At 33.9% G+C, this 72,089-nt stretch overlaps 6 protein-coding genes and 1 non-coding gene across 9 annotated transcripts; 2 read left to right on the forward strand and 5 right to left on the reverse strand.

The window, feature by feature from the left end:
• Positions 1 to 6,048: 6,048 nt before the first annotated feature.
• LOC115697718 (protein RETICULATA, chloroplastic) lies at positions 6,049 to 9,054 on the reverse strand. Its single transcript, XM_030624816.2, has 7 exons — positions 8,029 to 9,054; positions 7,823 to 7,921; positions 7,272 to 7,492; positions 7,109 to 7,178; positions 6,945 to 7,024; positions 6,683 to 6,747; positions 6,049 to 6,476 (listed from the first exon to the last, which is right to left on the reverse strand). The coding sequence occupies exons 1-7, from the start codon at positions 8,605 to 8,607 to the stop codon at positions 6,283 to 6,285; spliced, it is 1,308 nt and encodes a 435-aa protein (XP_030480676.1). The 5' UTR covers positions 8,608 to 9,054; the 3' UTR covers positions 6,049 to 6,282.
• Positions 9,055 to 16,222: 7,168 nt separating this feature from the next.
• On the reverse strand, positions 16,223 to 18,895 carry LOC115696881 (putative receptor protein kinase ZmPK1). Its single transcript, XM_030623769.2, has one exon. It carries the CDS (start codon positions 18,739 to 18,741, stop codon positions 16,327 to 16,329), a length of 2,415 nt encoding a protein of 804 aa, XP_030479629.1. The 5' UTR covers positions 18,742 to 18,895; the 3' UTR covers positions 16,223 to 16,326.
• A 5,572-nt stretch (positions 18,896 to 24,467) lies between these two features.
• LOC115698429 (small nucleolar RNA R71) lies at positions 24,468 to 24,574 on the forward strand. Its single transcript, XR_004008176.1, has one exon. It is a non-coding gene; the product is annotated as a small nucleolar RNA R71 (small nucleolar RNA).
• Positions 24,575 to 28,947: 4,373 nt separating this feature from the next.
• LOC133029131 (uncharacterized) lies at positions 28,948 to 31,521 on the reverse strand. Its single transcript, XM_061101600.1, has 2 exons — positions 30,027 to 31,521; positions 28,948 to 29,938 (listed from the first exon to the last, which is right to left on the reverse strand). The coding sequence occupies exons 1-2, from the start codon at positions 30,117 to 30,119 to the stop codon at positions 29,396 to 29,398; spliced, it is 636 nt and encodes a 211-aa protein (XP_060957583.1). The 5' UTR covers positions 30,120 to 31,521; the 3' UTR covers positions 28,948 to 29,395.
• Positions 31,003 to 32,720, forward strand: LOC115696361 (uncharacterized). The gene is made up of 3 exons (XM_030623262.1): positions 31,003 to 31,396; positions 31,694 to 31,781; positions 32,582 to 32,720. The coding sequence occupies exons 1-3, from the start codon at positions 31,003 to 31,005 to the stop codon at positions 32,718 to 32,720; spliced, it is 621 nt and encodes a 206-aa protein (XP_030479122.1).
• A 4,794-nt stretch (positions 32,721 to 37,514) lies between these two features.
• On the reverse strand, positions 37,515 to 43,900 carry LOC115697367 (serine/threonine-protein kinase ATG1c). Of its 3 annotated transcripts, XR_004007938.2 has the most exons (14): positions 43,224 to 43,898; positions 42,552 to 42,669; positions 42,400 to 42,458; positions 42,087 to 42,151; positions 41,542 to 41,635; positions 41,349 to 41,429; positions 41,014 to 41,125; positions 40,581 to 40,653; positions 40,079 to 40,494; positions 39,625 to 39,977; positions 38,892 to 39,180; positions 38,608 to 38,678; positions 38,277 to 38,411; positions 38,059 to 38,200 (listed from the first exon to the last, which is right to left on the reverse strand). XR_004007938.2 is itself a non-coding variant. In XM_030624344.2 (13 exons), the coding sequence occupies exons 1-13, from the start codon at positions 43,464 to 43,466 to the stop codon at positions 37,958 to 37,960; spliced, it is 2,217 nt and encodes a 738-aa protein (XP_030480204.1). In that variant the 5' UTR covers positions 43,467 to 43,900; the 3' UTR covers positions 37,515 to 37,957. The 3 variants fall into 3 exon arrangements, 2 of the variants coding, with proteins under 2 accessions (XP_030480204.1, XP_030480206.1); XM_030624344.2 differs by lacking the exon at positions 38,277 to 38,411 and having other exon boundaries at positions 37,515 to 38,200; positions 43,224 to 43,900; XM_030624346.2 differs by lacking the exons at positions 38,277 to 38,411; positions 42,400 to 42,458; positions 42,552 to 42,669; positions 43,224 to 43,898 and adding an exon at positions 42,268 to 42,335 and having other exon boundaries at positions 37,515 to 38,200.
• Positions 43,901 to 64,631: 20,731 nt separating this feature from the next.
• Positions 64,632 to 65,084, reverse strand: LOC115696362 (uncharacterized mitochondrial protein AtMg00860-like). The gene has a single exon (XM_030623263.1). The coding sequence runs from the start codon at positions 65,082 to 65,084 to the stop codon at positions 64,632 to 64,634; it is 453 nt and encodes a 150-aa protein (XP_030479123.1).
• Positions 65,085 to 72,089: the final 7,005 nt, after the last annotated feature.

Raw genomic sequence — 72,089 nt, forward strand, 5'->3', positions numbered from 1 at the left:
TTGGTAGCTGAATTTGTTGGTTAATTTTAATGCAAGAATTTTCCATTCAAAAAAAAAAAAGGGAAATCCAGTGGTAACATTATGGAAGAGTCCTTTTATATTTAGTTACTAATAAAAATATATTTTTAGAATATTTTAATTAATAATATATCATTAATAGAATAAGTATATATACATTAATACTCTCTTGTAATAATAAATTGGTTTGGTATTGTGGTAAGATGTATAACGGTTCATGTTGAAGATATAGATTTAACACTTGGTTGGACTCTTTATTTTATATTATTTTGCACTGAAAATTATTGAAAAAAACAGACTCAGTTTCAGTTGGGAGTCGAACTCAGACAGGCAAGCAAAATCTCATAATAAGAGACTCATACCCCCATTAAATTAACGTAGTTTTGTGTTAATAGTAGTACAAATAAATATTCAACTATTACATTAAATATAAAAATATTTTTTTACGGGAGCCCCATCTTACTTTGCTTACCCCTTGAACCAGTACTATATTTTTATTTTCATTTATTTATGAGGTAAATTGTAATATTCCAAAAATTTTATTGATATTTATTTGGACATATTTTATTAAATATGTAAAGATATGTATATTAGAGTAAGATTATAATCTTACTTAAGCTAATTACTAGTTAATTAGTGAAATTTAAGTAAATGAATAAATAAAGCGTAATTTATTAATTACGAAGATTTTATCGGATTATAAGGGTATTGTAAATACCATTTTTTTTAAATTAAAATATTTTTGGGTCGCTGGCCGTGAGAACTTGACGGAGTGGTCAGAAATGTCATGACATTAAAAGATGAGTTGAAATTGGAATTAGACCGGACTAGTTTAAAATTCTAAGTTGTCGGTTTGGCAGATTAGTTAGAAATGACTTAAATACCCTTAAGTATAGTATAGTTTAAGTTTTATCAAGAGGGGTAATATGGTCATTTCTTAGGTTAATTTCACTTTGTCTTTTAATATTAATTGGTCTGAATTTTATTTAATTAATGTTAGTTAAATGCTGAATATTTTTGAAGGTTATAAGTTATTAACTTAGAAATCAAGGAAACACCTAATAGCCTCATCCCTCCCTCTCCTTCATGAGCAAGCTAGAAGCCAGCCAACCAAGGGAAAATTCTTCATCATTTTTCTTGAATTCTAGCAGATTTTTGTATCTAAGTTCAACCTAGAGGCTTTGAGGTAAGATTCTTGCTATGTGGGCTTAAGATTTTTAAGTTTTTAGGTTGGTTTTAGACTAGGGTTTTGGGATTTCGTGGCTGTAGGTTTAAATTTAATTCAGAGAATGATTTCTATGTTTGATTCAAGGTTGTTTTAAGTTTGAATTTTATGATTCTAGGGCTGTTAAGTTTGAAATCTTTAAGAATTGAGTTTATGAACTCAAAGTTCACTCAAGCATGGTGATTTTGTTGATTTGAGGTGTTGTTGAGTTTTGAATGTTTGGTTATCTCATTTTTATGTTATAAAGCTAAATTGGAAAGTTTGGACAGGTTTGGAAAAGATTTGGTTGGGTTTTGGAGCAACAAACAAGGGTTTTCCCGTTTCTGCAGTAGGGAAAACCGGTTAACCGGTTTTGGTAACAGAGGAAAACTTAGTTCAAGGCTTCGAAACCGATTTTGTTCAGGGTGTTTTCCAAAACTTAGAATAGGATATTTTAATGATGTTTGAATTAAATAGAATCAGTGGAGAGTTAGTTATCTCCGGTTACGAAGTTAAGGTTATTCCAAAGTTTGGAATAAGTTGTTAATTGAGCTTTGTTGCCGTGACATAGGACCCGGGATCGTCAAGCTTTGATTCCACTTAAGGTCAGCATGTACGTTAAATTTCTGGGCTGAGGTAAGAAAATTTTAATGTACCGTTAAGTAGCTAAATATGAATTGGTTATAATCGTTAGTGCCTCGAATAAGATCAAGATTAACGATATGTATTTGTAGTGACTCGATCTTGATCGAGATTAATAATATGCAGTTGTTGTGACTTGATGGTAATCGAGGTAATGATGAGAAATGATTATTGTTGTTTATGAATTGTTTATGATTGAGGGAAGAACACAGTTATCATCGTTGTTGTGAATGAGTTAAGAAACGGTCATTACCGTTATGAGTAATTACTCCTGAAACTGTAGATAGGTTTCTTACTTATCGTTTGCTTTATCGGGCAATGATAGTGACATATGTAGCTCGTGGTTAACGCGTGGTAAGGGTACTTTATGAAGTACTGGAATTGGGTGGTTACGATGTTGTGAAATGGATCAAGTGGATATTATATGATGAATTGTAATTGAGTATGTTTCTGCTTTAGTATGATTGAATGAATGTTATATTGCTTATGAAATTGGTCATTTTTCTTGCAGTCTCAGTGGCCTAGGGATGTAAGAATACATGGTTCTAATAATATATGATTAGAGTGCTTTTAAAACACTGAAATTGTGTGGATATGCTAATGCTGAACTAGAGTGCTTTATGAAGTATTGAAAATAAGTGTTTATAATAATATATGATTAGCGTGTTTAATGAAACACTGAGGTTGTTGATTATGTATAGCTATAAATATTCTTAATTTTGTAATAAGTTTGTTCGTATAGACGCTAAATTGTATATGTACGTTGAAAGAGTATGACCTATTGGCATGTATAATCTGTTGTACTGAAATTTGCTATCACTTTCTATGATTTTCTTTATCTTGTAGCTTTTCTTGCTGAGTCAATGTGACTCGCCGATGCTTTGTGGTGCAGGTAAGGAAGTTAGGAGCCGTGTTCGGCCATGAGTTGGAGGTTTCCTAGCAATGTACATATCAACCGCATTGTCTTAGCTTTCGTGAAGCAGGATCAACCTTTTCTATGATTGGATGTATAACCCATTCTTATACTAAAGGTTTTGTAATCAGTTGTAAAGGAATTTTATTAGCAGGGGATCCCCATATTACGACAGTATTTAAAATAAAAGTCTTTATTTTGAATTTAATTAAAGGTTTTAATTAAACCACACTTTTCTAAAATTACAAGATTAGTAATAATAAGTTTATAAAAGCACACACGTGGCGTCTCTGAGAGTCAGGGCGTTACATAAATACTTATATTTAACTTTCAGTTGTAAATAAATATTTAAGTTTAATTTTTGACATTAATAATACATAAGTTATATTTTTTGAACTTTCGTATATAGGTAACTGACCATAAAGTGTGAAGTTATTACGTGTCATTTTTTTATTGGTATATTTAAACTAATTTTTAATTAAAAAATATTAATCTAATGACCTTGACAAATTAAAAACTGTGACATGGCTATTGACTTGACACTTAACGGTCAGATACCTACAAAAATGTTAGAAATATAATTTAGGTATTTATCTGCAACCGAAAATTAAACTTAAGTATTTATGCCAGAAATAACTCTTCTAATTTTCTATAAACTTTTGGTAATCAAATTATATTTTTATAAAGATATGGTATTTTTGTCAATTTCTTTATAATTTTTATTTTAAGGTTGCTTTTATTGACTCGTATCCTTTTTTTTAATCATTATCCTTTTTCTAGTTACATATTGTTTTTTTTTTTGACAAAATAAACTATATTATTATAAATTAAGAAATGTCATTTACAATAACAGAGTGAAAGGAAGGAGGTAGGTCCTCCAACCATGAACAAGTTTCATCCAACTCTAGAGCATATCGTGCTAATGAATGAGTAGCCATGTTGGCTGATCTCTTAACATGATTAATAGAGACTCTATGGAAAAAGGATAGAAGACTAGTAATATCCACAATTAAATCTTTAAAAGATGATATGGCTGAAAAAGAAGCATTTAAAGCATTAGAGACCATTAGAGCGTCTGTTTCAATTTGCCCAATCAGTTGTTGTAGCTGAATAGCCAAATTAAGGCTGTAGAATAAAGCCTTTGCCTCCATCTCATGCGATGTAAAGTTACCAATAATGAGTTTTGAGAAAGCAACAATGACTCTTCCATATGCATCTCGTATAATAGCTCCAATACCAATAATGTTTTTAGCTTTGTCACACGTTGCATCAACGTTGAGCTTTAAAATTTCAATCTCTGGTGGCTGCCATGGTTCAGATGGAAGCGCCTCTGCATTAGATGAAGCAGTAGCTGTAGGTGATTGGTATTTTGCTCTTGCTCGATGGTAATTCTGCAGATAATTGGCAGTAAAAGGAAAGGCTAACTTTGCTAGTTTTTCAGCTTTCCCATGTACCACATTGTTTCTCTCATACCATATTGACCACATAGTACAAAGAATGAATTCCATGTCAGTTTTTGTGTAGATGGATGAGAGGTGCACTAAATAATCTCCTTTGTTCATTGATCTTGCAAGGTTTCGATCAAACACAAAGTCTAAACAACGCCATACGACTCGCGCGTATTTGCAATCAAACATGGCATGTCCAATGGATTCCCATGCTTGTTTACAGATGGAGCATATGGCATCTGTAACAACTTTTTGCCTGAACAGAGCTGTAGCTACATGAAAGGCATCATGGAACAATTTCCAAGCAAAAATTTTCACTTTTTGTGGTAGCTGTAAAGCCTAGAAAAATTTCCACCATAATTCTTGTGAGGTTGAAGATGATGTATCGTTTATGTGCTCCATTGATTCTGCCACATAGTATCCTGTTTTGACTGAATAAAAACCCGTGTTATTGTGGTGCCATATGAGTGTATCAGCAGTAGGAAAAAAACTCAGTGGCAGTGACAAAAAATTTTCAACATCCAAAAGAGAAAAGTATTGTTGTAGCAGAGAGATATCCCATTGGTGCTCATCTATGATTAGATTTGCTACCACACCATATTCTGGACCTGTGTAGCATAAAGGGAGGAAGGAAGAGGGCTCAGGAACCCACAGATTTGAACCAATGCGAACTGTTCGACCCTCTCCAATTTTCCAACGAAGACCGGCTGTTAGCAAATCACGCCCCCATAGTATACCTTGACATGTCATTGAAGGTGAGTGACTACGGTGAGCTATAAGGAAAGAATTGTTGGAAAAATAGCGATTATTTTTAAAAGAATGAATTATTTTTTTGATTACATGTTGTTAGAATGCAAATATACAATAAAAGTATAGTGAAAAGTAGAACAATTTGTATTTTCTCCTCCTAAATTGAATTTTTAACACTCAAATTGTGTCCTTAAAAGATACTCTTTGTTAAAAATTTATATTGAAATATAACATTTACATTAAAGATAGGCAATATTCAAACCAATCTACTTATACTAAATCAATCCAATTCAATTCCAAAAATTAAATATCTAATTACAATTGGATTAGATTTAATTTTTTTAAAAAAAAATAAATAAGTTTTACCAAAATATCAAAATAAAAAACTTATGAAACTAGTAAGTGAATGAAAAATACCAAGCATCAATAGGAATATTTCAAAAGAAAAATATATATAAAAGGAATATAAAGTAATTAACTAAATACAGAGTATATATAACAATAAGGTGACACTTACTAGAAAAAAAAAATACAACGACAATTTTTGTGACTGGACATCAGCATCATCTAATATTATATACTGCATTTTAAAATTATGATTTTATTATTTCTATTATTAATGTAACTATTTATTTAATTTTTAAAAAATAAATTATTATTTCAACAGTCACTAACTCTAGAAAAAAAAAGAAAAAAAAATGAAGTAACAAACAAATTTTATATAAAAAAAAATAGCATAATAATATAAAAAAAATTAAAGTTGCAAATATTAAGTATAAAAAAAATTGGTAATATAAAAAACAATCCAAGAAGTTAATATTAATTTGCATATTATAATAAGATTAGTGTCTTATTATTTTTTTATTACTTTGCAGTTGTCTTGTTGTGGTCTAAGTGTTCTATAGTTGTATTTTTGTTTTACTGAAACATATCATTTTTGTAATTTTAAAACTTTAAGAAAGTATTTTTGAAAATTTAATTTTGTAAATTTTTTTTTATAAAAAAATCTATTTATTGTTGCCTTGGGAGTTGGGAATTGACATTTACCATATGGAGCAATAGTAGGCCTGCCATAATGAAATTTCACCTTCCTTTTATTATCAGGATTATAAGAAGGCAGCCACTTTTGTTCTAGCTGATGATGCTCATGTGCTTTGTTCTACAATATCTTAAGCACATAAACCATATTCAACTTTCTAAATATCAGCTTCATGTAGTTCATGGACTATGCTACTCAAGAAAACAACAAGACTTCTAGTTTTCTATGATCCTCTTCTCAAACCACATACTAAACGCACACCATTCAGTTATTGAACCCCACTCAACCTAGCCCAATCCACGAATTGCATCCCACCGTATACATTGTTAGCAAACCGTACCCCAACAGTGAAAGCCATAGCTACAGGTGGAACCTGCTTCGCCATAGCAGAGCCTTCTACCAACCGCTCAAGTCCATTGACAATCTGATATCGGGTGTTGGAAGAAACTGCAAGGAACACACCTACAAATTTGGGACGAACGAGGAATGAAGAAAAGCATCAGTCAAAGCTATAAAACTGTGTAAAAGCTAAAGATGTGTTTGGGAAAGAAACCAGTATAGATACAAAAGCAATTGTTCATTAAACATGCGACGAAATCATGCATATCTGACTATGTGTAACAAGCTAGATAAGCCATAATAAGTCCAGTAGGTAAAGTTGAGCATACCCCAAAGAGCTGCACTTTTGAGTAGAGGTGGCACAGGTATATCTTCTTCTGATTTATTAATGCTCCTGATAATCAAAACACAATATTCTTAGTACTCCTCCATAACTCCATATAGAGAAAATGCAACCTTTTCATAGTTACCAGATTAGATTTAGGATAAATTTACAGCAGTGAAGTTATTATAAATCTGAATATAAACAGTTCTTAAAGTACGTAGTACTATAAATCCAAATAAGAGGGTATGTGTGAATATAGAATGTACCGCTTAGCAGTCATAATCAAATTTGCAATGCCCTGGCCAATGATTCCACAACCAAAACCAACTGCTCCATACATGATACCCTGAAAGGAAAGGGCACATCAAAACTATTAAAGCAAAAATAAACAAACAGGAGCTACTTATCATTAATGAGAGAGAATTCTTACCTTGTAGAAATAAGTACCAATTCTCTGCTCCAAAGAAAATCTACATCCCGGCCTTTCTGCTTCAAATACACTGCATAACAAGATTATTTGTCAATAATTTGAAAACTTCCCAATATAATACTTGGATGATTGGCCTACTAGTTTTCAGTAATGATTAAATAACCTGCTAGGAAGAGCTCCATAAGCGTGTTGCAAACGTCCAAGCAAACCTTTTGATACATTCGGTTGCCCGATACGAACATATGGTGCTAACATACCAACTAATACAACATTAACTACAGTTCCAACCAAAAGATCTGCAACATACAACTCAAACTCTGACCAGAAATCTTTGCCCCTCTTTTGAACTTCAGCAAATGTAGCACAACAAGAGTCAATGACTATCTGTAAACATTGGTCAATAGCAAAATTATACTTTAGACATAATAAAATTTGCCATAACAAAGTCAGCGATGTTGAACACTCCCACTTAATAGTTCTTACTGATGACAATACAGATGGAAACTTTGTTGACATGTATACATATTCATGGAACAGCTAAAGACAAATAAAACCCCACTAATCGGTGCATCTAAGCCAGGACATCTGGTTAACATGAAAACTGGTTCTACATACACCAAAACAATGATTTCTACATACAGCCATCTTACTCCAACCATTTAATGAGAGAAAAATAAGTTAACTAGAAAGTGTATCATAACAATCCCAACTAACCTCCGTTCCAATCTTGAAAAGAAAGGCTGGATCAGCCAACATCCGATTACGAAGCATAGAGCATGACCTCATTGCAAAGGCTAAAATCCCAGAAGACCCCTGCAGATTAAAAATGCTTAAAAACAGGATTTTAAAGAACAAGGCTCTTAAAAGAAAAAAGAAGAAGAAAACAAAAACACTACTATTCATTAGAAGCAAAAGGGTACCTGCAAATCTAAGTATCTAAGCAGAAGCACTTTTCGAATTCCCACACTCTTGGCAGCTTCCAACATATCAGAGGGAAGAGTAACCCCTCGAGCCTCAGTCTCCTTCATAACCTCTGCAAATTTCATCATGGGCCCAAACTCCTCTTCTTCATAGTCATCACCGTTTTCATCTCCTCCTCCACCACCTCCACCACCTCCTTCTCCTCCTTTACCATTTGTAAAGTTCCCATTACCACCATTACCTTCAAGTGCAACCTCACCATAGCCACCACCACCTACTTTGTCTTCTTCCTTCCCAGTCTTAAAAACCCCTGTCTTTCCCACAGTACTCTCACTATCTTCTTTGGAAATCGTAATTGCTGCCAGAGGGGATTGGGACTCACCTTGTGACTCCACCATGTTCATTATCACAAGCCTCTCTTTTCTCTTCAAATAAATATGTCCAGTCCCATTATTCTTACTCAACAGTGGAAAACCAACCTCTTTTATGAGATTCTGATTCCACATCTTCCTAGAAACAACATCGTTTCGAAAGTTGACAACATGGGTCAATCCAAAACTCGATGAACAACCCGCCATTTGAACCTCAAAAGCAATAAACAAAATTTAACCCAGAGAAGTCGACAAGTTAAGGAATTGCACTAACCAAAAGCTATATAACGAAACCCCACAATGTAATCTAATCAAAAGCACAAATATTGAATCTAAAAATCAAAACAACTCGAGTTTAAACGATAAAAATCACAACTTCACAACTTTTTGGGGGTGTCCAGACCATCAAACTCAGTTTTTGATCTTTAAATCGTCAAGGTAAAGGGTATATAGGAGTGAAAATAAAGAGAAAGGCCAGTAAAAGTGAAATGTGAGGTAGTGGGATGGAGTTTAGATGAAGAGAAAGTTTGAGGGAGAATGAAGCTTACTAGTTTAAAAAGAGAGCTAGTAAGACATGAAGTGGCTCCTAGTTTGGTTTTGTGTTGTTATTGTTTGTTGATGTGGGTTTGTTCAGGTTCATAATTCATTGTCATTGTGTGAAACTCACACGTGTTCTACACTATTCTATGCGTGTGGGATTCTCTAGGGTTTTGCTAACATACGCTGGTGGTGTAGCTTTCAAAATTAATTTTTTTTGTTTTTTTTTTTCTAAATTACAGTAAACATAATATTTATTTAAGGGTAAATATTATTTTGGATTGTGTGTTTTGCAAAAGTTATTAATTGGACTATCTTTTTTGTTAAATGACAAAATAGACCCTGTATTTTTTAAAATTATACAAATAGGACCCTAAACTGATTTTTTGTCAAAATAAAACTTAATAATAATCTGATCTACAGATATTATGACAAAGCTAATAACATTTTTTTTATATTTGTTCGTGTTAGAAATTATCTTAAATTTGGTTATGTCAAAAAATAAAATTGTTAAAAATTGAGCTCAGGGTCCTATTTTTACTATTTTAGAAAATAAAATATTCATTTTGTCATTTAAGAAAATAGAAGGTCCAATTAGTAATTTTTACAAAACACAAAATCAAAAATGATATTTACCCTTAATTTATTTATTTATGTAACTACCAAAACTTTATTATAATTAGTGTAATTTGTAGTCAAACTATTTAATTTTTTGAATTTGCCATGATCAATCAATTCTATTGAATTTTGGGGATAAAACTCCCAAAATTTCAATTCGGTTTTGATCTCCACTTTTTTGTCTACTTAGTCTATTAAGTACCAATATGGACGGCCACTATGTACAAAAAAATATACACATGTCAACTTTTCATTAGTCTACCTAATATTAATAACTTAAATATTATAAAAAATAATTAAAATATTTTAAAATTTAAAATATCAGAAAAAAAATAATTAAAATATTTTAAAATTTAAAATATCAGAAAAAAATAATTAAAATAATTAATTTTTTAATTTTTTTTTCTTTCTTTTTCTTTTCTTCTTCCTCTTTTTTATTTTGTTGTTAACTCAGATTTTTGTTAACAATAAATGAAGTCTTGTAAATAAAAAACTGATTATTTATAATTAATAAATACATATATATATATATATGAAACACTAAGAATTTTACGTAGTTTTATAATTAAAATTTACATACTCCACGAGTCATTATTATTTTTGAGTATTTCTTGATAATATGTATAGATTACAAGAGAATTACTATGCATATTCACTCAATCTTACAAGGTCTTTTCATTCCAAAAAGGATCGATCCCTTTTCCCTTAGGTTCTATTTCTATTTATAGATTTTTTAAGGAGGACAGTTATTTATCTTTCAATCTTATCTAGGTAACCGCTCATGAAACGTGGATGATCCACACGTTTCATATATACAACATGTGGATAAAATGGAATAATTGATGCTAACTGCTTTTTATTCTTATTAGGAAATAGTTTCTGTCGCCAAAGATATTTGAGAATGACTGGTCGTATTCTGCAAGACACTAGTCAGGATGTGTGTCCTCGTTGTTACCTTTTATGTCAACAACTAAGATTAGTCTCTTAGGAATCCTGAGATAAGTTACATTTTGCGTATTTCCCTTAGTATTTCCAGATACTCATGAGTATGTGGATCAATGAGTTGCAAGCTCTTAAAGAACTCGTTATCTACCCTTCCTAGCGACATTGTTTCAGTTCTTGCATGCTTCTGAGTGATCCTGGTTAGCTTTGAGATGACCCCAGAAAGTTGTTATCTCGCAATACTGTGTACTTTATCGTTGTCGTGTTAATGATATTGTAGCGTAGCACTAGGTTAATATCTGCCTATGGTTACTTCTCTCAAGGCAGAATAACTGTTTTAATTATGATTCTCTTTTAATATTCGTAAATAATACACACATGTCTTGTCCATATTTATGGCTCAAAATATGGTCATAATAATTTCCCCCAGCAAAGCTCTTTCTGGAACAAGAAGAGTTTTTTAAACTATCCTTAATTGGTAATGAGTACATTTCTTTGGTAATTTTATTTCTTCCGAGAAAGGTTAATTAATCATTTAATTAAATGTCCCTTCATCTAACGGGGTTTTTTACCTGTCTTTTCATCTTTCCTAGAAAGATCCCCGACCGTTTTGATAAAATTTAGAACCAGATCAATGACTCCCCATTTTTCAATATAAAAGGGTTTTTACTATTGTCTTCCTCATTACTTTTTTTGAAATACAAAACCAGAGAGAAAAGCTCATTTTCTTCAAAAGATTGTTGCATGCCCAACTTTTCTTTGACTTATTTTTTCATGTGATCAACACCATTTTTTCTGCAACCTTGAATGTGTCAAGGTCTGGCCAGCCACTCCTGGAAGGCTGGACTGGCCTTGGCCAGCCAACCCCATTATGGGCAGCTCTTGATGGTTGGCCAACCCTATGCTAGGTAGGGTCTGCGCTGCTCGTTCTCCCCTAATTGGCTTGTGCAGCCTGTGCGCTGACAGTAGGTAGATCACACCAGTTGCTAGAGTTAGGTAGATCTAGATATCTAAAGTGACTGGACTCACTTCTCAAGTTGTTGTCTTGGGTGTTTTCACCCATTCCCGAACCTAACTGGTTGAAGATTGGCCTTTGGGTTACTCGCTCCTAGAGGCCCTGAGATAGAATTTCACCATGCTGGCCGGCCAAGGGTGAACTACCAAGGGGCTGGTTGGCCAAAGGCTGACCAACTAGGGGTGTTATAGAGCTTGAGATCTCTAGGCGTCCCCAAAATTTTTGGTTGCCGGGATTTGGCTGTTCTCACCACTAGACCTTCATGGCAAGGCTTGTCCTCCTTCAGGTAGGGGAAGGTCTAATCTGGTTCCTGAAGAACCTAGTTGGACAATCTGTCGGTAGACCTTCCCTAATTTGTCGACTAGTCTCCCTTAAAGAGGATCTTTAATGAGATCTTGGCCTCTTCCAACAGTTCTCTCATTGAACTGCCTTATTAGGTCACTAGTTTCTCTATTACGGCAGTACAACTCCATCTGGTGAAATCAAAAGATGTATTCTTGGTCATCTATCCATCTTAAAGATTTGCATCTCTATTGCTTGAATACATCGCAACCAATAGTGTGTGGTTCTTCAGTTTGGCCAACTTGACAAATGACTTCTTTAAGTCTGGCTAACTCGAGATCTTTATCCAAGTCTACATGGGGCTCGCCAATAGCTGGCTCGCTAATTCCTGGCCCTGTCTCTCTAGCATAATTCTGGGCACCAGATCTAGTTGTTGTGCTTGGGGGCTGCTCCACGTGGGTCCTTCCTTCAGTGGGAGGTGCTGGTGGAGGGTTCTCCCTAGGAGGCATGGGTCGATTGTTCAGACTAACAGGAATGGTTGTGTTGACCTGGCCAGCTGTGGTGGCCAGATTTGTTGTGCCTACTGAGGTAATAGGAGTGGCCACATCTATCGAGTTCATGGAGATTCCAGTCATGACTGGAACACAAACATCATGATCAACTTCCATAGGATCTTTAGGAAGACCCGAGGAGGTAAATGTCGTAGCCAAAGTTCTCTTTGTGTTAACCATGACATTTGATCAGATAAACCAATAACTCGCTCTCAATAAAAGTACTAAACTGTCGACTTCAGATTTGGCCAACTGATAGCGGAGTCAAATTTAATACTAATGCTTGCCACCTGTTACACAATTAGAACAGAAAAGTAAATAGGCACAAGATTTTATAGAAGTTCGACTCCCTTAGTTAGCAGGTAACGACCTACTACCCTTTTAGTTGTATTGATACTAGAGATAATACCACTTAGATCACTATAGTAGTGGGATCTGAAGTAGCTCTCTTAAGATTACAATGCGAGAATAGTTTTGGCAATATCTCAAGTGAGAGAGAGTGCCTATGCGTGCGAGAAAGAGAAAGATCATATGAGTTGAGTTATCAGACTTAGAGCTTAAGGCTTGGGGATTGAGACTTAGGGTTTTAGGGTTTGACTAATGCTCTTAATATTGTAGAGCTTACATCCCTAATATCCCTTAAGAATAGGTAAATAAAGCTATTATTTACATACTAAATTAATAAAGTTTAAATGACTAAATTACCTCTCAAAAATGGGGAAGTTACTGATATTTTCTCTCTATTTTTCTGGGCTGCTAACGCCAAATTCATGGTTTGACTTGCTATCCACAGATGAAAGGTGTGCACCAAAAACCTGCCATGACAATGGCTGGCTGGCCGTGCACCTGCAAGTGCAAGCTGGCCGGCCATATGGTGTCCATAAGCTAGTCGGCCATATGGTGTCCATAAGCTGGCCGACCTATGCTGGCCATAAGGCGCCTATCAGGGGTGGCCGACCAGCCCCCTCGAGGTAGCTAGTTCGTCATTTCATCGTCCCTCTTAAGTACTCGAACCCCTCGTTAGTTGAAGTGTTGAGTAGATGGCTTGACATTCTTGTTGGTGAGCTGTACTCCCACGTAGCATTGATGTTGGCCACATAGACATGCCACGTCAGGTGGGCAAAAATCAAGAACAATTATAATCCAACCCAATGTCCCACCTTTAGCAATCATCTTCCTTTTTAATTCCATAATAGATAACTCTTTATTTCCTCCTCCAATTTCATTAAGATCTAAGTTTTCCATGATCATAAAAATATTCTTCACATTATCCTCCACAAAATCAGGGCCATGTTGATGCACAATAACTAATTCTTAAATCTCATGATCTCTTGCCCTGTTCATTGCGCCAACACTTTCCATATTGGGAGTCATCGAAGACCTCCTTACACCACCAATAAAATTACCTCACTGGCCCTGAAAACAAGTGGCTTTGAACCCTTCCCGATTGCAACCATTGAGAAGCAATCAGGTTTTTTTGTTGACGAGGAGCAACTCTCATAAATTCCCCATATGGTTTTTCAATTTTTTCCAAAAGAGTATCAAAAATCTTTCCACAAAAACCCTTTGATGTCTTTTTATTCCACAAATAAAGCAAAAGGTTAGAGCATACTCATATTTAAAATTCATCCAGAACCAATCATTACTATCGATCCTTCGAATATTCATTCTTCTTTGTAGTGGCTTGTCAATTTCAATAATGACTCTTAATCTTAAATATTAATGCTAGACCCCTAGAAAAATTATTAATATCAGACTCAATAAAACGTCCCAATATAGTTCACAATCTCATTCATAACATGATCCAAACAAAAATTATGTTGAACATCATAAAGTTGAACCCATAAGTTTGGCTTGTTAAGAACTATTGTTCATAAATTATCGTCCAACCAGAGATGATGGAAAATAAGTTTGTAGTATTCAAAATTTTAAAGACTCCCAGTAATTACTCTTTGAATATCAATCTCATGGTAGAAATAAAATGGATATAAATTTTTTTTCTAGATCTTTGACATACAGACCTTTACTATGCTTCAAAGAAAAGCCATGGTATGTTGCATTTCTTGAATGTCAATTATCCGACACTTAGAAAGCTACCCACTAAACACCATCTCACGTCAAAATCATCATCTTCCATCCTTACCAACAACGACAGTCCTCAAATCTCCTCATTCTCTAGAATAATTCCAGCACACTACACCTCCAAACCACTGGAATCACTAGTCGAATCCATCGATAGAACAAAATGACAAAACTACGATTTTTTGACACAAAGAACAAAATTAATCATGTCAAAGACAAGACTAGCTAGCTATGTATTAGTCTTTTAGGTTGGTGGTACTTCACAATTGTAGCAGTATATATTTACATATATGGATGAATATTCATTAGTTACATCAAATATGTAACTATTTATGATTATATTAATTTTAGTCATTAAATTATTAATAAATAATTATGATTAATACATAAATTAAATTAAAATATTAATAGATTACCTAATTTGATATAAGGATTAATTGCACAATACAACGACAATATTAAAATATTTGTAAAATTATCTTCATCACTTTAATTAATTGAAATACCGCTATCATTTCAATTAGTTTTGAGGCACGTATACTAAAATGAAATTATATTCCTCTTTTCTAGTTGATAGTCTAGTCGATGCACTTCAAAAAATTTCTCTTATTTATTTATTCAATTTATTTTTCTCTCTCTTTTATTATTATTATTATTATTATTATTAAAAAATTGAAATAATAAGCTATTCACATATTGTCTCACTTTAATAATTTTAAAATAAATTAATTCAGTGTTTGTACGTTTTTCTTTTATTTTATTTTTTTGCTAATTACTTTCTTTTTTATTTTTATATGACTCATGACATATATAGTAAACATATTTCTTTTTAATAATAATAATAAACTTGTCCAACATTCTCTTTTTTTTTTTTTTTAGTGTTTTTATATTTTGTTAATAAATAAATAATATTTAAATTTAAATAAAATTTAATGTATGAAACAACTGAACAAGTTACTATTTTTTAATTTAAACATTACAAGATTAAATAAAAAATAAACTTATTTTTATAAAATTATTTTAATAAGTGTACAAATAATTTGTAAATAAATTAAATAGTATTTGAAACATTATATGAGTTACATTTAAAAAAAAAAAAAGTAACTTCAGGGTATTTTAAATAATATGACAACATAATATAGCCTAAGAATATAAAAAAGTAACAAAAAAAAATACTTTTAATATTAGTCTTCATTTTATGTTTCTCACATATTAAAATGGTTATTTTATTATTAATATATGTGTAAAATTTTGAAATAAATTATTTAATGGAAAAGTAACCAATTGATATCTTATTTACATCAAAAAGTAACTAAATGGTTGCTTTTTTTCAAAACTCCTAAAGAGCGAAAAAATTTTGGAAACGAGATTTTTCCAGTTTTTTCTATTTTCGGTAATTGTTTTAAATTTCGGTATATATGCTAACGTGACACATCGGTATTTATACAAATAATTTTCTTAAAGGTGTTTTTATAAATAAAATCAATTTTATGTATAATATTGAAAAAAAAAATCCTATTTTATTTCATTGTATAATATTAATTAAGATTACTTTTATTTTGAAAACAAATAAATTTAATTTTAACTACCAATAATTCATTAAACAAAATGTTAGAGGGTTGATTTAGCAATTACTTATTTCTATTCTTTTCACTTATTAGGTCCTTAATGTAAATTCTTTATCACTTCAATCATTAATCGAAATTTTATTCAAAATGTAATCATGTTACGTTACCATTGAAATTTTTTTTCTTGGATATATATAAATATACATATATATCTATTATATGTACAATGAAAGTGAATCATTCAGATTATTATATTACAACAAAAGTAAAAGTCAAACACAGCACAACATATTTCAAAACAAGAAAACCATATGTAATCAATTTGTAGTAATTACACGTGTGTATCAATTTGTACTAAAAGCTCCACTACTTTACTCATGGCGGGTCTTAAGTTTCTATCTTCTTGCACACACAAAAGAGCAACTTTGACCAATCTCTCAACCTTCTTCTGGTCAAACTCATCATCAATCAACCTTGGATCAATTACTTCCTTAAGCCCCTCTTCTTTCATATTCTCACTCACCCATTGAACCAAGTGATTGAACTGAGCATTATAATGATCATGAGTAGATGAGTTTGAGAGGAAATTAGACACACATTTTCCACTTACAAGCTCTAAAACAACAACCCCATAACTGTACACATCTGCCTTAGAATCTATTTTCAAGTTCATCATCCACTCTGGTGCCAAGTAACCTCTAGTGCCTCTTACTCTAGAGAATCCAACATCATAGGCCTCTTTGAAAAGCTTTGACATCCCAAAATCTGATACCTTAGCCTCTAAGCAATCATCTAGTAGTATGTTCTGAGGCTTGACATCACAATGGAGTACCCATTCTAAGCACTCCTCATGCAAATATGACAAGCCTTTTGCAGTCCCTACTGCAATGTTGTATCTTTGATCAAATCCTAGCTTTTTTGATGAGTACAAGACTTTGTCTAATGAACCATTTTCTACATAGTCATATACAAGTAGTTTGTGGTTCTTTTGTGCACAAAATCCCCAGAGCTTCACAAGATTTCTATGGTTTATATTCCCTATGATACTTACTTCTGCCCAAAACTCTGCATCTCCTTGTAAAATGCCTTCAAGTCTCTTCACTGCTACAACTCTTCCATCATCCAAAACCCCTTTGTAAACCGATCCAAAACCGCCTTTTCCAATCTCTTCTTTGAAGTTTTTAGTTGCCCTTTTCAATTCTAAGTATGTAAATCTCTTGAAACCCAATGCTATTGCCATGTATCCCATGTTGATCATCTCCTCATTGACGCGCTTTCGATAGATGAACCACCACCACAAGGCAAAGCAGAGTACTTCAATGACGGCAAAAGCAGCTACAAAAGCCATTAGGTACTTGAGGTACCCATTTTTGTTACTCTTCTCACCTCTAGCATCATTATTGAAAAGTACTTCAGTAGATGAACAGCTCAATTCGTCTCCCTTTTCACTTGTCAACTTCATTTGAGAGCTTGGTATGATCTCTTTTGGAACCTTCATGTGTATGACACTATGGGAATCTGGTGTATGATAACCATTTACAAGAAAACTCTTTGGAAAACATTGTCCTTGCCCATCTAGCGAATATCCAAACCCTTTGCATCTAACATCTGTTAAGCATGAGTTTCTACATTCTTTGAAAGAGACTCCAAGTTTATATGTTTCCAAATCATAACCATAGTAATCTGTGTTAAGAAGCTCAATAAAGTCAACCTTATCTGCATCATTAGACAGTTTCAATGGAGGCCTGCAGCCTTTAGACCAATCCGAAACATCGATTCTTATGAAGCCATTAGGACAATAGCAAGCTGGTTTTGGATTCTTGTAGCTGCATATACCATACTCACCACAAAGACCATCAACCAAGCAAGAATCTAAATTGAAAGGTAACCATGATATTTCCCAAAGACCAGTTGATTCATCTAGGCTGTACAATCTCAAAATCCCATCATAATCCACTGTTAATCTTCGTTTTGGGCCAATCCCATAATCATATGCATTAAACTGCAATTGATCACTTGATAAAAACTTTCCATACTCATCAAGAATGGCTATTCTAGAACTATTGTAAGGTGTTCTACCAGTTACAAATACATTACCACCAGGTTGTCTAGGCCAATAAATACTTGAAAGTTTAGGACCATTATAGACTAAATTCAACACATTATTGTCATCAAATTTCATGTTATAAACACCTGTCAAGTATGTACCTTTACTCCTCTTAGACACCAAAGTTGTGTTGATAACAAGAGGCTGCAGTGGCAGGAGAGTGTCAGTAGGGAAATTAAAGCTACCCCAGATGATCTTCTTCTCCACTTGATCAATCAAGACAAAGTTACCAGTCTCCAAAAGCTGAGCTTCAACAGCTGATGAATCAGAAAAAGTATCTGTGGACCAAACAATTGAACCAGAAGCATCAGTCAAGACCAGGTTCCCATTTTTGTGAAGTGTTATTCTTGATTGTTTCCCATTAACTGGTTTATCCCTATTAGCCATCCACACAACTGTTTTGTCTAGAGATTTGGTGAACCATATTGAGAAACAAAAAGCATTAGTGCCCACCTTGTAAAAGCCAGCTGAGAAAGTACCCTTTGCTGAAACCAAGAATTCTGTTTCTAATTTGTCAATTTTCAAGGAACTTCCTTTACTCAAACTTGGCCACCCAGGTGATGATGAGCTTGAACTTGGTTGAGACCAAATTATTGCTGGTGCAACAAAAAAGACAAAGAAAGTCCCAGAAAATTTCATGGTAGGGAAAGAGAGAATTGTATTACTTTCTTGTGAAAGAAACCTCAAACCATATATGTATATTTATACATATAGTTATTATACAAATAAAACTTCTGAATTTATTTTTTTTTATGAACAATAAGCTTCTGACTTTTAAATGTCACTGTTACTATGTTATACTACGCTATGCTATGTTAGCTATCAATTATTCCCATTGATATGTATGTATATAATAATAATAATAATAATAATAATAATAATAATTTGTCGGCCAAGCAGCAAATGCCAACTTGGCAATGAAAACATTTATAATGTTGGGAAGACTTGTCTTGTGAAGTTCAATTTTTGTTAATCTATTCAAAGATAAAGCTGATGATCAAAAAATTTGATTCACATTGATTCGTTGACAAACTAGCGCAGCCTAAAATGATCTCATCATTATTATACATAAATCAATCAAAGGGTTCCTGACACAAATGTTGAGAACCTACCTTCTTACTTCATACCATTCAATCATATGAATTTTAATTTTTGTACTATCTCTAATTTTTATTCTCTAATATAAAATAAACTCAAAAGAGAATTTTAGAGACTGTTTGGTTGTGTTTTCAGTTTTCAGTTTTTAAAAGTGATAATAAAAAATAGTTTTTTGTCACTTTAAAAATTTAATGGTATTTGACACAAAATTTTTAAAACTATTTTTAGATTTTTCTTACTAAAAAATTCAATATTTTAACATCATACCATGACATGAATCCATTCAATCTGAGTTCGGGTTTAGTTCTGGATTTAGGATCTGAATATGTGAGCAAAATGTAAAATATAATATGTTCGACGAAAAAAAAAAATATTTTTAAAAATTAAAAACAATATTTTGATGTTTTCTGTTTTTTAGTTTTTTAAAGCTTAATTTTTTAAAAAATTAGTCAAACAACCTCTATTAGTTTTTAAAAACTATTCAGATTTTAAAAAAATAGAAATGAATTTTTAGACAATCTCCAATGAAAGATGTAAAAATTGTGCTATTTTTTACACCAAATTTTTGCTTTGTGCTCCAATACACAATTGCAAAATTTTAATGTAAAATTTAATATCTAATTAATATTTTATTTAAAAAATAAAATCTAATAACTTTATAATCAATTTATTATTATTTTAATATGTAAGGCAATAAAAAAATAATATAAAATGTTTCATAATTAGTTAAATGTACTAATAAAATAATAAAAATGATATAAATGTAAATGAAAAAATAGTGCATTTATTGTGGTGTAAATTTTACATCATATCAAATGTTGTGTCAAATTTGGCACAAAATTTTCTATGCGCTAAACTTACATTCCATTGGAGCACACTTTTTGTTAAATGAACTATATTTTAACTTTTCACTACTTATTTACCCTTTTATTGAAGATACTCTTAAGTTATGAAACTAAGCAGCCTCTTAGCATCTTAATTTTTTAATTTCAAGGTAAAAATAATGGGAAAATCTTCTTTGCTAACCATCGTTTGAGTTTAATTGTAAGAAAATATAAAGTTTATGGACACAATTGCTAACTGCTTGATACTGTTGGGACCATTAGCAAATAAAAATACACTATGAAAAAACGTGTTTTTGCAAATGTCAATTATATATATGAAAATATAAAACAGTTTTGTAGTGACAAAACAGAACAGGCAGAATATAAAATATTTGCAGAAAAATAAATAACTTGACACAAGAGATTTATACGTGGTATCAGTGTTCTCCCGAATACTCCTAGTCCACGGGGCCACGCCCAGAGAATGAAATCAATTAATAAAGTATCAAAATTACAAAGACAATTGACTTAAACAAGTTTAGACTCCCTCTAAAGTATTGCCGCAAACCTTTGTAATCCACTTTATGAATCTGACTTCTTGAAACACCTTCAAGCCCGAACTCCCTTCGTCTTTGAAGTGTGAGTGCTTACTTCCTCCCGAAGTAAGGCTTCAACAAGTCTTCTCTCGAAGACTAAGTGCTTACTTCCTCCCGAAGTAAGGCTTTATCAAGTCTTCTCCCGAAGACCAATCTCTTGTTTAGTCAAGTAGTTCTTCACAACCTCTAGGACAGAGTAAGAACAGAAATAAACAACTAGAACCTAGATGAACAACTAGGCTCTCACAAAACAAAAAAACTCTCTTCTCTCAAATAAGATAAGTGCAAAAAATGAATAATGGAAGAGCCAAATCGAATGACTGCTCTCTAGGCTTTTTATAGAACATAGAAACCTTAGAGACAGTCACAAGATCGAATCTACAGCTGTACAAAAACTTTCCTAAGAAAACACGATCTGCAGCATCAGATTCGGATGTTGACGCAGCAGATCAGACCAGCAACGGGAAACTTGCTATAATCAGGTCCGATCCTCTATTAATGCTTGATTCCTGCTAAAAACAGATTAGATATTCTGATTGTATCAAGATACAATCGAAATCAATAAGGAAAATGCAATAATCAAAGTTTCCTTAAAAAAGACAACTTTCCATAAGAGAATTGCTTCTCTTACAAGAAGTTTCCAAACAAAGGAAAGTCCAGCTGAAAAGTGTAACTTTCCTAAGAAAGAAAAGAGCAACTAAAACCAAAAGCACAAGGTAAGAATTCGGGTATGTATGCAAAACAATCTTACCATAAATGAAAAAAATATTTTGTTAACTAACTTACCAAAAAAGGACTTTACACACTAAAACCACAAATGCTATTTCGAATTATTCTAATTTCTTAGCTTTCTTAAGGTAACTTACAACCTACATCCAAATTTAATCATGTTAGGTTTACTTGACAATGAGGTTTTCTACCTCAAGGGTTTCTTCTAGGAGTGTACGTCGCTCAGTTTGGTCGGTTTATGCTATATTTTATTCAACCCAATATAAAAATTGGGTTACAAAAATTAAGTGCAACTCGTCCAATTAAGAAAAAAGAAATTAGTAACCCGTCCAATGAAATTGGTCAGTTTGGTCGGGTTAACCCGTCTGAACCGACAATTAATATTTTATTTTTTTTAATTCAATTATTATATTTTAGTTAATTGTGATAATAAGATAAATATATATATATATATTGAATTTAAAGTTCAAATCAACTACCATAAAAAAAACATAGTAGTTTGAACTTTATATATTTTTTTTTTAAATATGTATGTAAATTATATGATAATGTAAATATATATAATAAAACATATATACATTTATATATATATATATATAAAACCCTTTTAATCGGGTTGATCGGGTTAGTTCGGGTTGATTGGACGGGTTGGTATTATTTTCAACCCGCCCAATATAAAGATTGGACGGGTTACATTTTCGTCGAGTTATTCGGTTTGCATTATTCGTCGGGTTATGTCGGTTTGGTTTGGGCGAGTTATTTGGTTTGGACAGTTTACAAAAACTTATATACATCCCTAGTTTCTTCATATTATAAGATGATTATGATGAACACTGAGTAAGTGTTCTAGTGGTAAATGTTAAAAGGTACCAGTAGTGTCTAGTATCTTTCAAAGTATTATATTGCTATTTTTATAATTAAGTATCGGATCCCATATAACTAAATATAATAACTTTTACGGAATATTATTAACTAATTGCAAGACTGATAGTTAATAGCAATGCTCAAAATGTTTATCCTAAAGTCATTTTTTAAAATTTTTTAGGAAGTCTTAAATATAAAGATAATATCTCTCAGCCTAACCTAACCACCTCAGAAAGTTTTGAGAAAAATTCGTGGGCAAAGTTAGAGTACTCATTGTTACATCTAAAGAGAGGAATCACACATAGTAGTCCTCTCTAATAGAATATTTTATATATGGATAAAATAAATCTGATTGATTTTATACATGTATAAGAATTAGTTAATATTTTATTTGATTTACAAATTAAATATTTGATAATAATAAATATTCTGAAATATATAACCTATAAATATTGTTAAAATATAAGTATGTAAGTATATTCTAAATATTGTTAAAATATTCTGATAATTAGTGTGACACAGATATTGATGAAGTATATAACCTATAAATATAAGGTACCGCTTTCTAAGTTCACTACTAATTCTCTGAAAAACAGTAAAATCTATATAAGAGAGTAAGAGAGAGCTTAGAAGTCTGAATACTCACATTAATTAACTAAGTTTTTTTTAGATCCAAAGCTTGTGTGGGATTGAAGCTCAAAGGAATAATAGTTGGAGGTATTTCGATCTACTTCTGTATACACGTATATGTTCAATTTTCTGTATTATTCTGCATTTCAAATGGATCATATATGACTTCATCTCCTTGAACTCTCAACTTTAACTCTCCCTTCTGGACATCAATTAGTGCTTTCCCTGTTGCCAAGAAGGGTCTCCCCAAGATGATAGGGACATTGTTATCTTCTTCCATATTAAGGACTATAAAATCAACAGGAAATATAAATTTGTCCACGTTGACAAGGACATCTTCGATTACTCCTCTTGGATGGGCTAAAGAACGGTCAGCTAGCTGTAGTGTAACAATTGTAGGTTTTTTTTCTCCAAGTTATAGTCTCTTAAATACTGTCAAGGGCATAAGGTTGATACTAGCCCCCAGATCACACAATGCATGAATATTTTCAAGCCTCCCAATAGTTCAAGGTATGGTAAAACTCCCAGGATCTTTCAGTTTAGGAGGGAGTTTCTTCTGAAGAATTTTACTACACTTCTCTGTTAGAGCTACTGTCTCAATTCTTCCATCTTTCTTTTCTTGGAAAAAATCTCCTTCATGAATTTGACGTAGCTTGGCATTTGTTCAAGGGCTTCTGCAATGGGAATGTTGATATGTAGCTTTTTAAATACTTCAAGAAACTTGCTAAACTTCTTATCCGTGTTATTCTTGCGTAACCTCTGAGGATAGGGAATCTTTATGTGATGGTCAATATTAATAGGAGGAGAAGTTTCTTTTTGTTGAAGACCATCACTAGTCTTCTTCTCTTCCAGTGTAAGTGTTGGTTGATCATCTTCTTCATCCTCTGGCTTATCTTGACTTGGACCAGCATAGCTCTTGCCACTTCTCAAGGTAATTGCCTTACAGTTCTCTTTCGGATTGACTTCAGTAGTGCTAGGAAAGTTACCTTGAGCCTTGTTAGTGTTTTGAGAAGCCAACTGCCGCACCTTGGTTTCCAAGACCTTAAGAGAAGACTTAATCTCAGTCATGAATTGCATTAACGTGTCTATTTGAGAATTAGACCCTTCATTAGAATCTTGTTGTTTTTGATACTGTTGATTTTGCTGAAATTGATTTTTCTGAAGATAAAGCCCTTGTTGTTGCTGATTAGGAAACTGCTTTTGGAAGCTCTGCCGACGACCCCCTTAGTTAAAACCATAATTATTCTAATAGTTTCCAATAGCTTGGGCTTGCTCCATTGGAAAATTGTCTACATATATAGGGTAGGTGTCAATAGTATGAGATCCTCCACACAGCTTGCAGAAAACTTGAGCTTGTTTGGCTTGTGCAGTCACCAGCTTCGTTAAGGCCTCCACCTGGGCTGTCAACTTGGTTATGGCATCAATTTCATGCATACCCACAACCTTTTTAGAGTGGCTTCTCTTTGTTGACCATTGTTGATTAGTTATGGCCATCTCTTCAAGTAATTCAAATGACTCATTAGCACTTTTCCTCATAAAAGCCCCACCAGTTGCGGCGTCTATGAGTGTTCGGGTGTTGCTAACTAATCCATTGTAGAAGTTATGCACTTGCAACCAGTTTTCAATCCCATGGTTAGGGCACTTCATCAATACATCCTTGAATCTCTCCCAAGCTTCGTAAAGAGATTTGTTGTTATGCTAGGTGAAGTTATTGATGTCAGATCTCAGCTTGGCGATCTTTGCACGAGGAAAGAACTTTGAAAGGAAATTTAGGGCCAATTCCTCCCAAGTGTTGATAGAATTGGGTGGTAAAGATACCAACCAACTCTTGGCTCGCTCCCTTAATGAGAACAGGAACAACCTTAGCCTAATGGCATCGTCACTAACTCCATTCACCTTAAATGTCTAACAGAGCTCTTCGAAGTTAGCGAGATGCATGTTTGGGTCTTCTGTTGACAATTTCCCAAATTGGACGGAAGATTGGACCATCTGTAGTATGGTTGGCTTGATCCCAAAGTTGTTAGCATCAACAACAGGTTGCCTTATACAGGATCTGGCCCCTATCAAGTTAGGAAGCAAATAGTCCTCCAGGCTACGGTCATTGTGGTTGCGACCATTAGCCTGGTCATCTACAACTCCTCTATCGTTTCCATTGTTGTCGACATTGGCATTGTCAGCCATATCTACTTCTTGTTCAATCTTTATCGCAGCTCTTTCCCATTTCTTCCTTCTTCTTACCTGTCTGCAAGTCTTCTCTATTTCAAGATCAACTGGCAATCTGGCAGTTGCACCTTCACGTCTCATAGACTAGTTGAACTTGAAAAAAAAAAAAGATAAGATTTTGAAACAAACAGAATTAGTACTAAAATTGAAAAGAAAAATCAAATTAGAACAAAATTTAATTTTTAATAACATTAACTGTTAATCCCTTGCCACAACGCCAAAAACTTGTTGTGGTATTTTCAACACGCAAGTGTACGTATCGTAAACAAGTAATAGACTCAGAAAGAGTGAGGTCGATCCCACATGAATTGTAGTTAATTACTTTAAAATTAAATCTTTACTTCTATTTGGTTAATTCAAATTAAGAGAAAATTAAATTTAGAAACAATAAAGAAACAGTGAAATTAAGAAGCAAATAAATTAAAAAGGAAATTAACGATGATTAAAGTTAGGGCTTCGATTTCAATTGTAACTATTGATTATGGCCTAATATGATTATCTTTCTGTTACCAATTTCTATGCAATAGCATGTTTACTAAGGTAATTTATAGTCTTTCTTCTAAAAAAAAAAAGGTAATTTATAGTCTTCTCAGATATATAAATCTCAATTACATGCAAATTTTCTACACTCGTAATAAATGAAACATGCAACAGGCATTAAACACAGAAACCCTATAAGCTATCTAAACCATATAGGTACTCTGGTCCTATATCAAAATTCAGTTCTATTTTACTATAGCATAATTGACACTCACTTCTCATATCTTGCATTAAAATCATAGATAGTTAATTGGTGATCAGGCAATTTAAAGTAATTAAGTACGAGTGAAATAAAATACATAGAAACTGAGGAAAAATAAATCATATTAAAACCATAAAACAATCTTAACAATCTCTATCGAGACCCTAATTAAATGTTTGGCTACTCATGTTCATTGTAGCAAAATCAAGCATATTAACAAAAGAAAAGAGAAGAAAATAGAGAAGAAAAGAATGTTGAAAACCCTCTGAAGAATGCCTCCAGTATTGAAGTCGGTCTCTGAATTTCGTACTCATTTTTCTACCTTTTATTTCCTTCTGAGTTGCTTACTGAAATCAACTGAAGTTCACTCCTTATATAGCCATTGAGGGACTAAAAAGATAGAAAAATCGCACATGCTAAAAATCGTATTCAACTTTTAATTAGGCCATCACAATAAGCCCACGTTGAGAAATCTTTTTTTCTGCTTCAGACTATGGGCGGGCCGCGACATGCTCTTTCTTGGGCCGCAACCCGTGTGCAATCTTCACACGAGGGGGCCTCTTTTCACGATGTGGGTCGCGGCATGCCCATTCTTGGGCCGCGGCCTCTGTGCAATTTCCCCATGTTTTCAAGGTGTGCAATCTTTTTTTCTAGGCAGGATCCCAATTTTGCACAGTGATCTTTTATGCAATCTTTTATTTATTTTTTTTTCATCTTATTCCGTTGATATTTTTTAAATCTTCTTCTATTTTAAATCTGCAAAAATAAAAGATAACATGGGTAAAATTTCTCCAAACACGAGTAAAACTAAATAAAAAGACACTATAATATATCTAAAAATAATACTAAAAATAACCTAACACTTGGAGAAGAATCAAACACCACGTATAATTAATTTTTTAATTTTAATTAAAACATATATTTAATATTTATATGTTATATGATAATAAACTAAAATTTAGAAATGTTTGATTGATAACTAGTTACATGATTTATTTAGGCATGTAATAATTGTGTTAATGTGAATAATTTTATGTTTTACAATTAAGTAATATGCAATTATAATATTACTAAAATTAAGTAATTTATTGTTTAAATTATTTAATTTCGATTAATTTTCCATTAAATATATTCTGCAATTTATATTTAATTTATTATCATATAATATATGTGCTAATTTATATTTATTCATTCTAAAAATTTATTATTGGTGCATTTAATTACAATTTTATATGAGTTAAATGCTAGTTTTATTCCATAATAATGCTAGATATATTAAGTATATATTCAAACATTAAGATAGTTTGAATATTTTATTTAGCACATTAAATTTCATAAAGTTTCATAAAAAATTATAAAATATACATAAGACATTCATAAAATTTTAATATAGATAAAACATAAGAAATTTGGTAGTTTAACAAAAGAAAGTATATGAAACTGAGACAAATACTCATATCTATAACGATTTTTAATTATCTTTGGACGACCACATTAGGAGCACTAATCTCAATGATTGTCTATTATGTTAATAACGAAATTATTTTTAGTTAGAGCTTTATACCTAACATCTAAGTGAAAATATAATTTTAAATAGGGTAAATACCATTTTGGACCCCGTGTTTTGCAAAAGTTACAGATTGGACCCTGTGTTTTGTTAAATGACAAAATGGACCCTGTATTTTCTAAAATAGTAAAAATAAGACCCTGAGCTTAATTTTTGACAACTTTTTTTTTTAATACAACCAACTTGAAGACAATGCTTAATACGAACAGATACAAAAAATGTAAACAGTTTTGTCATAGCACTTTTAGATCGGATTATAATTAAACTTTATTTTGACAAAAAATTAATTCAGGGTCCTATTTGTACTATTTTAGAAAATACAGGGTCTATTTTGTCATTTAACAAAACACAGGGTCCAATTGGTAACTTTTGTAAAACAGAGGGTCCAAAATGGTATTTACCCTTTTAAATAATTAGAGAGTAGTCACAACATCTTTAATTATATAAAAATTATATATTAAATAAAATTCACATTAATAGACATAGATTATAATTAATTATCTATGTATAATAATTTCATTCTTATAAATTTTATTGTATTTATATAATTTATTATGATAATATGTTAAATTAATTTTCTTAATTTACCTACGGTAATTAGGATAATCAACTTAATTGTGTTATCATAAATTTAATTAAAATAAATAACAAGTTTTTATTTTTATAAACTAAATATTTGATTAACTCTATCATAAAGTTTATTTAATTTTATTAAATTTAAAACTTAGTCCACAGACAATTTTAGATTTAATAAAATTTTTATCTTCAGTATGTTTATACATTGGTAGAATATGAATTTATTAAAGCCTCAAATATTAGAGCAGCTCCAAGGAGACTGTAAATTTATGGTATGGTGTATATATTTGTTCCAAGGAGGTTACAAATTGAGTAGCATTTTGTAGGTTTCTCTACAGTGCACGGCATATATGCCGTGCACTGTAGTCACGGCATGTTTTTTTTTTTTTTTAGTTTTTTTTATAATTTAGTTAATATTTATATTATTATATTTGTAAAATTAAGAATTATTTTTTGGAAAATTTTTTTAATACGCATTTTTAAAAGTGATGTACGAATCTACTCCTATTTATTTCGGCACCAGACAAACTTTTTTAGTCTTTTTTTTTTATATATATAGTAGTGTATATTATAATTATTTAAGACATCCTCTAAAATTTAAAAAAAAATTAGAAAAATTTAATATGCCGAAAATAATGCACTTCTTTAAAAGTGGTGCACTGATTTACTCCTACCTGTTTCGGCATTCGGGAAACTTGTTTAATCTTTTTTTTTATGGTCGTGTACATTATAGTTATTTAAAACATCCTGCAAAATTTTAAAAAAATTTAAAAAATTTAACATGCCGAAAATAAAATTCAAACTTTCTGTTGCGTGACTCTTTTATTTAGAAGAATACATTATAAAAGCACCTTATAATATTTTTTTTTGTGTAAATTTAAATGTGAATATCATAAATTATTTTTTCTTTTAATTATAATTTAAGTAAAAATTTGCTATATATTTTTTTTTATTTTTTAAATTAAACAATAAAAATAATTTTTAAAATTGAACACATATTAAAATTAAAATTAAACACACTAAACATCATATTCTTATTAATCAAGAGTACACATATTTTATATTACACAATAGAACATTATAAAATTAAAGCACAGTCAATAATACATAATAAAAACATTACAAACTTAAACATACATTTAAAAATTAAAATACAACACACCAAACATTAAACGGAAAAGTAATAACACATATATGAACCTTCAAAGACAAAATGAGATACAACAATTTAATAATGTGGAAGATTATTTCTTGATCCGCCGAGATAGTCATAATACGGACTATAAACTTGTGAGTCATTTTCAGCTCTTTCACCTTGATCTTCAGATCGTTGATCTTCATCTTCAACGCCATGTCCCGAATCTTGAGATGCTTGATATTGTGACCCCTCATATTGTGATCCCTGATATTGAGATCCCTGATTTGGATATCTCTGATATTGAGATCATTCTCCTTGTTCTCCAACTTCGGATGTTTGTGCCCTTTCTTTGTAAATTCGTCTTTTTTCACTTTGAATGTACTTATGAAACTCTGGATCGGATATAGAATTCAAATCCGTGAATAAAATTTTTTCGTCAGCCTTTCTTCTGTGAGGTTTATTTCTATCCTTGTTACTCTTTTCAATAACTTTAATGAGTTGTTTATTTTGTTCCATTAGTTTGTTGAATTGATCATTACCTAATTGTTTTTCCTTTGCTTTTTTCACACCACATGGTCTTTCTGTTGGATAAGTATTCATTTCCTCATTATTCATGTTTAGATCAAATGAACTCATACCAGTGGATGCCGATGTTGGAGACTCAAAATTGTGAGAGGATGATTTCGATGAAGTGAAACTAGGACCTTCGTGTTGGAATCTACGTGGTGCATTGATGTTTTCATCATTTGAAAACTTTTGAATACCTTTGAGGATGTGCCACACATGATCAAATTTAAAGCCTTTATCGTACTTTTTATCTTGCGCTAATAACATCTTCGCTTGAATTAACTGTTGCAATATGAATTAAGTAATAACGATAATGAAAATTGAAAAATAAGATATTAATAATAAATAAATTATAATAACAAACACTTACAATGTCTTCTGCTGAAGCACCACTTGGATTTTTATTTTCAATTTGGTTGATACATCCCCTTAATTTTGCAACTGCACTATTAATAGTAGACATTCGAGTTTGCAAAGATCTTACTGGGCGAGGTTTATTACTAAATTTTCCATCTTTGTGGTACTCTGATTGAACTCTTGCCCAAAAATTATTACCTGATTGGTTTCTTCCTACGATTGGATCTTGAGAAATGTCAACATAGACATGACACAAGTGCACATCTTCCTACACTGAGTAAGAAGAACCGCGAATGGAAGACATTTTGAAGAAAATATAGCTATTTAGGAAATATGTTGAAGAGATGTGATCAAATTGAATGAGAAGTGTGAGATTATATAGGAAAGGAAAATACATTGCAACGGTTGAGATCGTGGTAAAATAATTTCAGCGGCTAAGATTAAACCACTAGATTTCTTATCTTTTAATTTTAGAATCAGAAGATAAGAATGTTTACACTATAAAATATGGATATGATACATGATATGAGGCACACCAAAAATATATACAATTTAACTTTGAAAAATTATGAATTCTTATCCTGGTAGTTCATCTTATTTATCATCATCGTCTTCTTCAGATGATGAATATTATAATGATATAGAAATGCAAGTGGTAGGCCAAATCACTGCCAACAATAATTTTTGTATCACTCAACACCAAAAAAATCAAAGCTCACGTCGGGCTCGATTCCTGGTCATATAGTTATTAACCGTGACCGGGAAAATGTTGATCGTAATCTTTTCAACAACTATTTTGCAGAGAATCCTCGATTTACCGATTTGATGTTTCGCCGAAGATTTCGAATGGGTCGTCCTTTATTCCTTCGTATTTTGGATGCTATACAAAGACATGACAATTACTTTCTCCAACGAAGGGATAGAATGGGAAAACTCGGGTTATCAGGCTTACAAAAAGTTACAGCTGTATTTCGTATGCTAGCATCGGTATGCCGGCAGATGCTACCGATGAATACATCAAAATAGGAGAATCTACAACTTTAGAAAGCTTGAAGCGATTTTGTTGTGCTGTTGTTGAGGTGTTTGGAGCCCACTATCTCCGATCACCCAACGCTCATGATGTTGCAAGACTACTCCACATTGGTGAACGTCGAGGTTTTCCAGGAATGTTGGGAAGTTTGGATTGTATGCATTGGAAATGGAAAAATTGTCCAACTGCTTGGGGAGGACAATATGCCGGTCGTAGTGGGTCCCCGACTATTATTCTTGAAGCAGTAGCTGACTATGATCTTTGGATATGGCATGCATATTTTGGCTTACCAAGATCTAATAATGACATTAATGTGTTAGAGGCATCCCATCTTTTTCCTAATCTGGTTGAAGGTATTGCTCCACCCGCTAATTATGTTATTAAAGGAAAAGAGTACAATATGGGTTATTATTTAGCCGATGATATATATCCAAAATGGTCCACTCTTGTTCAAACTATCCATGATCCACGTGGTCCAAAAAAGAAACTATTTACAATGAAATAAGAAGCATGTAGAAAAGATGTTGAACGTGCATTTGGAGTATTGCAATCTAGATTTACAATTATTGTTGGACCGGCACGTCTTTGGAATAAAACGGTTTTACATGATATAATGACTTCATGTATTATTATGCATCATATGATAATAGAAGATGAACGTGATCTAAATGCACCAATTAAAGAGCGTGTCGAAGTGCCAAGTCCAGAAGTTGAGATGCTAGAAGATGATAATGCTCGGTTTCAAGAATTTCTTGCCAGACATAGAAAAATTAAAGATAAAGAAGTTCACATTCAGCTTCGAAATGCATTAATCGAACACTTGTGGGACGAATATTGTAACTCACAAAATTAATATAATTTAATTAATTTCAATTGTGTGTTTCAAGTTTAATTTAATTTAATGTAATTTTTTTCGTCGTGAATGTAATGTTTGTTCTCTAGTAATGTAATATTTATGTTATTGCAATATGATATTTTAATTTATCGAATTTCGCCGATTTTACAGTATTATTGTCTTTAATCATATTAGTAAGTTTATTTAAATTATTAGTTAAATATAACAATTGTGGTAATTTTTGTTAATTAATATGATATTATTTTTTTATTTTATTAAAAAATTAATATAACAATAAGGAATATTTTTTTAGTGTAATTTTTGGTGTTGTGGTTGGAGTAGAAATAATTTTTGACACCAAATTTGGTGATAGTGTAACACCAAATTTGGTGTCTCCTTGGAGATGCTCTTAGACACCTAATATGTACTCCTTTTCTTGCAGTTACCTCATCCACCTTAAAATACGTTAAAATCATTAGTGAAATTCCTGAGCCTTTAAGAGTGATAATTTCAAAATCTGGAAGGAACGAGTTCTTATTCACTTAGCTTGTGCTGACATAGACTACACAATAAGGAAGGACGAACATATTGTTGTCATTGCGACCAAAACTGCTGCTAAGATTGTACTACGTGAGAAGTGGGAGCAATCTAATGATCTTTGAATCATGTTCATCATGTCTAAAATTTCTATGGGAATGTCTAGGTTGGTGGAGCCACCTGAAAAGGTCAAAGACTTGATCAAATTGATGGATGAGCAGTTAGACATCTCTTATAAGTTTGTATTCAAAAACCTCATTCAAGAGTTCTCATCCACAAAACTCACTGGTGTTAAAGAAGTTTGAGAACACATCTCAAAGATGAGGGATATCACTGCTCTTCTAAAGAAGCTCAATGTTATAATTTCTGAAACTTTCCCGGTTCATTACATCCTTCACAATATTCCTCTTAAATATGGGCCTTTCAAAAATTCCTACAACACTCATAGGGAAAAATAGAGTATTAATGAATCGATAATCATTATCCGTATTTTCAAAAAAAAAAAAAAGACATGTGTAATTCAAAGACTTTACTTCAACTAATACAGGCCCAAATGCAGGCCCAATTAAGATAATGGACCAAATCCGTTATTAAAGTCAAGTCATCCACATGTTGGACAGACACCTTGTCCAGGTGAGATAAAGACCCAGTGAAGCATGTTTCCAGATAGTACCAAGCAGTGTTCCCAGAAAGGTAATTAATGAGCATCCAAATATCAAGCTTAGTATCTCGTTTATTTGTTATTAAAATTTTTATTTTAATTTATTTATTAATTAGACCTTACAAAGTCTCTTAATTAACAAATAAATCCTAAAATATTCTTTCTTCTTAATTAAGCCCTTACTTAGTAAAAATTCATAAATAAGACATAGTCTAATTTATAATTCTAATTGGTTAATTAAAACTAATTAACTGAGTCTACAAGCCAATATTATCTCAACTAGTGCGAGGACCATGTGCCTATATAATCAAGCTCTCAAGTAGTTCTAGAATTTATTAAGTAAATTCTCTATCTTATTAATTCTTCTTGACTCTATTATAGATTCGAAATTGTAATCCTGGTTACATAGAATACTCTATATGTTCCAAATATAGATACACTATTAATTATCTATTGTTATAATCTAAATAATCAAAGATCCTCTATAGATGATTTACATCGAGTAGGGATAAATTTACTGTTCTATCAATGTATTTTATTCTTAAAATACTTAGCTTCCTATAAATGTTATTTCAGTAAACTAACATAATTACTAAAATAAGAGCTCTTCCATTTGTCTCTATTAAGCCAAGCTCAAAGGAAATTATCATTTTACTTCTATGTCATTATAGAAGCTATAGATTCCGTATCTATGATTAGCGCTCCCACAAAATTATACTACCATGTTTCCAAGATGTAAGTATTGGGCTAATCTACTTGGTCAGCTTTAACGAACACGTCAAAGAATACAAATAACACAATTAAGCGCAAATCTAAGCATCTCAAGATTAAGATCTATTGATCTTAGATCAACTAAGTGATATTAACTTAGAAAGATATAAGGGTAAGTTTATGACATCTTATCCAAGTTTAATATCGGTCCAGTGCGATGTATACTCCAGACATCTGATACTAGTATACTTTACCAATGCCCTGGAAGGACATGCCACTTATCCAAGTTTAATATCGGTCCAGTCCGATGTATACTCCATACATCCGATACTAGTATACTTTACCAATGCCCTGGAAGGACTTGCCACTTATCCAAGTGTATATAAACTTTATCGTTGATTATCACGTCAGTGTAAATCTAGTGTACTAATGATAAATCATGGGACTTAAACTTGGAAGCATATACTCACAATTACTTTACATTATGATGACACCACTGTAATAGTGAATAACTATATATTCTGAATTTATCAGAAATTTTATATTAAATCATAATCATGAAAATAACATGTTAACTTAACTGATTTCTAATCTTCTATTGATAGCAAATAAAATTATATTGAAATGTGTTTTATTAAGGGCATAAAATCCCAACAGTAACAAGTTCAACACAGTCACTAAAGCAAACTCAACTCGACTGAATCTACATTTATTCTTCACAATGTAAAAGTGGACTTCATCGAGCTTTTCAGATTTGTTCTTGTGCAAGAACATCTGATGGATTAGTACACCCGAGAAATTGAATTTCTCTCTCTCTCTCTCAAAGAACTATTTGAAAGGGGATTCCTTCACTCTTTCTATTGATTTGTAGTCATTAAATCTTTGTTTTATCTTCGAATAGTAAACTGCCACCGTGCCAAGTAATATGTCATGTGTAATGGTTTGAAATAGGAACTAAAAGCTTTGGAGGTCTTAAATTCTATAGAAAAAAATACAACAAAATGCAAGTTAGACATTCTGTATAAAGGCACCGGGCAAGCATCATACCAATACCGTACCCCCATCCAAGAAAGACTCAATGATCAAATTAATAAAACTTGCCAAAACTATCGGACCAACATCAGACATGCATCGTACCTAATAAATTAAAGAAAATAAGACCATCAAACACAACTCCGTGCCCTATTGTACCAAGTCATACCAACAAAAAAAAGTAAAAAAATAAAACTCTATCGTACCCACTATCATCCCACATCGTACCATATATCGGACTAGTTTCTTCAACCTAAAATATCATTTTCAACTTAGAACCATCATACCCATATCGTACTTGCATCGTACTCTATCGTGCCTCTAAAGTTGTAATTAATTTCACTAATAAGGGACTATCGGACCTTTACGTACAACCATCATGCCCCTATCGAGCATTCATCTTCAACCTCTATCCAGTTTTTAACAAACACATATTGGACAAGCATGAGACCTACATTGGACCTGCAACGGGCCTAGCTTAAAAACTAAATTTCTTTCAAGAACATAAATCACACCCAACTCTAACCCTAAATCACATATCATAGATCAACACATATACAACAAATTTCTACCCTAAATCAATGAACACATAAACCCTATCAACCAAAAATACAACAAAATCAAAACGAGATTCAAAAACTTACCTTTGACATTGATTTGTTCAAAGGGGCTCTGTCATGGGTAATGGGTCCAATCTAATCAGGTTGGGTTGGGACGACGGTCTATGGGTGGTCGGCTCCATTCAACGGTCATCTGTGGGTTGGTGAGAGCCTTTGGACGATTATTTTTTGGTGGTCTTTCAGTTGGAAAGAGAGAGAGAGAGAGAGAGAGAGAGAGAGAGAGAGAGAGAGAGAGAGAGAGAGAGAGAGAGAGAGAGAGAGAGAGAGAGAGAGAGAGAGAGAGAGAGAGAGAGAGAGAGAGAGAGAGAGAGAGTTTTCAAAATGAGAAGTATTTTCGAGTGTAATGAAAAATTAACCTATTTTATCAATTTTGATACACTTAAATTTATTATATTATTTTAAACCTAATAAATGCTTTAAAAAAAATTCAAATTTCCCAATATAGCTAAACTTTACCAATTCTCTCAAACATATTATAATATGGGAAAATTTGATTTTTTATGCTTACATTTGGTTAAAATATTTCCCCTAAACACATAATAACTAATATTTGTAGGATATGAAAACTTTTATGATATCCTTAAAATACCCCCCATTTACATCACCCCCATTTACACAATCGGATCAACCTCATCGGACCCCACATCGGACACAATCGAACCCATCGGACCTACGTCTCCTACCTCGCAAACTCACAATTTTATTCGACCCTATCGGACCTTCATCGAACCCCATCGGACCTTGCCCAAAATCACAGATCTGATATTCTAAAACCTAAATCTATCCCTAAATCTAACAAAATCTATCTTTAACACTAAAATCACAAACAAAATCAATAAAAAAAATAAAAACGGTGGTGATGCTTTGGTGGTGGTGCGCCGTGGGTATCGTGGGTCCGTGGTGGTGCTTCGGTGGTGGTGTGTCGTGGGTCAGTGGGGGAGCGTCGTGGGCCGGTGGGTCTCCTCTGTGCGTGTGTGGCCGGCGTTTGGGACGATTTGGGGTTTCGGCTGGGGTTGGGACGAACAGAGAGAATAGAGGGATGGAAGGAGAGAGAATGGGTGTTAGATTTTGAGAGGGGTAGTTTTGGGATTTAGGTAAAGTAAGCCTATTCTAACAATTACCCATAGTTTAAATTTTTCTAACCAATTAACCTTTAAATTATGCATAAAAAATCAAATTTCCCATAATATATCACTATACTCGAATACGACTTATTACAAATACTCTTAATCAGAGTTTTGTACTTATGCTAGTACTTAAACATTCCTTCTCTCACGACGTTGTGTGTAAGACTCAATTTCAATCAAACAAATTAAAATAAGGCTAATTAGGATTTTCGCCCCCTGAACTTTGACATGTACCAAATCATGCTCCCCGAACTTTTAAGATCGTTAAAAATGCCCCCTGAACTATTGAAATTGTTGGATTTAAGAACTTTTGTCAAATTTCATTCAGTTTTACTATTTCAAAGATTGTTTATGTATTAAATTATGCTCCCAAACTTTGATATCTACCAAATCATGTCCCTTGAACTTTGACATGTACTAAATTATGCCCTCTGAACTATCATTCATGTTAGACTTTTTTACTAAAATTGGAAAGAAATCCTTAAATCCAACAATCTCAATAGTTTAGGTGGCATTTTTAACGACCTTAAAAGTTTAAGGGACATTATTTGGTATATGTCAAAGTTCAGGGCGCAAAAATCCTAATTAGCCTTAAAATAATTAGAGGATGCCAGTTTAGGTATAAGTATAGATTCTTTTGGATAAATTGATATCTTTTTTCTATTTTTTCATTTTATGCGGATAAATTGAACTACTTTGGTAAATTGGTGGAGTGTTTTAGTGTAATAATTAAAGAGCTTCTAAATAACTAAATCACATTGAATAACCTTAACAATGTATTGAGAACTTTATTTTAGACAAAATGTGAATTGGAAACTTGGTACCAAGAAAGTTATGTACATTACTTCATTAGATTTAAAGTAGACTGCAATTGCGAACAAAATATTAGCTAGAAAAAATAAATAAATTAAAAATAGATAATTCATATAACCGATTTCGACAAGTCAATTTTAACTAATTTTCAATCAATCTAAACTATAGAGATTTTAGAAAACATTTATACACTTTAATTGATGATTGAATGATTATTCTAAATGAAAAAACTTCCCCTTTCACTTCTTCACAATCACACCTAACAATTGAGAGGATTTTGCTCCTTTCTTTTTCCAATCTTATACTAAACACAATAATAGAATTACTTGCTCTCTTTCCCTTTCTTCTGCAAGTAATTTAGTTCTCCCTCCTCCATTTCTTCCTCCCCTCCCTCTTTAATAAACATATAAGTGTTAGTGGTACAACATCATCATGCCAACATACAAAGTTTTCCAATAACTTCCCCGAAATCGAACCCTAATTTCCTCCCCCACAAAGAATAGCTGTACAAACAAATAATTATACACAAATGAAAAAAGGGCAAGTTATCAACGAACAGAATCCTAAATCTTGAATTGTCAAGAAGAGGAACATTGTTGTTCCCCACACTTTAAGATAGCCATCCTCTGTGATCTCGAATAACCTTGCCTGTTATTAAGTATGTCAATGTAATTTCGGAGCCTATACCGGTCTGAACTCGTCAGAGAGAAAGGAGGGTTTAGAATGAGGGATGGCGCTTCGATTAGAAGGAAGACTAACAACCGAACAGCTTTCGAGTAAAATACTGCTGCACTTTCCATGTCACCCATTAACTCATCTACCTGCCAAATGTAAACAACTTTGTGAATACGACCACATTAAAGTGATTTCTCATTTCAAAATTCATTTCTTATCTACCATTAGCATTCTGTTTTGTAATTTCTCAATGTAAGACGACCATATGCGACAAGATTGCATCTCAAATTAACTGGTGCAAATGAGATTTCAACTAAGCTGAATAAAATACAACCATGCATTTTACTTCTAGAACTTCTGGAGCATAAGAAGAAAAAGATTGTTTCAGTTGCATTTCTAAATAAGGTATATTTTCTTAACTCCACAACTTAGATGATACCTAATCGTTTAATTCACTTACTACACAGCATATTTTAACAAAATTTACAGTTCAGATGTGGGGAAAGAAAATAAGCTACTTCTTCCATAATAAGAAATAAAAATTAATACTCACACCCCCGTGTTTCCCAAAAGCAAGAGCAGATTGAAAGATTGTTTCCATTGGATCTGGCATCTCTATATTCCCTGCAACCACGACAAACAAAGGGGTAGAATCTTATGAGCAACTTGCAATTCGTGGTAATGGTTTATAAAATCAGCAAAGAAAATCAGGCAATGATGCGGACATCTCTGCCATTTGTTCAGGCTACAAAAACTAGTAAGAAGATGGTAATATTAGGTGGACAACAAAGAGTAAACATGAGAAGATGGAAATTTGTTGAAAGCATAGTTGTGTACCAGGCTTGATAATCTTTGCAAGCTCTTCAGCATGTTCAACCTCTCTCAGAAATTCTCTCTCAATCTGAGGGGAAATATCCTCAGGCCCTAGAGTGTTAACATCAGAACATTCCTCTGCATCAGGGCTACTGTTCTTCTTGCTGGCACTCTTCAATCTCGTAGTCTCTTGGTTTGGACTTCCTTCCATATCCGAGGCAGCTTGCGTGTGGCATATATGCAATGCTTGCTTCCAAATTGCAAGAATTACAAGCTGGATTGAGAATGCTTCAAGTTGCTTATCAGCCTCAATCTGTTTAAACAGACATTTGCTGAAAACTTAGACAAAATATTAAATATATTTACACATTCATAAATAGATTTGTATATTTTTAAAAAAGGACTTAACAAATAAACATGTAATTAAGAATATATGATAAATTAATATATTACATATATTTAATTCGGTACACAATGCAAATGTTAAAGGCAAATTAAAGCTTCTAATGCAGGTTTGAGATCTTGAAGTTAAGGAAGCCGAACAAATCATGCCTCAGATTGCTTTAAGCTCAAATTATACTTAAAGCCTATATAAAATTACACTAGTGGTCCACATTCAAAAGCCAAACTAACAAAAGAACAGTATGATGGTCAAGCTTCAGAAATACTTGAGCCTAATTGAACATGCAGTACTTTGGCACATGTTAGCTAATGGCACAGAATGGATGGAGCCAGGATGTCATGGCGAACAGCTTACCTTATCATTAACTAATTCTGTTATAGCAGCTGCACACTTCTGCAAAGACTTTAGCCTTATCATGCAGTTCGTTGATGGCTGCTCCAAAGTATCCATATCCGTTGATCCTTGGGAAGTCCCTGGACCAGAGCTCTGACTTTCCATGCTTTCCATGCGGCAAATATTACTATTAGTGGCACCAATGATTGGCAAGGGCGCTGTTGAAATTGTAGCTGCAGATGCTTTAGGTGGACTCTCTAATTTGTATGGAAAATGGCTTGGCTTGGTTGTACTGCCTGACGATGATGACACATCAACAGGTGGTCCAGAGACAAGTACATAGTCTTGATCACTAAACTCCAGTGAATCAACAACTGCAAACGAATAAGAAACAGGAAAAAGTGAAAACTGATGCTCTATTAGAATATTTAATTGACAGTAAAACAAAAGTGAAAACATGATAGATTATTGGCACCTCTTGGGCGGGCATTTATTGGTTTTTGGCTTGTGAGTTTAATAGGATCATGTAGAATTTTAACAGATGATTTATGGCTGTCCGGCCTAATATTATAAGATTCTTTGGGGCTTGCAGTCTTGTATTGGAATATAGGATCAATGTTGTTAGACGTAGTAGGTGCCATTGCAAGCCTATCAATTTTTGTATCAAAAGATGGAGGTTCACGTCTCTCATTTTTTGTTTCAAGAGAAAATCCAATAGTAGACTTCATTGAGGGCCTCCTTGAGTAAGAAGGACTCCCCTCCGGACCACTTGAATCATCATCTAAGAAGAAAGGCAAGCAATCCTCCTGAGAATTTGCATCTGTTTTCTTTACCGGGTTGCTATCAGATAGTGGAAATCCTGTAACTATTCTCGTTGTTGAGCCCCTACTCCTGCATCCAATGAAAGATTGTTTCATCTAATACACACTCACATCAATAGATGAAACCATCAGAATTTTTCTTAAACCCATATATACCTTAACGAGTCATTTGGCAGCTTTTGAGATAGAAACGGATGGTTAAAGAACTCTTCAAATGTCAACCGCTCCACTGTAAGTACAAATGAATCAGAGCTACAAAATATAATTATATATATGATTCACAACTGGAAGCATCAAGAGATAGGACAAAAACTATACGGGTTCCTATCTCATTCCTATGCTTGCTTTTATGTGAAACAAACAAATAATTATCAAACATGTTTTTATAAGCAATCTTTGTTTAATGTCAAATTCAAAATTATAATTAGCTGCGCATGTCTATCTAATATTTTCAGGGACTATTACTTAATCAAAATGAAAGACTCCGAGCTTCATGAGGAATATATAAGTACAATAATGTAATTAAATTTCTATCCACAAACAGACATTACCTATAGCCACACATTCGCAAGAGCATGGTGGAACATACCTGGATTACGACGCAACAATTTTTGGCACAAGTCTTTGCACTCGGAACTCAAAAAGTTATTACTATCTGGAGGAAAATTTAATTCAGTTGATTTCACAATGTTTTGGAGCAACTGCACAGCATATGAAGGACAAATTAAACTAAAGATTTAGTAAGACAAAATATTGAAGCATGTAAACATGGTAACATTCCATTTAGAGTTTCCATGTAGAGGGTGTAATTACAAGCTTGAAATACAGTGCTCAGAAGCACAACCTAAAACCAATTTAAAATCATTTATATTTTCCAGAAAAAGGAAAAAAAAAAAGAAATACAAGCAAAAAATAAAAAAGAACCTGTATTTGATTGTTTCCAGTAAATGGAGTTTTTCCGGTTACAAACTGAAATAAAATTGCCCCAACACTCCATAGATCTGCCTGTGAATTCAGTTCCAAGGACAGTAGAAAGACAATGTATAAGTCTTTCGTGAGAATGAGATTTGCCCATTATAAACACACAAAATAGACACATAAAAATAGACGTTATCACCTTCGCATCATATTTTTGCAGTTGCATTATCTCAGGAGCCATGTAGAGAGGAGACCCACATAAAGTTTCTGCAAGGCCTCGAGGTTGCAAAGATCTACCATAGAAAAATAAAATGCATAAGACATAACGTTGAAGAAGTCCGCAGGGGAGTCACTAGTTAGTACTTAGCAGTAAAATAAGTGTTGAGAATACTAATAAGGAAATTTACAAGTACATATGTGTGCTCATGCACGTTTGTGTGTGAGAACAGTTTTGAGTTGAGAGAAATTTTTCTAGTATGATCCAATAAATTCACGGTCGACATCAAGTTAAACATTTTGCATCAGCATCTTAACATTAAGCATGACTACTAGGGAGAAAAAGAGAAGTTCATGAAAGCTATTTGATCTATAGCTCACAAAAACTCATAAGAAGACTACAAGGGAATACCTGAATGCGATAAAAGAATCACTATACATTTCTTCTACAAAGTAATATGTAAAAAATAATAGTGAACAAAAAACTACAACAAAAATGGTAGGCAAGAAGATAATGAACTATAATACCTTGCAAATCCAAAATCGGCAATCTTCAAAACTGCACTATCTTCATGAGTAGAAAGCAGGAGATTCTGTTCCAAAAATAGTGGGTGTTATGATGGGAAAATTACTACAAATCATTCTGCAAATGACTATTATTAGAGGTGAAACATTATCATAAGATACTAATATAAGCTAGTTTCATCACCCTTTCATGAACTTGCCCAACTTACACAGCTAGTTAAACCATTATTCCACCATGCAAGTTCAATTCTGTTTGGATCATCAGCACAAAGATAATTTAGAAAATAATACATTTTGTGAAAGCAGTGAACCTAACCTGTGGCTTTAGATCCCGGTGTATAAGATTATTGTCACGAAGAATTTGTAGCCCAGCCGCTGCAAATAATGGAAGTAGTTAGTATCACATGCGACACTACAAGTTAAATGAAATCTGGCAAAACAAAGCAAACAGGGCGGTTCAAGACAAACCTAGCTGCTGCATAAAATGCTTAGCAGTTGTTTCTGGGACTCTTCCATGTCGTTGGATATACATGGAAAGATCACCACCTTTACAGTATTCCAGCACAAGATGTATCTTCCCAGGCGCCTATATTAAGAGAATGTAAGCCAAAACATTGAAGCCGACATGAAAACCAAAGCCCAAACGCCCAAACCCAGATGACCCTTTCTTCCACTCTTTTACAAGCTTATCTAGTCCATAGTAGCATTCAAACTAGCATATTTAAAACTCATTTAACGTAACAATTCAATTAAACCTTGACTCTAGTTGATAGATTTTTGAAGACAACAAAACAACCAACTCCAACATAATTGTAGAGGTGTGATTGAACATTCCTTCAGTGCACAAACAATAAGCATTCCAAATTTATTTTCATATTCCTCGAAAATAATGTAAGTTTTCAAAGTTCAATGTACGGTTTTCAATGCAGTAACACCGCCAACAACAACAACAACAAATCCATACATATTGTATACATGAGCACTTCAAAGACTTGACTTTGAATAAACATTCCGGTCAATACAATAAGAAATTAAGAATTATTGCAGTCAAGTTCAAACTCTCAAAAGAAGTCCAATCATTTTCCTTCACTCTAACAGAACATAATTCTAAAAAAAATCCATAAAAACTAGACCACGAACCTCAATAATATCGTGCAACTGAATTATATTGGGATGGTTAATCTTCTTCAAGATAAAGATCTCAGACATTAAACTTTCCTGCAACTTCTTGTTGAGCCGGCTCGTGGCGATTTCCTTGATAGCCACCTCAGTTCCATGGACGCGGTGCCTCGCGTGCCACACCACCGAGAAAGAACCCGACCCGATTTGCCGGCCCACCAGATAATCTCCGACCACTCTTCCTCTCCCGTTCGCCTGAGCCATTATCCAAATTCCAATACCACCAAACCAAAGCAACCCTAGAATCCGAACCCGAAACCAGCTCCGAATACCCGAATCTCAAAGCTCCAATAACAACTTACAAAATCGCCGAGCTCTTGTTACCGGATCTTCCGTATATTCGACCCAGATTTTACAGAACAAAAAAAAAACAATTTTTGATCGAATCGATTTTTCTTTTAATTTTTTTTTTTAAAAAAAAAATAAGATGAGAGAGTTATTAGAGAGAGAGTGAAAGAAATAAATTATTAAGGAATTTATGCATAAAGCCCAATTTTGAATTATGCTCTTAATTAGGAAACTAATATGTTAATTAACATTTTTGGTTAGTGAAATTTGATCAAATAAAATTACTAATTACTTTTAGATAAGCTTCTCTTCTCGTTCTCAGCACAGAAGCATACGTAGAGAGAAGAAATTGAAACTTGAAAGCGAAGACGTGGAGCTATAAGATAAACTAAACTATTACGATGCGGTTGAGTCTACGATAAACATTGTGGTTCGCGTGTACTAATTGGTTAGGTAGCAGGTTTGATGATGTGTCGACGTTACATTGGCTACCTATATAATTTAAGATGACGTGTTTTCTGACGTGGGTATAACTTATTGGCCCGGTTAGTAGGTATAATTTGAGTAATTCATCTCCTAATTAATATTTAATAATATATATATTTTGTTAACTGTTTTTATTGGCCTATGGAATAGCTGTGTTCGATTCATTTTTCTCTTCTCATTTTCAAAAGAAGATATGAAAATAGCCACCAAAGATGACTATCATTCAAAATGTTTTTTTTTTAAATCTGTGCATTCATTGATGTACTATAACAAGTAAGCATACAAGAATTTTTCAATGTCCAAATAACTTCCTTATCTAAGCTTAAAGTGTACTTAGCTAGTTAATGAGCGACGATATTTACCTCTTGAGTGACATAGTTAACAGTAACAGAAAAAAATAAAAATAGCAAGAAATTAATGTGAGAAATAAAACCCTGTAAATGAAGATTGGTAATGGTTGATTATTTGACACTATAAATCAAAACCTTACAATTCGATTCTATATAACATATTGAAAAATAGTTTTTAGATACCAGTTGAGGGCTTGTTGAAGAGAGTGGGCTTCCATTAGTAGTGGTAAAAATACTCCAAGCAACGGAATGGAAGTTGCAGCTATTATGTCTCTATTATTCTCCCTTACTATAAACTCAAAGTCCCATTTTATATATTTTAGCATCTTGAGTCGCGTTGATATTTAACTTCAAGAGACCTATAGGTGGCGATACACATTGTGATGAGAAAAGTTTAGTTAATTGCACTAAGGATGATGGGAAAGTCATGTTATGCAGCTGGTACTAATGAAAGTAGGTCATTGTCCAGTGTAGCACTGTGTTAGGATCTATGATTTTCTGATGGTGAAGCACTTCATTCCTGCAATGCCATAATTTCCACAACAAGCAAAGAGAAAACTAGAAATCTCTAGTAGGGAAGTGGTTAGAAATCATATGCATTATATCAACACATGATATTAAACTGTATTTATTGATATAATCATAAAATGTAGTTAATTAGTTTCCATACCTTCTGGATTGCAAAGCAACCAAATAGTGCATGTGCTAGGGTCTCTTCATCACAGTGGCAGCGACAACAAGCTGAATTGGTAATGATTTTTCGGTGTTGAAGCTTGAATCCAGCTGGAAAAGCATCGAGGTAAGCCTTCTAAACAAAGTGTTTGACTTTGGAAGGTATTGGTAGATGGCAAAGAGATTTCCATCATTTTTGTTGTGAAAATGTATTGGAAGAGAATGCTTTGTTTGTGTTGCTAAGTTGTGTGGTTGATGAAAACCTGAGTTTATAGTGTAGTGCCCATGTGGTGTATGAGATCAATAGAGAGAATCAAGGGTTTGATTATTGGGCAATGTGATGGAAAGAATGGCTTGGTAGATTTCGATATGGAAAAGTGAATGAAGTTGGGCTAAGTCCCAAGTACCATTGCATGTAATTAAGTTAGACACAAGTTTGGTGCGGTTAGAGGGGTTTGTAAGATAGCCAAGCTTACCATACCCCAAAATCTAGGTATTATAATAGACTAAAATAGAGGTGTTGTCCCTAATTTTTTCTTAAGTCCTGACAGGAGGAGCTCCCTACCCCATGAAAGACTAGTCCAAACCAGTGAAGGACAAGGATTCTTACCAACGTCAAGGAAAGTGGAATGGGGAAATAACAAGCTTTGAGCAAAGAAGCAACTAGAGATTGAGGAGTTTGTAGAAGACGCCAAGCTTGCTTCGCTAGCTTAGCTTGGTTAAAGGCTTTCATGGATCGAAATCCAAGACCACCATGGAACATGGATTTATAAAGAGAAGATCATTTCGTCCAATGAATTTTGTGGTTTTGTTCAGTTCCACCCCACCAAAAGTGTGCCACCATAGATTTTAACTTAGAGTGAAAACAGAAAGGAAGTTTGAAACGCGTCATGGCATAAGACGGAATAGCTTGAACCATTGACTTTAGTAAGACTTCCTTCCTTCCCTTTGAGAAGAAGGTGGAGTTCCACTTATTCAAATGAGTCCAAACGTGATCATAGAGATAATTGAAGGCCTTTTTTTCAGAGTGACCAAAGGACTAAGGAAGACCCAGGTATTTCTCAAAGGTCTCGCGAATAGGAATGTTAAAGGTATTGGTGATGGACGATTTAATCTCCTCATCTATGTTAGGGGAAAGTAAAGAGAAGATTTGGCACAATTGTCCTATCTTTCAAAAGCCAGGCTATAGTCATATAATATCTCCTTAATAAAAGCAATCGCAGTCAAAGAAGCATCATTGAGAAGAATATTGTCATCAACAAAGAAAAGGTGAGAGACAATGGGAGTGTTGCGAGCGATTTTGAGACCAAGTGCATGCTTCTTGGGGACCTGCTGCTTGGTCATCTAAGTGATGAGGGAGGATAAGCCCTCAAAAAGAGAAGAAAAAGGTATGGAAAAACTAGATCACCCTAGAAAATTCCTTTAGTGGGGATAACAATCCCTTGATCTTGTGACAGTGAGAGTCTCGTGATCTGCAAGGGGAAAGACTAAGAGTTGTGCAATGCCACATCGCCTGGGGAAAGTTAAGTGTGATGATTCTGAGACTGTGTAGGTATGGGACCACATAGTTGAAGAGAGCTTAAATGAATTTATTGGTACAACCTATATCAACAAGATATATCTTCTTTATGGTAGCCCATCATGAAACAACTCCAAAGTTAAGCGTGATTGACCTGGGGTAATATCAGGATGGGTGACATCCTAGAAAGTTTTCTCAGAAAGTAGGCAAGTGAGGAAAAAGTATGTTGAAAAGACTCGTGTTGGTCTGCAGGGTCAGTCGTCATTCCATGAAGCAACCAAGAGTGGCATACCCATGTATAAGAATCATTAGTCCGTAGGGGAAGGTCCAATGGATACTTGAAACAGGGACGTTACAAATGGTATCAGAGCCTTGATCCATTCGCAAGTGTGATCGACAAGGATGTTGGTGTTGGAAATTATTTTACCATGATCTTAGATCTACTCACAAGTATGTTGTTTAACACCCTAAATATGAACTTTCTAAAACGATAAAATAAACACATATAAAGTTAAGAAAACCTTACATTGATGCAACGGAATAAATGTCTCCTTCCACTCAGATCTCTAACCCTTGTATCCTTTCTGTCGCAGAGTATTATCAAGATCTGAGCCCGAATGTCCTTCTCTTTGAGTTTGATCCTTCAAAGTCTTCCAATCTATGATTGAGTTACTACTTGCTGTGTGTGGGCACTCACTCTTTCACTAGGGTCGAAATATAGAAGAGGAAAAGAGAAGAGGGGTTTCGGCCAAGGTATAGAAAAAGGGAAAGGCTCAGTTTTTCTGAAGAGAGAATTTTCTGTCAGAAAAGGTTATTCAAAACTTATGATTTGACTGAGCCATCACTTTCTATTTATAGGCAACTACTAGGTTTAGGTTAGGAATTATTTGGCATTAAAATAATGAAAATATCAATTTGAAATTCCACAATAGGTGGCCGGCCATGGTGTAGATAATGGGCCCCACTTGATTTTGCCGTTTTAACAAATTTTATTTTTATTTTCTCAAAAACGCCAATTTTCAAATTCTAACCTTTTAAATGCCAAAACTAATTATTTAATAACTAAAATAGATTATTAAATAATATTGTCATTTAATTTAATTATTAACTAGACATATAAAGTCCATTAATAAATATATAAACTTAGATACTCTTTTCTTTACAATTTCGCCCTTGCTTAGTGAAAATTCACAAATTAGACATAGTCTAACTTTAGAATTATAATTGACTAATCACGAATCAATTATTGAGTCTTACAATCAGAATGTTCTCAACTAGAATGGGGACCATTGATCTATATGTTGAGCTTCCAATAAGTGAACCGAATTTACCAAGTAAATTCCTACTTATTAATTCTTCGTTGAATCCACTCTTAGAACTTAGAGTTGCACTCTTAGACTTATATAGAGCATATTATATGTTCCACGATATAGATATGCTATCTCATTTAACCATTGTTATAATCTTATTGTGATTAAAGATCCTCTATATAGATGATCTACATCGAGATGGGATAATTTTACCGTTCTCACCCCTCAATGTATTTTGCCCCTTAAAACACTTAGCTACCTGTAAATGGTGTTTAGTGATCTAATAATTAGTCAGTTAAACAAGAGCTCATCCATTTACTTCTATTTGCTAAGCTCAAAGGGAATCATCACTTGACTTCTATACACCAGTAGAAGCTATAGATTCCATATTTATGTTCAGCACTCCCACTCAATCATACTATCATGTTCCCAAAATATACGTATCACCCTGACCCAAAAGTAGGCTTAACTAATAAATCAAAGAACATGAATAGAAATCCTGAGTTGAGCCTAAGCATATCAGGATTTAGATTCTTTTAATCTTAAGATCAACTACTGATATTGACTTGGAAAGATATATAACGGTAAGTTTGTAATATCTTAACTTAGTTGCAATATCGGTCCAGTCCAATGTATACTCCATACATTCGAAACTAGTATACTTTACTAATGTCCTGGAAAGAACATAACACTTACTCCAAGTGTAAGTACACATCATCGCTAATTATTACATTAGTGTAAATCCAAAACACTGATGAAACAGGAACTTATTCTTTTGATTCATATGATCACAATCACATTCCACTGTGTTGATGATACTGTAATTGTGAATAAACATATGATCTGGATTTAACTGATTTTGTGTATAAATGTAATAAACATATTAAACCATTAGCATGTAAAATTCATGCAAACATTAATCACTTCAAATTTCTTATATTGATAACTAATCAGATTGTAAAGAGTTTTATTTAGGGCATAAAACCCAACAGTTGGATCCCTAAAGGGGGTGATTGTGACAGCTAGAGTCTCGTAATCTGCAAGGAAAAAGACTGAGAGTTGTTTAATGCCACATCTCTTAGGGAAGGTTAAGTATGATGATTTAAAGATTGTGTAGTTATGGGACTACATAGTTGAAGCTGGCTTAAATAGATTGATTGGTACTACCTATATCAACAAGATGCACCTTCATTTTGGCAGCCCATCATGAAAGAACTCCAAGGTTAAGCATGCTTGACCTAGGATAATTTCAAGATGGGTGACTACCCAGGAAGTTTTTCCAAGAAGCGGGCGAATGAGGATAAAGCATGTAAGAAAGACTTATGTTGGTCTACAGGGTCATTCGTCATTCCATGAAGTAGCCAAGAGTGACATACCCATGTATAAGAGCCATTAGTCCATGGGGGAAAGCCCAATGGAGGCTTGAAGCGAGGACGTTACAATCTGTTGGGTTTTATGCCCTAAATAAAATTCCATTTCAATGTAATCCATTTTATTCGACATCAATAAAGAAACAGAAGTATTTTTCACTCATTTGTGTATGTTTTGGTTCATCTTATCAATTGCTTGTCTATTTGATTTATAAATTCATCTGAAACCCTTTTCACATACTTGATCCTGTTTATTGTGTTGTCAACACATTGGAAAGTAAACATGACTATGTGAATAAAGATTCCTAGATTTATCAGACACAGGATTTTACTGATATGACAATCTACAACAGAGTTTACTTGCATTTGGAGAAATACTATGTTCTTTCCAGAGCATTGGTTAAAGTAAAGCTCAGGTTGGGTGCATGGAGTATGCATCAGAAGGGACCGATATTGAACTTTGACATAGATTTATTAAACTTACCGTGATATTTATTCAAGTCAATATCGCCTAGTTGATCCTAGATCAAATGATCTAAATCCTGATATGATTAGGCTCAATCTCAAGAGTTTTATTCGTGTTCTTTGATTTAGTTAAGCCTACTTTTGGGTCAGGGTGATACGTACATTTTGGGAACACGGTAGTGCAATTGAGTGGGAGCGCTAACATAAATATGGAATCTATAGCTTCTAACTCGCGAATAGTAAGTAAAGGATGATTTCCTTCGAGCTTGACCAAACGAAAAATAAATGGTGGAGTACTCATTTCACATAGCTGAAATATCATTTATACGGGGTTAAGTGTTTTAAGGATAAAATACATTGTAGGGTGTTACGGTAATCTAACCCCTTTACAGTGTAGATCATTCATATAGAGGATCATTGATCAAATTAGGATTATAACAATGGATAACTAATGACGTGTCTATATGGTGGAACATATAGAGCGTTCTATATACTGAGAGTGCAATTCTAAGTTCTATGCGTGGATTCAACGAAGAATTAATAAGTCAGTGAATTTAGGTTATAAATTCTTGATCTGCTTATTGGAAGCTCGATTATATAGACCCATGGTCCCCCCACTAGTTGAGATAATATTACTTGTAAGACTCATTTAATTGGTTTTGATTAATCAATTATAATTCTCAAATTAGACTATGTCTATTTGTGAATTTTTTCACTAAGTAAGGGCAGTGGCGGACCCAGAATTTAAAGTGAGGGGGGGCGTAAATAAATTTAAAAAGAAAATATAAAATGTAGTTAGTGGGGTTTGAACCTTTACCCTCTAACTTAATTACCAACTACCTTAACCATTACACTAAGGTTACTATTATGTCTATAATTATCATCTTTTAATACAAATATATGTTGTAACTAATTAAAATACATATACATTTTTTTCTCGATTTTTTTTTTCAGGGGGGGCGGCTGCCCCCCCTCGCTACAATGTGGGTCCGCCCCTGAGTAAGGGCGAAATTGTAAAGAAAGAGGTTTTAGGGCATATTTGTTAATTATTATACTTTGTATGGTTCAATTAATAAATATGATAAATGACAATATTATTTAATAATGATTTATAGTTATTAAATAGTTAGACTTGGCATTTAAATGGTTGAATTTGAAAATTGACATTTTTGAGATAATGAGATGCAGAATTGATAAAACTGCAAAATTTGCAAAAGTGAGGCCCAAATCCACATAGCCTTGGCCTGCCACTTTTATAGGGAATATCAACTGATATTTTCATTATTTTAATGCCAAATAATTCAAGCCTAACCCTATGTGGTATGCTATAAATAGATAGTGAAGGCTTTAGGAAATTTACACTTAACACTTTCACATCTGGTTTCCTTCAGAGAAAAACCTAAGCCTTCTCTCTCTATACCTAGCCGCCACCTTCACCCTCTTCTTCTTCCTTGAGAATTTCGAACCTCTTAGTGATTGAGTAGTGCCCACACACAGCAAGTAATACCTCAATCATAGTGAGGAAGATTGTGAAGAAAGACATTCAACAAGAAGGACATTCGAGCTCAGATCTTGATAATACTCTGCGACAGAAAGGATACAAGGGTTAGAGATCTGAGTGGAGGGAGACATTATATTCCGCTGCACCCAATGTAAGGTTTCTCATACTTTATATGTGTTTAATTTATAATCGTTTTAGAAGTTCATATTTAGGGTGTTAATCAGCATACTTGTGAGTAGATCTAAGATCCTGGTAAAATAATTTCCAACAACTGGTATCAAAGCCATGGTAATTGATTTGCTTGCAAGAAATTTGGACTTAAAACGATTTGTCTGTGTTTTGGATGGTATCATGTTGTTTTGTGTGTTGTATGATGATTGATTGATGTTTGTAAATTTTCGTAAAAAATAATTGAAAATCTATTTCTTGAATTATTTTTATTGGATAGTTTAGGAAAAATTAAGCAATTTATTATTTTACAGAACTCAATTTCGATTTAATTTGAATTAGTTATGATTTTTTGAAAATCGGAAAAATATCAGGGAGTGTCACTCACCTGCGCGCGCGCACGACGGGCTTCTCTCTCGGACAACACGCGCTCATACACGGTAACCTGTCTGAAACTGAGGCTTCCGCGCGCGGAGAGGCTGCATGCAGCCTCCTGCGCCGACGTTTCTCGGTCAGCCTCCCTAATGCCCGCGCGCGGACAGTATGCAATGCATACTGTCCGTACAGCTTGCAATTTTTTTCCAATTTTTCATTTTTTTCATGCTTTTTCATGGAATTAAATTTTAATTTTTTGTGTAGTTTTGTATTTAGATATTTACTATTCCTATTTCAATTCTAAATATCATAATTAAATTAATTAATTTTTTAAAAATTAATTCATGATATTAGTGTAATTTGAATTTGAAAATAGTAAATATCTAATTTTTTTGCTTAATTATCTATCTTATTTTTTAATTTTTATAATTTTATCTTTTTTTTTTTTAAATTTAAAGGTCAGATATTAAACATTTTTAAATTATTTTTTTTTAAAATTATTTGACCTTATTTAAATTTAAAATAAGATTACTATAATCATGTAATTTTAAATAGAAATAAGATATCTTGCTAATTTTTTAAATTTTGTTATTTTTATTTAAATTAAATTATAAAATGTGAAAAATATCTATTTTTTATTTTATATTTAATTTATAAAATAACTTTAAAAATTTAAAAGGTAGTTAGCCATTATTTTTGAAATGATATTTAGGTTAGTTGAAACCTAATTTTTCAAAAGTTGTAGGTTTAATTTTAAATTTTTATTTTATTATTTTATTTTAATAAAACCGAATTTTTTTAAGAAAATTATTTAAATATTTTCGAAAATAATTATTTAAAATTAAATAAACCCTACATCCAACTATCCAATTCATCTTGTTGCAGGAGTATGTATTTTAGCTTGTTTGTAAGTTTTATAAAACCTATTATTGCTTGATCTAAATTTCCATGGTTAACTTGTTGACAGATCCAATGATCTGATTTTAACCCATGGTTCAATTGTGAATAGGTCAAGTAAATAATTTGTAACAGGTAAATTTTACAATCTTCTTTCATCTGTGTATGACCTAGCAACATGATAGGCTCCATCCAAATGTGTGCCTGTGTGAGCCTATGTGTTTAACTTTGTTATAGATGCATATAGGTTGTTGTTGCTAAATAAAATATCATAGTTTTTGATAGATTTTATTTAGGCCCATTTAGGTTTTTGGGCCTATTCAATTAATAACAGTTGTTCATTTTAAGGTTAAATTCCTCTATTTTGAGCCTTGTGTGAGAGTTGAGAGCCAATAGAAGTGGGTACGACATACTGAACCCAGTCCCCCCTCACATGAACTACCCCAATTGTGAAGGCTCATTTGCCTGATTTGGATAACTGTACTAGGTTAATTAAACTAGATTAACCTAATAAGAATTGATTAGCAACATAATTAATTTTATTTATTTTGGAATTAATTTAAGAAAAATATAGTTTAATGAATTATATTCTAAGCTAAACTATATGTATTTTCTTGTATTTAATTAAATATAGAATTATAACCAACTAGATTCTTTTTGAAGCTTAATTTAAATTTTTCATTAAATATTCCTATTTAAGTTCAAAAATTAGTTATCTTTAACTAATCAACTTAAATCTGAATATCTTTTGAATTTCAAATTTTAAAATTAAGTTGAGAAATTTTAGGAATTGGTTATTAAGATTCTTTAGATATTTTTTAAGTTGATATTTTTTCAAATATTAACTTAAAATGGAATATTTTCAAATTAAGTGGTTACAACTTAATTTTATATTTAATTAAATCTAATTTGAAAGATATTTAAGTTGATTTTTTAGATTCTTCTAAACAACTTAAACAAGATATTTTCAAATTTGTTCCATTATTTCGAATTTATTTTTCGAATTTAAATAATAATTGAAATTTAATTAAAGTTGATTTTTTATTTAAACCAACTTTAATTTGTAATTTTTCATTATTAAAATATGGAACAGATGATTAAATAAAATACATATTTTTTAAAATAATGAGCTTTAATCAAAAGATATTCGATCTCCATTGTTGGTCTTACAATAGTTAAATTTTTTTTCAATATAACCTCGAGACGCTAGACTTTGTCCCCCTTATGGATGGTTATTCGTTGAAAACTTTTAACACCGTAAGATTTCATTTGATAAGTGTTTTGTGAGTTTTCGTCTCTATTTAGACTCTCCCTGTTAGGTTATATTTAGCCTATGTTTCGGGTTTGTAAAGTTAGAATTTTCTCGTCTATTGGTGTCTTTTGGAGCGGTTTTACGCTTGATTTTTATTGTTTCAGGTTCCTGGGGTGTCAAATTTCAAATTCAGTCAAATGGTAAAAAGACGGGACAATCTGGCGAAAAAATTGGAAAAATCTGCTCGAGATGCATCAGTAGTCGCGACCACCAATGAGCCAGGTCGCGACCCTTTTTCATGGTCGCGACTCTGGTCGCGACTTCGAGGATTTGGCAGAAACTCGATTTTTCGAGTTTTGCCTGTAGTCGCGACTAGGTACAGACGTCGTGGTTTTGACCTAATTTTGATTTTTCTCTCAATTGGAGGCACACCTCTCATCTCTATATAAGGAATACGACTCTGAAGGTCAACGCAAGCAGAAAAAGACCTAAAAAGTGGATGAAGGTGGAGAGGAAGCTATCTTGAAGACCCGGAGCGATATCACCTTCTAGTTTCTTTCTTTTACCCTTAATTCCTTCTTTTATGTTTAGTTTTGTTTCAGATTTAATCATGGATGTTTTTAAAGTTTTTATGAGCTAAATTTCCCATTAAGGGAGGATGATGAATGTTGTTTAAGTTTATGCCTAGTTAATAAATAATTGTCATTCCTTCATCTTGTGTGTGAATACTATCTATATTTGTGTTTAATTCCATGTGCAAGTTTGATCACCTTTTACATGTTTAATGATCTCAATTCGAAATCTGAAAAGTGAGAATTGAGAATGCTCAAATTGGATAGTCTAGGTTTTGATGTGAAACGAAAGTATTTGCATAGCCTTAGTGACAAATAGATTATTGCTTAATGCTGATTTTATGTTGATTTAATTAAGAAGTTAATTAGAGAACATAAGATTTAGAACCTAAAAGATCTGAAAAGAGTTAGGTTAAATTCATAATCTGTCATTCACATTAAGATAAGGATAGTAATTAGGTATTAACATTGGTAACTTATCAACAGGATTCACCTCTCTAATCTCTCATCTTGATTAATCGTCGTATATTCTTTTTAATTTTCTGAGTTATTTTCTTTAAAATTGCAAAAATTATTATTTTACCAAATAGAATCATAAGTATAGTTTAGTAGTACTTAATCTAATTTCCTGTGGTTCGACCTCACTTGCGTGAGATACTACTTGATTGCGTATACTTGCGTAGTAATCATAAAATATGTAACACTCCCCTACGGTGACTACTTAGAGATAAACTCATAAAACATGAAACAATAGTGGAAGCTCATAAAATGAGAATAACCTTGACTCTCGCCTACCGGGACAACGTTGGATTCTCATTTTGATCGAATAAAAGGTTGCTAAAATGGTTTTATTTTAGATGAGCTGACTACTCTATTCAAATAATGTTATCTTTGACTCTCGCCTACCGGGACACTGTATTTCATTATGTTGGAAACCTTGGAGAATAAACTATGTTAGATTTAGTATTTTTATAACATATGTGATTATTTGTTATTTTCTGAACTTGTGTATGAATTTGAACCAAGACCTTACTTTTGTTTTATTGATGTATTGTAGTGCCAATAACCCTCATCCTAATCCACTCCTAGTTAATATCTTAGCAAATGAACTTGAAGATATGAATAAAACTCCTAGTCAGAGTAATACTTCAAATGTGCTCATGATGAACATAAAATTCCAGAAAGCAGGTAAGCTGGGAATTGTTCACTCTGAAGAGCAAATAGTTCATAACTCCATAAATCCTACTATTTCAAGCTTAGTTGAGAAGATAAGAGAAATTGATTCCACTTACTCAAGTTATACTTCACAACAAAATGAACCAGCAAGAACAACAATTCACAAACGAATAAGCAGTGATGCTTTAGTCTTCGAATCATGTGTTTTAGAGAATGATAAATCCATTTGGATTCTTGATTATGGGTCTAAAAACCATGTAAGTTGTTCATTGCAACTGCTTGAGAAATGGAATTATTTGAAATTCGGAGAGTTGAAACTTAAGGTTGGTAATGGCGAAATGGTTTCGGTTAGAGCTAGAGGAAAAGCCAAACTCAAGTTTCAAAACAGAATTTTGGAATTAGACAATGTCTTATACATTCCAAAGTAGAAACTTGGTTTCTGTTTCATGCTTACAATTGCAACAATACAAATTAGATTTTTCGAGTTCTGGTTCAACCATTTCTCGAAATGACATTCAAATTTGTGTTGCATCCATGGAACAGGGGCTTTATGTTCTTATACCAGAAACACCATTTACCCTACATAACGAACTTTTTAAAGTAGCTAAACCTAGAAACCACAAAAAGCAAAAGATCGATGATGATAATGAAACATATCTATGGCATTTACATTTGGGTCACATAGGCTATGACAGACTAAATAGGCTAACCAAAGACGGTCCATTGAAAAATGTCGTCTTAGGTGAATTACTTGTTTGCGAGTCTTGCCTAGAAGGAAAGATGACCAAACGTTCTTTCTCTGCAAAGGGAGAGCGTGCCAAACAACCCCTAAGGTTAGTGCATTCAGATGTTTGCGGACCTTTGAATGTAAAAGCCCGAGGTGGTTATGAGTACTTTGTCACTTTCATTGACGATTACTCTAGATATGGACATATTTACCTTATGCATAAGAAATCTGAAACTTTTGAAAAGTTTCACGAGTTTCATGCTTTGGCTCAAAACCAATTAGGTAAAACATTAAAGATCTTGCGAACTGATAGGGGTGGAGAATATATGGATATGCAGTTCAAAGATCATTTAATTGAACTTGGAATTGAATCCCAATTAACCGCCCCTAGCACTCCACAGCAAAATGGAGTTGCAGAAAGACGGAATCGCACGCTTTTGGAAATGGTTAGGTCCATGCTTAGTTATTCAACTCTGTCTACGTCCTTCTGGGGATATGCTATACAGATGGAAAATGACATTTTAAATGTTGTTCCATCTAAAGCAGTCCCTAAGACACCCGTCGAACTATGGAATGGTTGTACACCTAGTTTACGCCATTATAGAATTTGGGGGTGCCCTGCTCATGTCTTGAGAAAGAAAGAAGGAAAACTTGAATCACGAATTGAAGTTTGCATGTTTGTCGGGAATTCTAAAGAGACTAGGGGTGGACTATTTTATAGTCGCAAGGATGATAAAGTGTTTGTTTCCACAAACGCCACTTTCCTTGAAGATGACTATATTAAGAATTTCAAACCACAAAGTAAAGTAGTATTGGAGGAAATGCTTGCAGATATAATTCCTTCTAATGTTCCATCCTCTTCTACTCAAGAAGAGGATAATCCCACTCCTTCAGTCGAACCTACTGAGAAAACTACTACCAAAGTTCCTATTCAAAAGATCACCGCTCCTCGTCGTAGTGGGAGGGTTTTCACAAAACCAGCTCGTTATGGCTTGGATGGTGAAATCAATATGGTCGTTGGTGACGGTATTGATGACGACCCATTAACCTATAAACAGGCAATGGCTAGACCGCAACGGAAACGATGGTCAGCCGGCATGGATTCAGAAATGGATTCCATGAAACTTTTAAAGCTAGACTTGTAGCCAAGGGTTATACCCAAAGAGAAGGTGTGGACTATGAGGAAACTTTTAGTCCTGTTGCCATGCTCAAATCCATTCGAATTCTTCTCTCCATAGTTGATACTTTCGATTATGAAATCTGGAAAATGGATGTCAAGACTGCCTTCCTTAATGGGGTACTTGAAGAAACCATCTATATGGAGCAACTAGAAGGCTATGTTCTTCCAGGGCAAGAAAAGAAAGTTTGCAAATTAAATAAGTCTATATATGGACTAAAGCAAGCTTCTCGCTCATGGAATAAAAGGTTTGATGAAATCATCAAGACCTACGGCTTTCTTCAGAATGAAGATGAACCTTGTGTTTACCAACTCAATGAAGACCAAGTAGTAGTATTCCTGGTCCTTTATGTTGACGACATTTTGATTATTGGAAACAATATCAAGAAAATGACTAACATCAAGGAATGGCTTAACACTCAATTCGATATGAAAGATTTGGGTGAGGCAGCCTATGTTCTTGGTATTCAGATTATCAGAAACCGGAAGAACAGATCTCTTGCGCTCTCTCAAACAACCTACATTGACAAAGTTTTAGAGAGATTCTCCATGAAGAACACCAATGGGGCAAACATGCCTTCTAGATATGGTATCCGTCTATCTAAGGAACAGTCTCCTACTGATCCTCAAGAGATAGAGGACATGGCGAAAGTTCCTTATGCTTCTGCAGTTGGAAGTCTAATGTATGCAATGTTATGCACTAGACTTGACATCTGCTATGCAGTTGGAATCGTGAGCAAGTATCAGTCAAATCCAGGACAGGAACATTGGAATGCAGTTAAGTATATTCTGAAATACTTAAAGAGTACAAGGAATCTTGTGTTAGTCTACAAGGGTGGTGCTTTAAATTCCATAGGCTATACTGATTCAGATTTCCAGGCAAGTCTTGAAGACAGGAAATCTACATCTGGGATGGTGTTTACTCTTGGGGGTGGAGCAGTGGTTTGGAGAAGTGCTAAACAAACCGCGATATCGGACTCGACGATGGAAGCAGAATACATAGCTGCAGCAGAAGTTGCTAAAGAGCTTGTTTGGCTAAGAAAGTTCTTCACCAGTATCGGTGTCGTGCCAGGAATGGAAAAGCCTCTTGTCGTACTTTGTGATAATAATGGAGTAATAGCCAACAGTAAGGAACCTGGAAGCCACAAGAGAAGCAAACACATAGAAAGGAAGTATCATCTTATCAGAGAATATGTGGCTAGAGGGGATGTACTGGTTGAGAAAGTGGACACAGAGAACAACTTAGCTGATCCATTCACCAAAGTCTTGACAGTAACTGCATTTGAAAAGCACCGTCAGAATTTAGGATTAATTGATATGTACTGATTAGTTTTATATTAGTGCAAGTGGGAGTTTGTTGGGTTTTATGCCCTAAATAAAACTTCATTTCAATGTAATCCATTTTATTCAACATCAATAAAGAAACAAAAGTATTTTTCATTCATTTGTGTATGTTTTGGTTCATCTTATCAATTGCTTGTCTATTTGATTTATAAATTCATCTAAAACCCTTTTCACATACTTGATCCTGTTTATTGTGTTGTCAACACATTGGAAAGTAAACATGACTATGTGAATAAAGATTCCTAGATTTATCAGACACAGGGTTTTACTGATATGACAATCTACAACAGAGTTTACTTGCATTTGGAGAAATCCTATGTTCTTTCCAGAGCATTGGTTAAAGTAAAGCTAAGGTTGGGTGAGTATGCATCAGAAGGGACCGATATTGAACTTTGACATAGATTTATTAAACTTACCGTGATATTTATTCAAGTCAATATCGCCTAGTTGATCCTAGATCAAATGATCTAAATCCTGATATGATTAGGCTCAATCTCAAGAGTTTTATTCATGTTCTTTGATTTGTTAGTTAAGCCTACTTTTGGGTCAGGGTGATACGTACATTTTGGGAACACGGTAGTGCAATTGAGTGGGAGCGCTAACATAAATATGGAATCTATAGCTTCTATCTGGCGAATAGTAAGTAAAGGATGATTTCCTTCGAGCTTGACCAAACGAAAATAAATGGTGGAGTACTCATTTCACATAGCTGAAACATCATTTATACGGGGCTAAGTGTTTTAAGGATAAAATACATTGTAGGGTGTTACGGTAATCTAATCCCTTTACAGTGTAGATCATTCATATAGAGGATCATTGATCAAATTAGGATTATAACAATGGATAACTAATGACGCGTCTATATGGTGGAACATATAGAGCGTTCTATATACTGAGAGTGCAATTCTAAGTTCTATGCATGGATTCAACGAAGAATTAATAAGTCAGTGAATTTAGGTTATAAATTCTTGATCTGCTTATTGGAAGCTCGGTTATATAGACCCATGGTCCCCCCACTAGTTGAGATAATATTACTTGTAAGACTCATTTAATTGGTTTTGATTAATCAATTATAATTCTCAAATTAGACTATGTCTATTTGTGAATTTTTTCACTAAGTAAGGGCGAAGTTGTAAAGAAAGAGGTTTTAGGGCATATTTGTTAATTATGATACTTTGTATGGTTCAATTAATAAATATGATAAATGACAATATTATTTAATAATTATTTATAGTTATTAAATAGTTAGAATTGGCATTTAAATGGTTGAATTTGAAAATTGGTATTTTTGAGATAATGAGATGCAGAATTGATAAAACTGCAAAATTTGCAAAAGTGAGGCCCAAATCCACATAGCCTTGGCCGGCCACTTTTATAGGGAATATCAACTGATATTTTTATTATTTTAACGCCAAATAATTCAAGTCTAACCCTATGTGGTATGCTATAAATAGATAGTGAATGCTTCAGGAAATTTACACTTAACACTTTCACATCTGGTTTCCTTCAGAGAAAAACCTGAGTCTTCTCTCTCTAAACCTAGCCGCCACCTTCACCCTCTTCTTCTTCCTTGAGAATTTCGAACCTCTTAGTGATAGAGTAGTGCCCACACACAGCAAGTGATACCTCAATCATAGTGAGGAAGATCGTGAAGAAAGACATTCAACAAGAAAGACATTCGGGCTCAGAGCTTGATAATACTCTGTGACAGAAAGGATACAAGGGTTAGAGATCTGAGTGGAAGGAGACATTATATTTCGCTGCACCCAATGTAAGGTTTCTCATACTTTATATGTGTTTAATTTATAATCATTTTAGAAGTTCATATTTAGGGTGTTAATCAACATACTTGTGAGTAGATCTAAGATCTTGGTAAAATAATTTCCAACACAATCTTGGTTGTTGACAGAAAAGGAGAAAGAGGTCGTGGACACACAAGACATGATAAAGTAATTAAAACGTGTAGGGATAGGTTATTTTTTCATCACCTTGCAAAGAAATGGCCACTCAACTCTATCAAAAGCTTTAGCTATATCAAGCTTGACTACCATCTAGCCAACTTATCCCAAAATTCTGTGAGCCAAAGAATGGGTAACCTCTTGGCAAATAATTATGTTATCATAGATCAACATGTTAGGCAAGAAAGCACTATGTGCAAGAGATGTGACTCAAGAAAGAATAGGTTTAAGGCAATTAACAAGAGCCCAAGAAATGATTTTATACAAGGTTGAATAGAGACTAATGGGTCGATATTCTGGGAGACATTGGGGGTGGGCCTTCTTAGGAATAAGGATAATAATGGTGTTTTTGATGGAGTTGATACTAGCAATACCATTTTGGAAGCTAAGAGCGACATGAATGACATCAACCCCAACAATATGCCAATTGGCCTTGTAAAAAGTGCCATTAAAACCATCTATGCCTAGATCTTTGTCGCTAGCTAATTGAAAGGCAGCCTGCTTGACCTCATCTGAGGTGTAAGGGGCATTAAAAGATTGATACTTATCATGTGTTAGGGTCACTATGATCTCGGCGATGACTTTGTTAATGAGTGAATAATCTAGGTTAAGGCTAGTGAAAAGTTGGGAAAATAATATTCTACAATAGCCATGATGGATTGATTATCGAAGGCAACATAGCCATCTGGACGAGTAAGGGAGTGAATTTTATTCATTGAGCATTGAGAAGAAGCCACATGATGAAAGTAACAGGTGTTTTTATCACTAAGTTTGAGCCAATCAACCTGGGATCTTTGCTACCAATAAAGTTCTTCCTTGTAAAGAAGGCAATTAAGAGTGTTTTGAAAATTGTGACATGTGTTGAAGCTTTGATCATTGGGTTGGGAGACACTTTGAGCAAGATGCAACTGAGCTTGGGCGTCTTTTATTTACTGAGCAATGGGGGCCCAACGTTCTCTTCCGATTCTTGAGTGGGAATTCACACTAATGGAATTTAGAGGTGATATTGGAAATTGGATCATGGGTTGGCATTGTGGGAACTGAAGTCTAAGCATCACAGATACAATCTTTAAAGCCATCTTCAATAATCCAAGTTCTATCAAAGTGGAATTGTGGGGGACACTAGCTATTGTGCTCAGTGGAGCCATGAAGAGAAAGAATAAGGGCACAGGGATCAAAGTTAAAGTAATCACCATGTTGAAGATGCATCGAAGGGTATAAGGAGTCCCACGTTGTAATGCCCTACTTGCTTAGGACTGCTACATTGATTTTCTAACTACTATGTAGCCTTTGCTAATCAAAACCCTATTGCCTGGCAGAGAGTCAGCTATCTCCAAAAGGTGGGTTAAGTTTATGTCAGTCACAGTGGATGATAAAGAGTTGAGTGCTAATCTTATTGAGCTAGTCGTAGCAGACTTTGATATTATTTTGGGAATGGACTTCTTATCTAAGTATGCGATCAGTATTGATTGCAAGAGAATGATGGTGACTTTTTAGCCTAAGGGTGAAGAGCCATTTGTCTTTGTGGGTCGATTCTGGGTTCCCAAATCCCAATCATCTCGATAATAAAGGGTAGAGACCTATTACAAGACGAATGCATAAGATTTCTAGCAGATGTAATAGACACTAGCAGACCCGAAATAGTGGGGCTCTAAGGATATTAGGGTTCCTGCTATAAGCTAAGCATCATCAAATATAAAGACAACTTAAGCTATGTTCTCACAAGAATCAGCACGACTTACGACTCTGCAGCGTGACTTACGATTATGAAGGATAGATTGCTTAGTTACCTTTACACCTGAGTGATACCTAACTCATAACAGTAATATCTATTCAGTACGACCCATAATGCACACTATCACTATTTAAGAAATCTCTTAAAGAAAACTTAGAAGAACATTTTGAGAGAAGAACACTAGAAATTTATTTAGTAGAAAGCTTTTCTAATGATCTTACAATGAAAAGGATGGCTCTACATATAGCCATTTACATGAGGTAGGATACAAAATACGAAACTTTCTAGAAATTTCCTACAAGCAAAAAAAAAAAAAACACACAAAAGGACAATCTGACAACAAAAGGACAAAATGAAAAAGGACAGTCTGACAACAAATGGACAAACTGACAAACATAGAATACGCCAAACAACAAGAAAAAATTCTTACAAACATCATGACTATCAGGAATTTTTTCACTTATTGCTCTCTTACACAAAATGGAATCTCTTTATTCTTCTTATTAGCGGCCGATAATTGGCTCGTGATCTGCATTGTAGTCCGAGTCATAATTGGGGTCCTCTTGAAGTGGGTGCCAACCTGATGGTTGATCCTCTTCATCACTTCCAGCTGGTGGACATGCATCATAATCAGAATAAGCAATCTCCCATTCCAATCCATTGTACTAAAAGAGATAGGGATCCTGGTTGATTTCTTGGTCTATGTATGGATCTTGTGAATCTTCAAAAATGCTTATCTTACGGAGTAGGACCCCCACAGTGTATGTTTCTTTGAATAGTGATGAATTTTTCTTTTTTGCTTTAGGGGCTTGGACCTGATTGTGAATAATCTGAGGGAAACATTTCCCATGGGGCATCATCTTCTATTCTTGGCCAAATTTCTAGTGGAATAGTCTGATTTTTCTCAAAGATAACCTTTTGGAGATCTCTGTACTCTGCACTTTCTCTGAAAGGTGCTTCCCGGGATCCGTATAGTTCAAAAGTGGGATTGCAAACTATTTTCTTGTTCTCATCCAATTTTGCATTAAGACTGATAAAGAAGACAGTGTAGCAATCCATCATGTTGGCTACATGGGGTCCTGATGGATAAACAAAGACGTGCTGATTGTTGCGAACCTTTTCCCATTCATCCCAGAGTATTTTTTGCCACTCCTCTAGAGGAGCGTACCAAGACAAAATGTCCATTTGGATTTTGTAGGCTGGTTTATTTTTTTCTTGTTCGAGGAATGACTGTATAGCAGTGTGAAGAGCCATAGTTTGGACTTCGACAACCATTGTACAGAGGCATGTTAGGTACCAAAAAAGATGGGCTATAGATTTTGGAGTGAAAGTGCAGTCCGAAAGGGGATTAGATTGGCAAAAGGATACTTTGGATGAATCAGAAAATCATATTGAAAATAGGGTCCAAGTTTGGAGAGAATTTGTTCGTGAGTATAAATAGCCCTGTGAGAGGCCCTTTCTTTTGTTGACTTTTTGGATTTAGAAAGGATGAGCTTTGCATCTCGAGAAAATGAGCAATTCTTTTGTGAAGACGATGATGATACCATTATATATATGTATGGAATGGTATGGGAAGATTTCTGGCTGATTAAGGGGATGGTTTTGAATGGGTGTGAGGAGACCATATTTATAGAGGTAGGTCTAAATAGAAGGTCGACCAAGATATTTTCTTTTTTGGGAAGGTGTTTTATTTCAAAAGACTAATGATCAAACCATGTTGCCAATCTCAAAAGTTGAGTACTGGTTGTCTTGTTCTTTTTCAGGTTTATCATTCCTTTTGATGCAACAAAATCGGTTTCCACTAAGAAATGATGGTCGATGAGGTGGAACTCAAATTTTGTGATTCCCATCTTGATTGCAATCAGGTCTTTGAGTGTTGAATGATAATGGAGCTAGGAATCTTTGAAGTGTCCACTCTTGTATCCACATATTCGTCTTTTCCCCTGTTCATCTTGCTCTAGAAGGATAGCACCCCAATGTTGGTCACTGGCGTCTGTTTGAAGAACACGTTTTCTGTTAGAAGGAATCTATAGAGGTGGTAAATTTTGCATGATTTCCTTCAGCTTTCTGACTGCCACAGTTTGGTCATGTGACCATTCTGGACTATTCTTTTTGAGCATATTGCTGAGTGGCCTTGTCAGTACAGACAGTCGGGGAACAAAGTCTCGTAAGTAATTGATGATGCCCAAGAATTGTAGCACCTGAACTTTCGTGAGATTTTCATCTGGGAATTTGAGTAGTTTATGGGCTATATGTGGTTGGGCTTCATATTGTCCTTTGGATAATTTCATCCCAAGGAATTCTATTTGCGTCTGTCCAATAATCATTTTCTTTTTAGACAACATGATACCATGGGCTCTAGTGATAGAAGCAAACTGGACCAATAACGCTTGATGGGCTTTTGCATCAGGAGAAAAAAGCAAAATATCGACAATATAGATGAGAGCCTTTTCCAATATTGGGCCATATATTTTGGTCATAGCCTTTTGGAATAGGGAAGGGGCAATTTTGAGCCCGAAAGGTAGGATGGTCCACTAGAAATGATGATTTGGAATGCAAAAGGCTATTTTGGGCCGATCATCTGGTTTGATGCCTAATTTCCAAAATCCCGCTTTTAGGTCGAATTTTGAAAAAATATGGGCTTTGGATAAACTGGCAAACAATGAATTCTTATTTGGTATTGAGAATTTATCATATGCTAAGAACTCATTTAAGGGCTTGTAGTTTATGACCAACCTTTGCTTTCCTCGAGCTTGCTCTGATCGATTATTGACATAAAATGCATGACATGTCTATGGAGAGGAAGTTGACTCTATTAAACCTTGTTGCTCTAGCTCTTTGCACTCGTTGGACGCCATTTGTTGGTGTTTTGGATTCATGCCTGGGTGACTAGCCTTTGTAGGGTGTATATCTTCATTAAGCTTAAAATGAAGGTTTATGAAGAACTGTTGATTTTTCCAAAGAGGATGGTCACATTTCTTCAGGAACTCTGTATGATTATTGGCACATGAGACTTCGATGAGCTCTTTCTTTATCTAATGAAATGGGTCATGGGGCATTAAGAAATAGTTTGGTATTGCTTCCCATGGAGCAAAATGTTGTTTGTAACCAAGTCCATTAGGGAGAATACGCAAACCCTTCTTCTTTGTGTAAAGATCAAATCCAACAATTAATCTTTTCTAGGTAATTTTGATCCAATGACTCTGTGAGTAACAGAACACCCTGGGAAGAACTGCAACCGAATTGGTTTGCTGATGAGTTCTGTGCAAAAAATACCTCCATTTGCAGCATGATAGTATTGTTTCTCTCTCTTCCAATATTCTTTGGGAAGAATATCAGGGTTCATTATCGTGTATGATGCTCCCGTGTCAAAGAATCCTGCCACTTTTATCGGCTTGGCATATTTTGTTGGAAGAACTTGCATAGTGAGGACAGGGGATGGCTGCTTCGTGTGAATAGTGGACATTTGATAGCATTCGGGAGTGTCCGAATCACTCCATTGTTTGAATGCACAAAGGGATTCCAAGTTAAATTCATCATCTGTGGAGAAGATAAACTCTATGTCATTGTCTTTAAGAGACATCCCAGTTGTTTGTTGGATATGTGATATAAGCTTGTCTGTTTTTCCTTTTGGGCACTGTTTTGCATAATGCTCCTTTTTTTCCACACACAAAACATCGATAAGAATTTTTACGAAAGTCGCGCTTCGTTCGTAAAAATTTTATTTTACGTCCCTTGTATTTTGAGAACTTGAACGTCTTGAACTTGATTTTTTTCTTCGGGGTTTTGCAGGAACACGAAGATTCAAAAGGGCACTTGATGAGTAAATCTCGTCTGCTACAAAATTTGCCTAGTTTTTTGGATTGCTTCATAAATTCCTGGAGAAATCTCTTCTGGGAGCACATTTTTTCAAGGGCCTTTAAGACTAGTTGGAAAACTTCTCCAATTGTAGCATCCGTTAGGATTTTCCCTGATCCAGAGAGTAGCCTGAAAGTTTCTTCGCCAAGAGGCTTTGGAATAAAGGATAGGAAGGCTTGCTTTAATTTTGGATCATCAATTCCACCTATTTGGTAGAATCGTTTAGTCATTCTTTTGTAATGCTTTTCCAAGTCTCTTTTGTCCATTGAACAACACTTGAGCTTGAAAAACTCTACTCTAAGTCTTTCAGTTACTTGTGCATCTTGGCCACAAAATTCGACATAGAGATGCCTTAGGGAATTTGCGACAGATGGGAGTTGCAAGAAAGTCATTTGTGTGTATTCACCTAAGCTTGTCCACCAATCTTGCTAAGTTCCAGTGAATCTTGAGACAAAATTCAAGAGGATCGTCCCCGTCTGTGCTTGTGGGTTTTGTGTTTCTAGGCTAAGCCAAGCTTGAAATTCTTGGAATCTCTCTCGCCATTTAGACGGGGGAATGTCATCAAGAGTAAAAGTTTGAAACTTAGAATATTTACTCTTTTGATGATGCTTGGATTTTATTTTCATTGTAGCTGTTCTTCTTCTTCTTTTTCTTCTTCACTTTCATCCTCACTTTTGACAATAGGCTCGGTTTGAGAGTATGCTTCTTCTGTAGATTGAGCCATAAAATAAGGGGGTACGTCATCTTCAGAAGTATCCGAGTCTTTAGACTCATCACTAGTATCTGAATCTTGAGACTCGTTACTAGTATCTGAATCTTGGGACCAAGTTTCAGAATTCTCTTCAAAATTCTCTTCTTGGTCAGAGGAAGAAGACTGATTATAAAATTCTTCATCTGGTTGGTGCATCAGGGCAGAAATAGGATTATGCACAGTTCATTGGGCCATGAATTGGTTTGGCTCTTTTTCCGATAGGGAGGATGCTCTTGGAGGAGAATCATCTAGGCTTTCCTTTTTCTTCCCCATTTTGGTTTTTTTTTTTTTTTGTTGTTGTTGATTTTTGTCAAGCATCCGTCTAAGTCGGAGAAGTGAGTCTTCTTTTGAAGAGACTAAGAAAGGTGATGTCGGAGAAGTCTTTGGCATGGTTGAGAACTGTCATGGTACTGATGGTGTATTTGCTCCAAAGAGGGTTGTATTTCCTCCAAAGAGCGTTGATTGAGACCCTGTAGAATATGATTCTCGTTGAAAAAGTTGCTTTTATAGAGATTCATACTGGGTTTTGAGGGCTTTCATTTTGGCTTCTTTAGCCAAGAATAATGACACCGTAACAGAGTTTGATTTTATGATGGCCATGAGTTCGTCATGCGTCTGTTGAATCTTGTTTGTCAACTTTTCAATGATCGTATCTTGTGATTGTTGTTTGACGATTGCCTCTGTGCGGGTGATTTGTTTTTCTACCCATTTTAAGACATGGTTTTGGGCAATCATATTTTCTGTTGGCCAATTCAATACTTCTTCGGCTGCTGAGACCTTTTGTAAAGTTTTATCAGCATTCCTAGTTGTAGGATTTTGTATTTTTGGATGGTGGGAAGTGGTACCTTGCCCTTCATGTTTTTCGAACCTCTTGAGAGGAGGAAAATGTGCATCATAATCAATGGATGGGCTAGAGGTGATCCTGTTTGCGTCAGGAAGTGAATGAAGTGATGGTTGAACAGCTGGTGTTGGAAATTTTTCTCCATGCTTCTTCATCCATTTTGCTTGTCTTTTGTAACAAGGCAAGACTATCTGAGGCTGTGAATCTTGTGAGGAATCATCCAAATCCCATCCGGTAGGTTCTGGCATAAGCTAATTGTAGCTCTTTGGTGTAGAGTATTTGACTATGTAGTCGAATTTTCCTGATGGTTGGCCTAATAGACCGATGGTTTTGTCGCCTTTTTTCAGCTTTTGCTTGAGTCGTTTTCTTGGAGTGGGACGTCGTGAGGGCTCATCATCTTTTAAACAACTTTTGCAGTTACAAACATCCCAGTATTCATGCCCATCTGAGGATTCAAAAGCATAAATTGGCTTTCCTTGGGAATCGAAGCACAAGATTTCTGCATCTGTTGGGTGGATGGGTGTGATGACATATTGGGTGCGAAAACAGCTAGGTGTTTTTTTTTTGGCTTCTGTCAAAAATAATTTCGACAGATCCATCGTCTTTTGTGTGGTAGGAAGGTTCAGTTGTGGTTTGAACCACGGGCTGTGGCTTGTGAAGTTTTTCATAGTTGGTGACCCACGACTTGGGTAAAAGCTTTGTGAGTTCTTCAGTGGTCATTTGCTTTGGGACATGTGTGCAAGTCGGTACTTGTTTAGAATCGACGGAGATGAGTAAAGCATCTTGTGTTTGAGGGAAGTTAAGATCAAGAGCATGATCATGAAGTCGATATGCCATCTGATAGTGGAGTGTGGCGCCAAGAGAAGTTGGATCTTGATCAACTCCTACTGTCTGTACTTCTACTTTAAAAGCATCAGTCAGTCGATTATCTCTGAGAGACATGTTGAAATTGGGAAACAGAGTGACAACCACTGTTCCTGCATTTAAAATAGTTTCAATAGTAGCTATACTGGCATGTTGATATTTCCTCATTCGAGTATCAAGAAGACCAATACGAGCGCTAACTGGAAGGCCCTTCCTGCCATGATAATTGAGAGCAAGTCGAATAGCACCAAAGTGGATGTGGGTATAACCCTGTGCCATCCATTGTGGAGGGAGTTCAGGGGGAATTTCAAGAGTCACAAATTGGACCTCTGGTGTTGGTGCAAGTTGGCACTGGCTGAATTTTGAGGCTTGAATGTATTCTTTTGGAGCTTTGAAAGATGGTTTAATAAGTGCTTTAATGGATCTAGTAAAAGAGGAAGGAGTCTTGGTGAAATGTTGATATGGATTTAAGAGAGGAAGAGAATCAGAGGTAATTTTATTTTAATCTGGAACATAAGAAAGTTCGTAAAGGAAGTCTATTTTTAGAGGAGTTATCTAGTTTACCACCACAGTGAGAGATAATTTCATTATTCATTTAGCACCGGGAGCAGAGCTAGTTTCTAAGGCACCATATCAGATGGCTTTAACTGAACTCAAGGAATTGAAATTACAACTTCAAGGGATGCTTGACATTAGGTTTACCCGACCCAGTGGATCACCCTAGGAACTCCAGTGTTGTTTGTTAAGAAGAAAGATGGGAACCTTCGTTAGTGTATTAACTACAGAGAATTGAACAAGTTGACAATCAAGAATAAGTATCCATTACCAAGAATCGACTATCTTTTTGATAATCTTCAAGGAAAGACAGTCTTTTCCTTGATTAATCTTCGCTTGATCTATCATCAACTGAGAATCTAAGAGAAAGATATTATGAAGATTGCTTTCTCACTAGCTAGGTATGGTCATTATGAAATTTTGGTTATGTCTTTCAGGCTAACGAATGCACTTGTAGCTTTCATGGATTTCATGAATTGGGTATTCAAAGATTTCCTCGATATTTATGTTATAGTATTTATCGGCAATATCCTTGTGTACTCTCAGTCAAAAGTGGAGCATAAATTGTTAGAACACTGTAAATTTGAATTTAGCCCTAATTAATTCATGAGAAATTTGACAATAGAATCAAAGAATAGCAAAAGCATACCAGAGTCCATAGAATCGTCTTAGAATGGTATGATCTTCTAATTTTTCATCAAAACTTTCTCTAAAGTCTTTGTTTTCCTAATGATGGGGATTCAGGAATATGAAATGGTACGATGGAAAAAGGGGACCAATACCTATTTATTAATAATTGTAAAAACAATAATTAATCATTTATTTACTATTTTTGATTTGACCCATCATCAAATCAAAAATTGTCTCAATGGTATCCACATATTAAAATCATGATAATCATACCCTTAAGTCATAAACTTTATTTCAAAATAGACCACATAAATTTGACTCATTTATATGATGACCCAACACATATTTTTATATATACAATTGTGACCCCAAATAAATAAATTTCTAACAATTTCCCTAGGTCACATACGTATATATATAAAAGTGTAACCTTATTGAGCTTATAACGTTGTCATCATAATTGTAGGCATATACAATCTCGTCCATTAACTATATCAACATAGGGTGAAAGCAATCTTTATTGTATCAATCACAACTAAACCCATCAATGGTCACATATATCAACATAGCTAAATGACATAGATCAATCATGATAATGTGGTATGAAAATTACATGCATGGGGATCTATTCATATCAATTTTCAATTGGTCCTACTTTACTTTATAAAGATCAAAATTTTAGCTTAAATGTACAAAGTGAAATAAACTGAATAACATAAAATATGATTAGAAGATTATTCAAATACACAAGTTTCATGAAACAAACAAAAAACACAAAGGATAAGAAAGACAAACTCCCACTGAATCTAGATATTCTCATACTCTAAAACACCCGTACGAGCAGTGTGCTCATGAAAGACCTTGGGTGGCGAACCCTTAGTAAAGGGGTCTGCAATCATGGAGTTTGTACCTAAGTGTTCTATACAAATTTTTCCTTTCTATACCCTTTCTTTTACAACAAGGAACTTGATGTCAATATGTTTTGACTTCGTCGAGCTCCTATTTTTATTGGAATACAATACAACTAATTTATTGTCACAATACAGCTTAAGTGATTTTTCTATTCCATCCATATAAATGTCAGCCTGATGATAAAGTTCATCAGTCATATTCCATGGTTAGATGTCTCATAACATGCAACAAATTCTCCCGCCATGGTCGATGAAGCTATGAGTGTTTATTTTGCACTCCTCCTTGATAAGCTCCGCCACCTAACAGATATATGTAGCCCGAAGTGGATCTCCTACTTTCTTGGCATCCTGTAAAGTCAGAGTCAGAATATCCAATGATCTCAAAGTGATCTGACCTCCTATATGTGAGCATGTAATCTCTTGTTTTCAACACATATCTCATAACTTTTTTGGCTGCTTTCTAGTGATCAATTCTTGGATTGTCTGAGTATCTACCTACACTTTAACAATGTATGCGACATCCAAATGTTGGAAATTATTTTACCAGGATCTTAGATCTACTCACAAGTATGTTTATTAACACTCTAAATATGAACTTTCTAAAACGATGAAATAAACACATATAAAGTTTAGGAAACCTTACATTGGGTGCAGCGGAATATAATGACTCCTTCCGTTCAGATATCTAGCCCTTGATTCCTTTCTGTAGCAGAGCATTATCAATATCTGAACCTGGATCTCTTTCTCTGAATCTTTTATGCTGAAACTCCTTTGCTGATGATCTTTCTTCACGATCTTCCTCACTATGATTGAGGTATCACTTGCTGTGTGTGGGCACTACTCATACACTAAGAAATTTCGAAATTTCAAGAGGGAAGAGAAAGAAGAAGTGGCAGCTAAAGATAGGGAGAGAGAAAGGCTCAGGTTTTTCTCTGAAGGAAAAATAGAAAATTTTAGTGTAATTTTCCTGAAGCCTTCACTATCTATTTATAGCATTCCACTAGGGTTAGGTTTGAATTATTTGGCATTAAAATAATAAAAATATCAGTTTAAATTTCCTACAAAAGTGGCAGGC

The sequence above is a fragment of the Cannabis sativa genome, chromosome 7, assembly GCF_029168945.1.
Source record: "Cannabis sativa cultivar Pink pepper isolate KNU-18-1 chromosome 7, ASM2916894v1, whole genome shotgun sequence".
Taxonomy (NCBI): Eukaryota; Viridiplantae; Streptophyta; class Magnoliopsida; order Rosales; family Cannabaceae; genus Cannabis; species Cannabis sativa.

Bases quoted from the DNA above. Each gene is read 5' to 3' on its own strand.
- LOC115697718 (XM_030624816.2), bottom strand. From the start codon at position 8,607: ATGGCGGGTTGTTCATCGAGTTTTGGATTGACCCATGTTGTCAACTTT. The intron at 7,493-7,822 runs GTTAGTTGGGAT...CAATGTTTACAG, and splicing joins TTTTCAAGATTGGAACGGAG to ATAGTCATTGACTCTTGTTG. The intron at 7,179-7,271 runs GTTATTTAATCA...CTTGTTATGCAG, and splicing joins TATGGAGCTCTTCCTAGCAG to TGTATTTGAAGCAGAAAGGC.
- LOC115696881 (XM_030623769.2), bottom strand. From the start codon at position 18,741: ATGAAATTTTCTGGGACTTTCTTTGTCTTTTTTGTTGCACCAGCAATA.
- LOC133029131 (XM_061101600.1), bottom strand. From the start codon at position 30,119: ATGTCTACTATTAATAGTGCAGTTGCAAAATTAAGGGGATGTATCAAC. The intron at 29,939-30,026 runs GTAAGTGTTTGT...ATATTGCAACAG, and splicing joins GTGCTTCAGCAGAAGACATT to TTAATTCAAGCGAAGATGTT.
- LOC115696361 (XM_030623262.1), top strand. From the start codon at position 31,003: ATGCCGGCAGATGCTACCGATGAATACATCAAAATAGGAGAATCTACA. The intron at 31,397-31,693 runs GTATTGCTCCAC...ATATGATAATAG, and splicing joins TTTTCCTAATCTGGTTGAAG to AAGATGAACGTGATCTAAAT. The intron at 31,782-32,581 runs GTTTCAAGAATT...GGGAATGTCTAG, and splicing joins CTAGAAGATGATAATGCTCG to GTTGGTGGAGCCACCTGAAA.
- LOC115697367 (XM_030624344.2), bottom strand. From the start codon at position 43,466: ATGGCTCAGGCGAACGGGAGAGGAAGAGTGGTCGGAGATTATCTGGTG. The intron at 40,654-41,013 runs GTATGTTCCACC...TTGTACTTACAG, and splicing joins ATTGTTGCGTCGTAATCCAG to TGGAGCGGTTGACATTTGAA. The intron at 39,181-39,624 runs GTAAGCTGTTCG...CTGTTTAAACAG, and splicing joins CAGAATTAGTTAATGATAAG to ATTGAGGCTGATAAGCAACT.
- LOC115696362 (XM_030623263.1), bottom strand. From the start codon at position 65,084: ATGACCAAAATATATGGCCCAATATTGGAAAAGGCTCTCATCTATATT.